At 34.6% G+C, this 72,089-nt stretch overlaps 2 protein-coding genes across 2 annotated transcripts in view; one reads left to right on the top strand and one right to left on the bottom strand.

Annotated features, from left to right (window-relative positions):
• The window catches only part of LOC141566875 (E3 ubiquitin-protein ligase TRIM58-like), a 23,835-nt gene extending 5,180 nt beyond the window's left edge, over positions 1-18,655 (bottom strand). The window contains exons 1-5 of the mRNA XM_074311999.1: positions 18,193-18,655; positions 9,619-9,714; positions 8,385-8,615; positions 4,916-4,938; positions 4,682-4,782 (exon numbers count right to left, since the gene is read on the bottom strand). Coding sequence (XP_074168100.1) covers positions 4,682-4,782; positions 4,916-4,938; positions 8,385-8,615; positions 9,619-9,714; positions 18,193-18,636 — 895 coding nt within the window. The 5' untranslated portion in view covers positions 18,637-18,655. The remainder of the gene's footprint in view (positions 1-4,681; positions 4,783-4,915; positions 4,939-8,384; positions 8,616-9,618; positions 9,715-18,192) is intronic.
• A 38,856-nt stretch (positions 18,656-57,511) lies between these two features.
• Positions 57,512-58,456, top strand: OR11L1 (olfactory receptor family 11 subfamily L member 1). The gene has a single exon (XM_074265458.1). It carries the CDS (start codon positions 57,512-57,514, stop codon positions 58,454-58,456), a length of 945 nt encoding a protein of 314 aa, XP_074121559.1.
• Positions 58,457-72,089: the final 13,633 nt, after the last annotated feature.

Below are 72,089 nucleotides of genomic sequence, written 5' to 3'. Positions count from 1 at the left end.
GATGTTAGGGGCCAGAACTTGAAACAAAGTACTAAGTGGAATTGAGGAGACAATGGTTAAATCTAGTTTAGCATTGATTAAATCCTACAACAAATAATGGTTTCCTAGTGATATAATGATTGGTATATACTCAGTGTGGAACATATGAGGAGGAGCTGTCAAGGCCAGAAAGGAGAAATCCACTAGAAGCTCTCAGAGCCTCAACCAGGATTCAGTTGAGCAGATTCAGAAGCCAGAGAAGGCAGTTGGGCAGAACAAGGCAGGCTGTCCTGTGGAGAACACTGAAACCAAGATCTGGAATGTCTCCAGAAAACTAGCAAAGCCTCAAGTGAAAGAGACAAGACTTTGAAGGAGACAATAAGGGATTTGAACTTTAACTTCTGGCTACATTTGGGGTGATTACACTGAACTGAAATGAAAGCTGCTCCCAGAAGCCTCTCAAGAAACCTGCTCCCAGAGAATATTACATCTTAGAGAAGAATATTATATTTTGGTGCCCAACATGGGGCAGACACGATCCTGATTTCAGTGGAAAAGTCTCCTCAACCCAGAAATTAGGAGAAGAATATTACATTTTGGTGCCAGAACATGGAGCATTTTGGTGCCAGAACATGGAACATCTTTAACCCAGAAAGTAGGATGAGTCCAACAAAAAAAAAACTTTGTTAAGGGCTAAAGTAATATTTCAGCTGAAACATGACAGATGTTTAGAAAACAGCCTTCTTTTCCAATTCAAGGAAAATGGGTAGAAGAGCATTGTCAGATTTATGAAAAGCTAAGGTTTGATTATAATTTGGGATCAGATCACTGAACTTTTAGAAACTGTACCAGTACACATCTCTTTGGTTTTCTATGGAAAAAGAATTGGATTGAGAGGAGTGGAAATTAGTAGGAGAGCAACTACATCAATTCTACAATGAAAATGGACCTGACTCAATTTCCAAAAACAGACTTAATACATATAATTGAACTTTATTTTTTTTTATTTTATTTTAGGAAATTATATAAGTTATGGAATAAAGAAAAATAAGAAAGAGCAAGAGTGGGATGCAAATAAACTAGGTGAAAAGGATAAATAAGTGTGTTGCTTCTCAGCAGGAGAAATTAGGTCATTCCCCATCCCCTGACCTACTTCCCTCAATTAACCCTTCATGGGTGGAGGGAGAAGGAAAAGGGGGAGAAGCAGTAACACATTCAGTACCTCCTATGAAGCAGCCTATGACAAGATTGCAAAAAGCACTGGTTAAAGCAAAAAATGAAGGACAGGATGTATCTGATATAATAAATGCATACCCTGTGATTGAAGAGCTTGACTCTTCAGGTCAAAAAAGAAGATATATTCCTTTTGATTTGGAAAAAAATAAGGATTTGAATAAAGGTTGCACTCTTTATGGGACTACATCATCTTATGTTAAGATGTTACTAGATTATTTGGCTATGAAATCCTAACCCCCAGTGATTGGAAATCCATAGCAAGGACATGTTTAGAACCTGGACAAAACTTGTTGTGGCTTTTGGAGTATCATGAATTATGTAGGATTTAAGCCCAATGCAATAAGCAAACTGGAGTTAATGTACAAATCATCTTTAACCAACTAGAAGGTGAAGGTCAGTATGCAGAGAATTCAGCACAGATTAATTACCCCATAGGAATGAATGAACAGATTGCTACTGCTGCAACAAAAGCTTGAGGTGGGGGTGGGGGGGGAGGGGAGGGAAGCCTTCACAAAAAAAAAAATAAATAAAATAAAATAAAACCCTTTACGAACCATTGGAGAAAATGCAGAAGAATTATATGGGGACTACACAAGGATGTTCCTTTAGAGGAGATCATAAGGTGCTGTGGCACAGTGGGGACAAGTGCTTATTATACCCAGACTATGATGAACAGGGGAAGACAGGGTCCCTCTTGATAAGGGACTTCTAGAGAAAATCATTGATGTTTTCAGTGTGGAAAAATAGGACATCTGAGAGCTCAGTGTAGATATAGAGATAGACTGAGAAGACAGGGTGAGAGAATCTAAAACCCTATGTCCAAAATGCCACAAGGGCTCCACTGGGCCTCAGAATGTAGATTGACCCAGGGAAATGAGAGGTGGGGCCCAGCTCCAAGACCTCAATCAAAAGACAGGTGGGGCATGATAGCAGCCGAGGTTACACCTTTAGAAGCTCAATACTCTGATGTGATCAATCAGCCGGAAAGCAATCACATGGCAGAAAGGGATTACATGATCAACCAACAGAAAAGCAATCAGATAACAGAAAGGAATTATAATCGGGGAGAATGCAGGCTTTTTTAATCCAACATAAGATCAGAGTCCAGTGCAAGTAACTTCAATATAATTGCCAAGTGATGAGGAGAAATCTCAAAAGTGGTAAATAGAAGGGACCAGATAGGTTAACTGCTTAGGAGAAAGGGTTTGCTTGTATTTCTACAGATGGAGAAGGAATCAAATGGGTGCCATCGAGCCATAAACACCTTGTTCATCAGAGAGAGACAGAAAAAGAGAAAATCTGGAAACAAAGGAAAAGACCTGAGAACAAAATCTGCAGGCATCATTGGATTCCCTAACACAAGATGAGACTGTTGCAGGACTTGAAAACCAGCAGGAATCAATGGACTTCTTGAGATGAAAAATTGTTGATGAGACTATTGCAGGACTTCAAAACTTGCAGGAATTATTGTATTCCTAGTACATGAACATGACAATAGATTCCTTTTGGACTATTTCTAGGACTTATGGACATGTATAATTCCTCATGTTGATTCACGTTATTTGTTATATCACTATTATCCTGTGTTACTAAGTGCTTATGTAATTTGTATAATTATGTGTAATACCTCCCATATTGATGAATTTATGTATACCTGTTTCAAGTGAGCCCCTTTAGAAACCTGCTAATCTGATTTGATTTACCATTTCCTTTGGTGTTTTCATCTCCTTCCTGAAACATCAGGGAGGGCATGATCACCTCTTTTTATGGTGTTTTCACCCCTTTTTTGAGCAGTCAGGGAAGGTGTGATCACCTACTTTTTTGTGGTTCTCACCTGCTTGAGAAGTCAGGGAGGTCAGTACCACCTATGTTATAAAACAAAAGAAAGAGGGAGATGTTAAGATTCTTACAAAGTACTAAGAGAGTGGAATTGATAGCATGATTCAGTATGATTGATCTGATCCTACAAGGAGATGTTAGGGGCCAGAACTTGAAACAAGGTACTAAGTGGAATTGAGGAGACAATGGTTAAATCTAGTTTAGCATTGATTTAATCCTACAACAAATAATGGTTTTCTAGTGATATAATGATTGGTGTATACTCAGTGTGGAACATATAAGGAGGAGCTGTCAAGGCCAGAAAGGAGAAGCCCACTAGAAGCCTCAACCAGGATTCAGTTGAGCAGATTCAGAAGCCAGAGAAGGCAGTTGGGCAGAACAAGGCAGGCTGTCCTGTGGAGAACACTGAAACCAAGATCTGGAATGTCTCCAGAAAACTAGCAAAGCCCCAAGTGAAAGAGACAAGACTTTGAAGGAGACAATAAGGGATTTGAACTTTAACTTCTGGCTGCATTTGGGGTGATTACACTGAACTGAAATGAAGGCTGCTTCCAGAAGCCCCCCCCAAGAAATCTGCTCCCAGAGAATATTACATCTTAGAGAAGAATATTACATTTTGGATTTTGAGTTCATACTATATGAGGATCAGTTGGAGTAATTAGATATGTTTAGCTGTGATGATTCAGGGCAACAGAGAGCTGTCTTCAGGTAGATGAAGGAGTCTTATGAAGAAAAGAGACTAGATTTGTTTTGTCTGCTCCCAGAAGACAGAACCAAGAACAATTAGTGAAGTTACAGAGAGATAAAAATTAGTCTAGATATGAAAAACTTATTGATAATTAGAGCTATCCCAAAGTATAATGGGCTGCTTAGAGAGGTGGTAAGTTGCTCTTCACTGATGATCTTAAAGTAGAAGATAGATGATTATTGAGTATATCATAGTTTAGATTCTTTTCATGTAAACGTTGCTTGAGATGATTGCTGAGGTCCCTACCAAAATTTTCATTTGTGTGGGAAAATCCTAACCAGTGAGAAAAATGAAATTCTGCCTCTAACTAAATAAGTGATGTTGGTCAAGACATATTTTCCATGAGAGTTAGGTTTTTTATAGAATTAAAAAGTGATAGAATTAAATGATTTCTAAAGCTTCTGTAATCGCTAAATTAATAAACTTCCATTATTATATGTTTGTAAATTAATTGGCTGGCTAGTTCAAACAATTAGTCAATGATTTATAGAATATTAAAATGATTATCTATCTGGCCTATGTATTTTCCAAAATAGAAAAGATAGGTCTAGAAAGGTAAAATGAATTACCCACAGTTATATAGTTATTTATCAGAAGAACAGGAGTCCACAGAACCAGAGTTTCCTGACTCAAGTGCAATATCCTTTCCACTACAACATACTGATTAGGGTGACTTTTTTTTTCCCTTTTCTTTTACCTAGTGTTGTGTGGTACATATATTATGTTTTACAGTTCAAACACATCTCTTATTCTAAATAATCTGATTCAATTTGGCTATGTGAGATTTGACTGTTCAAAATTCCAAGCAGATAATGGCAATCTTGCATGACCTCAAAATCCAGGACCCTCCACCCTCACAAAGCACAAGCTACAATATACCTTGGAACCTCTTGAGCATCGTCATCATTCCAGGGACAGAACATATCATCTTCAGGTCTATGGAAATGAATTCTGGCTCCTGGAATTTTATATTCTCACTCCTAAAAAGAAACAGTTTCTCATGACTCTTCTCAGCACAATCTCCTCACCCACCTTCTTGTTATCTCTTTCCAGATTCATCCATATATTATCTAACCCTCACATACTTTGAATAAAAATAGAATGAGGACTTACCTTCTCAAGACGTCTTTAACATGCTGGAGGGGAAAGGAAGACAAAGTATGGTCAGAGGAAAATCTACCAGTTATGTTGCAGCAAGAGAGATAGGGTTAAGTTTAACTGAAAAGCTTTCAAATTTTCCTGAAAGGTGAGCTCCTGATATATAGAAACAAGAGAGGCTATAAAAGTTACTTCTATGAATATTTATATACAAGAGGTATTCCAATTTCATATTTTTCCTTGTCTTTCCATGATAGGTAAACCAGCTCTATTACATTAGAATATCTATCATCATTCAGATGGAAAAATGTCCATTGGCATTTCATCACTCCTAAGAGGCAGAGCTGAAGAAACAATTTGACTACACTCATATGACTTAATTTGACTGTAGTAGGCAGAGATTCTTGGCTTTTGTCCACTGGATCTCAATTTTAGTCTTCTTGATAAGAATGATTTTGTGCCACATACATTAATATTATTGCTAAGAACTGCATTTTCATTTTACAGAAATAATTTATATTATAGAGCTGTATGTTCATCAATTCAGCATTTTACATATATAAGGATATATATTTTATATAATCATGAGTTTCATTAAGTGAATCTTTCTACAGCAAAAAAAAAGTATAATTGCTTTGTGGAATAAGCTTTATATCCCAGGCATTCTGAATGCCTGTATCCTGATTTTGGATATAAAAGACTTTACAGGGGGTGGAAGTAAGGCAAATTCCTTCTTTTAGGAATTACATTACACTTTCCAACTGCTGAAAGTAATTTCTCACTTACTGAATTTTCTTCAAGATGAATTTCTCTTTTATTCCTTTCATATTCCTCACTGAATTATGCTTATCTATCTATATTCAATTCAAGAAAGCTTTTACTGAACCTGTATTATGATAAGACTCCTGGAATATGACAAAAATGAAATATTTCCTGCCCTCAAAGGGTTTATATTCTTCTACAGGGACACAATACATAAAGATATAAGTAAGTACAAAATAGAAACAAAGAAGATTCAAGGCAGTCTTGTTGGAAAGTGAGAATCATATCTAAGGCATCTTGATGGAAGGAGCATTTTAGATAATCCTTGAATGGAGCTAGAAGTCACAAGAAAAGGCTATAAAGAGAAAAACATTTCCATATTTGGAAGAATCTCTAAAGGCACAGAGATAAAAGATAAAATGGCACAAATGGAGAACACAAAGTAGACCTGTTTGATGGGATTGAAGACTGCAAAAGAGATAGTTATTATATATGATAAATCTGGGGAAAGACCCTTAAGTGAAATTGTGAAAGGTATTGAATATCTAACACAAGTTATTGTATTTTATTCTAGAGACAATAGAAAACCACTTCTTGAACAAAAAGAGTGATATAGTTGGGTTTACACTTTAGAAATAACAATTCTGAAACTATAGATAATGGATTAAATAAAGGAGAGATGGTACAGAGGGATCAATTAGGAAACTACTGAAATAGCCTAAGAAAAAGGTGACCAGGATTTGAATTAGTATGATAACTATTAATGAAAAGTAGAAAGAAAAGAGTTGTTATCAAAATTGAATATATAAAATATGGCAACAGATTGAATATGGGAGATGAGAAAAATTGAGAAGCTGAGGGTAACTTTGTGATCACCTTTCATGACAGAGCTGAATTATATTGATTTGGAAGTCCTCTGCACAGGGATTAATTGTTGTACTTCTATTAATTCACCTAGTAAGAGAATCTGAAGAGAGAAGAGAACCCAGGACAAAATCTCTGGGGATACTAATGTATAGGCTTGGCATGCAGATGATGATCAAGATAAAGAGATTGAAAAGATTTCAGTGCTCAGACATCTAGTAGTAAGGTAGAGAAAGTGTTTATGCTGTATGGACATATCTATTGTATTTAACTTATGTTTTAACATAAGTTGGTCAACCTGCCATCTGAGGGAGGGGGTAGGAAGAAGGAGGGGAAAAATTGGAACAAAAGGTTTTGCAATTATCAATGCTGAAAAATTACTCATGCATATATCTTGTAAATAAAAAGCTTTAATTAAAAAAAAGAGAAAAAGAAAAAAAGTGTTTATGAAGAGGGGGGTGATTAATACTATCATAGACTACAAAAAGATTAAGAAAATTAATAATTGAAACAAGATCACTAGATTTAGTAATTAAAATGATTTCCACAAAACAATAAAGAATTAAAAATTACAGAGAAAATATGTATACACAATGGAGAGATAGGAAAAAAAACCTACTTTTACTTCTTTTCAGAGATTAGGGGTTCACAGTTGTAGTATGTTGCATATATTTTCTGAGTTATTTTGGTTTTACAGATTCTTCCTTTTTTAACTTTAAAAATATTCTTAAAATTTTTAAGGATGTGTGAGAAAAGACTAGGGACTAGTAAATCAGACAGAGACGATGACAGGTGAGGTAGGAAAAAACTAAAATTAATGTAATATTTTTAAAGACTAGAAGAGAAGAGGAAAATGGCTAACAGGGTCAAAAGGTAGTTCAAGGAAAACAAGGACTGAAAAGCCTCCTCACATATGACAATGAGGGCTAAAGTATCCTACAAGGCCACTCTTTGCAGACATAAGAGTGGTAAAATTCAGCGAGAATGTCATAGTGGAATATTTACTGGGCTAGCTAAAACCATGTCATTGATTTAATTGTTGTCATGGTAACATGCCCATCACCACTTAATTATGGGTCAAGTACTAAGATTTGGAAATATTTATAGTGTGATGGAAAATACCTCTGACCCATGTTCCTTTCCTCTTTGTTCTCCTCTCTTAGGTCTGAGCCCACATTTCTACTTCTTTGCTCCATATCTTACTTGCCCATCCAGATTACAAGTCTCTCAAACTGGGGATTATGACCCTCCGTTTGTATATTCTCACCACACAGCACCTCCTATATATGTTATAATCTTATGTCAGGGAGAGAGGGGAAAAGGAAGTTTAAATTGTTATATGAGAAAATCAGATTGTCATGAAAAAGAACTTCCTCAGATCAAGCACTGCTGAAAATAAAATGGATGATGAGGCCCAGTGACAAAATACTTTTATCTGATATGCAATGAGGATTATTGATATCTGATGTGATGTTTTACTAGATAATGTATAGTAGAAATGTCACCGAATAAATAGTCAGTACACCTGATTTCTAGTCTTGGCTCTGCCTTTAGTTGGCTGAGTGACCATAGACAAATTACTTTTCTTTCTGAACCTCAATTTCTTCAGCTAGAAAAGAAGAGGACTTTTGAAGAAAATCACTTTCTCAAGAAAATCAAGTTTCTGATGTATTTATTGACTGGGTATCAGTCACTGAAATATGCATTTTAAGAGCTATAACTTTTTCGTGGGTTTGGCAGAGTAAAATAGGGCTCCAGCACATTATGAAAGATAGGTATCTTTGCTCCCTTTAGCCCTAGGATTCCATATTCATGTTTCTCCCGCTTATTCCTCCCTCTAACTCTCTCTAGAATTCACCTCTTGCAGGTCCTGAGCTGTACACTGACTACATTCCTCCAATTCCACAGTTAAGTTCCTCAGAGTTCGGATCTGCTGAGCCAATTTGGCCTTGCTATCCTTCAGTTTTTGTATGGTTGCTCTCTCCTCCTCTTCTAGTCTCCGCAGTTGCTGCTGCTCCTCCTGAATCAAAAATCCATGTTGTTTCTGAAACTCCAACATGAATCTCTGTCTCCATAGCTCCACCTTTTCCTGTAGGAATAAAAATGACAGAGGCTAAGCAATTACCATGTGTTAAAGGATATGGAGAAAAATGAATACACTCAGAGAAGAGCCGCAGATAAAAAGATGAGTCCAACTGAACTGAGAGGAAAGATTAAAGGAGTTAATCTATATCAACTTGAATAAGAAAAATTTATGTTATGGTATCATACAAGAGTTTTCAACTTTTAAAATACCATAAAGGATATCATATGTTCTCCTCTAATGAGGAGAGAACAAGAAAGAAAGAATATAAACTATAGCATGAAGGCAAGAAGGATTTTCTGAATTAGTCATTGATTTTGACTAATTCAGGTCACAAGAGGAGATTGAGAATGGATATCTTTGAAGAGTAAAGAAATCTGAATATTACTCTTATGTGACAAGTATTTTAAAGATGTTAACTTGAAGCAAAATAATGATAAATGACTTTTCATTATCCCATGTACTCATGTTTTCATATTTAATATTAAAATTTTTTCACAATGATGAAAGAGGCATTTAACAGTCTGCTTTGCACTCAATGCTTTCCTTTTGAAGAGGATATGGGGTTGGGTATTTAGTGCTTCTCTGGCCTTGGACAAGCCATTTAAACTCTCTGGGTCTCATATTCAAAGATTTAGAACTGGAAGGAATTTTAGAGGTCATCTAGAACAGATTCCTTATATTTTATGTATAAACAAACAGGTCCAAAAAAGTTGCTCAGTGTCATACAGAAAATGGCAGAGACAGTATTAAAACCAGTTACTGGGATTGTAAAATTCTTTCTCTTTCTGCAAGACTACTATGAATTTCATTAAAATTCAACAGTTCAGTTTAATTAAGCACCCATTATGTGCTAAATATTATTCTAGCCAATGGTAAACAAAGGCAAAAGTGAATTCCTCTCTGTGTTCTAAAATACCACTCCTAAAGGCATCAGTAAGGACCATACCACTATAATAGAATATTAAAATTCACTCTCTCAGGAAGACGAATGTAAAATTCTTCTTACCTTCCAAATCACTATTTTCTTTCCCACATTGGTTTCCTGGTTCAGCACTTCTTCCATCTCCTTCTTCACATGTTCCAAATCCAACTGAACCTTTACCTGAAGTAGAAAATCAGCTGATAACTCCTTTGGCAAAACCCAGAAGCCAGGTTGGAATTCTAAATCAGGAAGTGATTCCCAAGGACAGCCCACAGTCCCTTGGGGAGTCAGAAAGGGTTTGAAAAAGATCTATTAATTGACATGAAAAATATAAATAAGCAAACACATTTTCTTTATAGAATCAATCCATCAAAAAACATTCATTACATTTCTGTGGGTCAGAATCTGTGCTTATTATTGGGGTTATAAGGAAAGCTAAAAGATGGTCTCTGCCCTTGAGCTCATAATGTGAATAAGGCAGACAATTTGGAAATAGCTATGTGCAAATAAGTTCTATTGAGAATAAATAGGAAATAATTATCAGAAGAAAAGGCCCTAGAATTAGAATTAAGAGATATTGGAAAAAAAACTTCCTATAGAAATGGGAGTTTTTCTGGAACTTGATGGAAACCAGAGAATCTAGAAGTTGGAGATGAGGAGGAACATTCCATTCATGGGAGACAGAAGGAGAATTACTCAGAATTGAAAGATGGGGTACTTAGAAAGGAAGCCACTGTTAATGGATCAAATAGCATATATGAGTGTGTAAGGTATAAGAAGAGTAGAAAGTTAGGAAAAACAGATTACAAATAATTTTGAATACCACACAAAAGATTTTATATTAGAACATAGAAGTGACAGTGATGCGATCAGTGGCAGAGAGTTATTAAAATTGCCTTATGGTCGGTGCAAAGGTTCTTCATGAAAGAATTCGTGAAAACCCAAATTATTAATTGGCAAAAATGAAAGTTTTGCTAAGAGACTGACTTCTATAGTGGCAAAGTCCTATTAGGTACATGGAGTCTGACACTGAGAAGAGAATGCCTTCTCAGTGAGCAGAGTCCTAGTAGCTGAGCAAGCTTCTTTGGGCCTTCTGCAAAGAGTGAGTTTAAGGAAACCTGTTATATGGGTAGTTCTTAGTGGGGGGCTGGGACAGCCTCAGCTGATCACAGAACAGGATTTCTCAATTGAATGAAAATTTAGAATTTCAAAAAGATTAATGGGAGTTGATTTGCCCTTGAATAGTGTTGCTTCTCTCTTTCTGGGAGGATGGACCCTCTCTCTAGACTCCTTGGAGCCTGGGAGATCCTGATCTCTCAGATCAATTTAATTTTAAAGGGAACTGTTTCCCTCCCCCTTCATCAGGGAGTCATTACAGTTTATTGAGTAGAAGAATGACATGGGCAGACCTGCATTTTAGGAAAATCACTTTGACAAGTGAATCTGGACTGGAATGGGGTGAGACCTGTGACAGATAGACCAACCAACAGCTTACTGAACTAGTGGCATGATGTGAGGAAAGCCAGTTCTTACATTAGCTATCATTCTTACTCTGCCTGAGGTTTGCATTTTCTAACAACCTCAGTTTCATTATCTGTAAACTAAGATTGATAATTTGTTCAGAAGGTTGTGAGAAAATGCTTTGTTAAACTACAAACTATGTAAATTTGATTTATTATTATTACTATTTGCTATCTTAGACTTTTTGATTAAGCAAAAAACAAAAAACAAAAAAACAAAACTGCAACACTTATGGACAGATAATGTAAATATAGAGAACAATCCCTATGAAAATATAAATATTTCTACAAGGAATTTATAATCAATTTGGGGAAACAAAGGAAACACAAGAAACAACTAGAAAATAAGACAATATACAATTAAATGCTAAACATATGTTAGGAAATATAAAAATTAGAGAAGAGAATTATTTCCTTCTGATACTTTCTCCATGCCAAAAATTAAACAAAACTAACTGATAAAGAAATCATGTTAGAAAGCAGATACAGTATTTACATTTATAGTGTGTGGGGGAACTTTTTTTTTTAAAAAAGAGGAGTGAGGGATATTTTTGGTTTTTACCTATCATTTTTTTTCATCTAATTTTTAGATGAAATTAAATTTAAATTTTCCCTTTAATTCCACTTGCAACATTTCTCATATTTAACCCATACCATTTCTTTTTGCTGATGCCTCATATTCAATCCATATCAACTAGGACAATATTTTTCCTTCTCTAAACTTTCTCTTTTTCAGTCTATACTTAAAAATATTTGCAGAATATTTTTTCCTATATACATGTTTGATCAAAGGTGACTCAAATAAGTTGCTATTGCCTCCAAAATAAAGTTCAAACTTTTAGTAAAATGGCATTGTTTGTTATTCTTTACTACTTCAATATGTGAACATATCTAAGATGGAATATTCTTCTTAAGGAGACCTTTAAGCAGAAATTTCAGGAACTTTCACCACTATAGTTCCTTTCCCTTCTTCTTCTCAACTATTCCACAATACATTTGGTCAAAGTAATTTCATTCAAGTGAGTAATTCAAGATACAAGATACAAGAAATAAATGGTAATTCCAATTCATGCTCATAGAAAATAGGGAACTTATTTGTTACTCCATAGATGGGATTATAGAACTAGCTTGAGGGATCTGATGTACAAAAAGTGAGATAAGCCAGGCAGCAATAATGCTGACAAAGTTATAAGTAAGAATTAGAAGAGGAAAATGATATCAACTTTACAATTAACCTGACAGAGAGGAATTACAAAATCATAGAACTTTAGGAATGAAATAGCAAACATTTTTAGACTGCTTTGAAATTTTCAAGGCATTTTCTTCACAAAAAAGTCCTCAAATATAATTTAGGATAAATATCATCTTCACTTTGTGGATAAGAAAATCGGGAATGAAAAAGATTAAAATGATTCAGGTCTTCTTGTTTCCAGGCTTGAGACTTTATTTTTCTTCCCTATTATGACAAATTGTCTGTTAGGAACAGATCTAACATTTCCCTTTTTATAAGAGAAATTTGGAATAGGTTTTTATCAATGTCAGTAATATTCTGCTTATCTGGAGGCCAGAATTAGGGTGGCCTCAACTATTTGGAATACATCCAAAAATCAAGATATAAATGACAAAGTTCTCTTTTTAAACCAAAATAGCTTCAGGGAAGCCAATAATATTTTTTGAATTATATTTAAAGTGAAACCCTTGAGTCTTCACTGAAAAAAGAATTGGTTACTTATTTTATATACAATTCCAATCTTTGAGGCCAAAGAATCACAAATTATAGAGCCAAGAAGATGGAGGACACTGAAATCAGAAAGAAGCAAAAATTAAACATAAGGAAAGTAAAAGAAGAAAAATTACTAAAAGCAGATAAAAGTCAGAGATAATTTATGGTAGATAAAAAAAAATCTGTACACTCCATAGATACTGAAAGTATAATTATAAAATATCAAATTTTAAAAATTGTACACATTGATGGCAATAGTCACTAAGAAAAGGTTGATATTCAAAACCTATATAAGAATGGAGGGGAGAAAATAGAACAAATTTTAGAAAGATATTTTTCCAAATGGTTATAATAAAATCAATCCATTAATAAGTATTAAATGGTTACTATATACCAATTACTAGGTTGGTGCTAAAGATTTGACACAAAAGTGAGGAACAACTGGATGTAAATAGAGAAAATATTTTAGAAAGAGGGATGACTACACAAAGGCAAACTAGAAAGTCAGGAATAGAAGTAGATCAGTCTGTCTAGAGTGTAGAGTACCTGATGCATAGAATGTAGAGAATGATGTATAATCAGCCTAAAACAAATAGTCTGAAGCCAGATAGAGAAAGTCTTTAAATATCAAACAACCAAGATCTGTTTTTTCCCTTAAGGGAAAAGGGGAGACACTGAAGTTTGGTTTTGTTTGTTTGTTTGTTTGTTTGTTTGTTTTGTTTTTTTAAAGAGAGAAATTATATATAGACATGTGTCTTAGAAATATCAACTTTGTTTTGATATATACTTTGCAGTCAAAGAAGAAGAAACTCTAATACAATTAGTTGAAACAAGATCTGGATCTTACTGGTACTCAGACCATGAGCTTCTTATTGCAAAATTCAGAATTAAATTGAAGAAAATGAGGAAAAGCATCAGACTGTATAGTTATAACCCATTTAACATCCTTTACTTATGAAAAGTGAAGGTGATGAATAGATTTAAGAAATTAGAACTGGTAGATAAAGTGCCAAAAGAATTATGGACAGAGGTTCACAATATTGTACAAGAAACAGCAACAAAAAACATTCCAAAGAGAAAAAAATATATAACAAAAAACAAAAAACAAAAAAACAAGAAAGCAAAATGGTTATGAGGCTTTACAAATAGTTGAGGAAAGAAGGAAAATTTAAAAGAAAAAAGAAAGGGGAAAATAGAAGCAAAGAGAGATAATTTTTTATCTTTATCATTTTTTATCACTTTATCCAAAGGGAATTTTAAATGACCAATGTAAAGAAATAGGGGGAAAATAGGATAGGAATGATAAGAGATCTCTTCAAGAAAATTAGAGATAGCAAAGAAATGTTTCATGAAAAATTGAGCTTGATAAAAGACAAAAACAGTAGGTATTGAACAGAACTAAAAGAGAGTAAGAAGAGGTGGCAGGATTATACAGATTAACTATACAAGAAAGATTTCAATATCACCAAAAACCATGATGGCATGGTTACTGATGTAAACTCAGACATCCTGAGAATAAATTTAAGTGGAACATAGGAAGCATAGCCAATGGTTATGGAATAGTTAATGGAAGTAATGAAATTCCAGTTGAGCTATGTAAAGCTCTGAAAGATGATGCTGTTAAAGTGCTGCTCTCAATATCCAGCAAATTTGAAAAACTCAGCAGTGGTCAGTAGATTGGGAAAAAATGAGTTTATATTCCAATCCTAAAGAAGGACAATGTTCAATTTACCAAAAAACTGTATTCTTTCATACACCAGCAGAGTTATACTTAAGATTCTGCAAGGCAGGTTTCAGCAATGTGTAAATCAAGAATTAGCAAAAGAATAGTCTAGGTTTTTTTCCCCCTGAGGCAATTGAGGTTAAGTGACTTGCCCAGGGCCACACAGCTAGGACTTGTTAAGTGTTTGAGGTCAAATTTGAACTCAGGTCCTTTTGACTTCAGGGCTGGTGCTATATCCACTGCACCAACTAGCTGCCCCAAGAGTAGTCTCGTTTTTTTTCAAAGAGGCAGAAGAACCAGAGACCAAATTGCCAACATTTGCTGAATGATGGAGAAAGCAAGGGAATTACAGAAAACATCTAATTCTGCTTCACTGACTACTCTAAAGCCTTTAATTATGTGAATCACAACAAAATGTGACAAATCCTCAAAGAAATGGGAGTACCAGATCATCTTACTTGGTTTCTGAGCAAGCTGTATGCCACTCAAGAAGCAACAGTTAGAGCAGAGCATGGAACAATTCCTTGGTATAAGATTGGAAAAGAAGTATGACGACGCTGTATGCTGTTATTTATTTAATTCATATGCAAAGTATATAATGCAAAATGTTAGGATGTATGAATTAAAAATCAGAATTAAAGTTGTCAGGAGAAATATCAACAATCTCAGATATGCAGATGATGCCTCTCTTACAGCAGAAAATGAAGAAGAATTAAGACTACTATTGATGAAGGTGAAAGACAAGAGTATAAAAACAAGCTTATAGTTCCACATAAAAAAGAAAATAAGCTCATGACCACTGGTTCTATAAATTTCTGGCAAATAGAGAGAGAAAAAATATAAAATGTATAAGGTTTTATTTATATTCTTGGTCTTAAAGATGACTGCAGATGGGGACTGCAGTCATGAAACTAAAAGATATTGCTCCTTGTAAGGAAACTATGACAAACTAGATAGTATCCTGAAAAGCAGAGCCATCACCATGTCAACAAAGTTCTATGTAATCAAGGCTACAATTTTTTCCAGTAGCAACATATGGCTGTGAGAGCTGGACTATATGGAAAGCTAAGTACCACTGAACTGACACTTTCAACTTATGGTGCTGGAGAAAACTTTTAAGAATCTTTTGCACATCAAGATCAAATCAATCAATATTTAAAGATATATATATATATATGTATATATGTATATATATATATATGTATATATGTATATATATGTATATATGTGCATATATACATATATATATGTATAAATTAATTAAGGCTATTAAGACTACTAAGGTGAACCTTATATATTTAAGTCACATAATAAGACAAGATTCATTTGAAAAGACCCTGATGTTTGAAAAGCATGAAGGCAAAGGGGGAAGGAAGGCAACAGCAGGGGATGAGATGAATAGATAGTATCAGAGAAGCAATGAACATGAGCTTAGGCAGTCTTTGGGAAATGGTAGAAAATACAAGACTCTTGCAAAGAATTAGAATAATAATGAATTATAATATTTTCAATAATAATGAATAACTAAACAGCAATAAAGGCAAGAGGTGCTATAAGCTGAACTAGAGTGATTGTGGTTTGAATAGAGAGAAGAAAGTTGTGAGAGACATTGAAAAAATAGAATTGTCAACAATTGGCAATGGACCGAATGTATAGTTGGGGGAAGTCATGAGAGAATGAAGCACTAAGGAGATAACTTCTAGATTGCAAATATGTGAAAAATGGTGGTGATTTCAATGAAAACAAAGTTATAAGGAGAGATGGATTGAAGGGGGAAGATATTTTAGACATGTTGAGTTTTAGATACTTGTGGAAGATCTAGAAATAAATTTTCAGAAGTTCAGAGATAATTGAGACTAGAAAATATAGTTATATGCATATATACCCATATAGAGTGATAGAGAGTGAAACATGGATAATATGTGTATTGAGACAGAATGCTCTGACAGATAAGAAGAGAATCAAAGCAAAATAATATCACAAAAAAAACAAGCAGGTAAGAATGTTTGAAAGCAGGAATTGATCAAAAGTGTAAAATGTAGCACAGAGATCAAGAAGGATAAATTCTTTGAAAAATGTCATTGTATTTCGCAAAGAGGAAATCATCGCTTATCTTGCAGAAAGCAGTTCCAGTGAAATAGGAGGTTGGGTCAGAATGAAGGTCTTGAAAGATTAGTGAAAGTGAAAAAGTAAAAGAGATGATTGTAGACAGCATTGTTATCCCCTAAAAGTTTGTAAATAAAAGGGAGAAGTGATGTGAGATGATAGTTTAAGGAGTTGGTAACGTCAAGTGAAGGATATTTCTTTCTTTCTTATAAGTATGGGAGAATTCTGAGCATGTGTGAAGGCATCAGGAAACAAGCCAGTGAATAAGAAAAAGTTGAAAATTAGAGCAATTCAGATGAATGAAGGGGTAAGTTCCTGAATATAGGAGGAAATGGGATCAAAAGCAAAAGGAAAACTATAGAGGGCCAGGAGGTAGAATCCACTTTTGAATCTTACAGTAATTTGGCTCACCAAAACTCCCTATTGAAATAGCAGAACCTGCTTGTCAATATAATAAATTAATAATCTAGCGACTAAAGCAAACTGCAAACACTACTCTTTGGATTAAAGGCAAGTCTTTGAAGTTAGGACGGAAAATAGCCCACAATAGAGACTAAAGGCATTTGGGAGAAAGATACTTGAGACAATGTTATGATAAACTTTACCCTGTTGTGTATTTCAACTATTTGCATCTCTGTCTAATTAACCAAGATCCCCGCGTTAATCAGTTACATTTCAGTAGATCTTGTTTGTTAGAGAAAACTATAGGAACTTCAAAGAGTGTATTTTGTATCAACCCTACGAGCACTTGAGGTATATATGTATTAGTCTCTCTGATCAATAAACTTTGAAGAGCTTATAATCCAGACTTCTCTGCCTGTCCCAGGTATGTTTAGACACCATTCATCTCATTACAGGAGTTGGACTCCAACAGAAAAGAAGAAGAAAAAATAAAGAATGAGTGCAAATAAGAGAAGTGGATTCCAGGTGGAGTCCAATATATAAATACAATTATGTATTGAAGAAACGTCTTGATGAACAAAATTGGAAATTAAATCATGGACTATTCTCTGGAGAGATAGCATGGTGGCATACTCATTCAGATACCTAGGAGTCATTAAACATCTTCAAATCTGTTTAATCATCCATAAATTATTAATAATTGTAATCTATTTATTAGCCTAGTATTGAGAAAAATAGTTTATAATCTTGATTTTCAGATGTGATTATGAAAAAAAATTAATCACTCCCACCAAAAGTAATGCTGAAGTTACATTGAAACCTATATCTATAAGAAATCTATTCTTGTGAATTATAAACCACTTCAAAATACTAATTTTATTCCTATAAAATAATAATAATATAGTACATACCTTTCATCCTCCAGTAAGCCTTTCGTTATTTTCCCTTAAGAGTAGCAAACTTCACCTTTGTATCTTACATAGCACTTGTATTGTATATAAGTGTCTATATCTTATGTTACTAACATAACTGCAAGCTCCATGAAGACAAGTGATACCATATCTACAAATTTTTCATTAGCATATAAAACTATGCTTTGCACTCAAAAAAGGAGGGGATTGTTATATTAAACTGAACTATTCTTTCCAAACTCTGATTATATCTGAAGGAGAAAGATTTCTTACCTTATAACTTCTGATAGCTTCCTCCAAAGGAATGGTTTTGTGAGTTCTGTGTTCTGGGGAGGTGTCACAGATCCAACACAATGGGATTTGGTCTTCTTCACAAAAGTGGTTCAGCTCCTCTTTATGAATCTCACATAACCAGGTTTTCTTTGTACTGGAGTTTAAGGCTAATTGCTTGATGCTTTCCACCATGCTGGCCAGCTGTCTATTTGGACGGAAGCTGTTCTGATGAAATTGACACCGGCATTGGGGGCAGGAGTAGACACTCCCTTGAGAACTGTCTGATTTCTCACAAAATTCAGTGATACACTGGAGGCAGAAACTGTGGCCACAATCCACACTGACTGGATCCTGTAAAAAATCCAGGCAGATTGGACATTTTGCTTCTTCCTTCAGCCTCTCTACAGAAAAACCTGTAGCCATGGCTGTTGCTTTCTTCAGCATCAACACACCCACTGCCTGGCTTTTCTGATAGCAGCTGCTATTTCTTACCAATATGACTTCCCTCCCTTATTTTGAATAAAAGAAGGGTGTGACCTCAATAAGCAAGGGTAGGGACATCTGGAAATTTGGTCTCAGACACTCACTGGTTATGTGACCCTATTATTTGCCTCAATTTCCTCAACAGTAAAATGAGCTAGAGAAAAAAATGTCAAATTCTCCAGTATGTGTGCCAAGAAAACCTCAAATAGGGTCATATAGACAGATATGACTGAAATGACTGAAGAACAACAACAAATTTGCTTCTGGAATTGACAGAAATGTGCTGGAGTATATTGAATGAGATTGAAAGATTTAGATCTACAATTTTAAAAAATCAATTTGTTGGCTACACTCTGAAATAGATTGAAGTGAGGAGATTCTTATAGTAAGGAAACCATTTAATTGTTAATCATATTATGGTAGTCCACGTGAGAAGTGATGAGCCTCTGAATTAGGCTGAAAACTGAAGATATGGAGAAGGGAATAAGGTAAAAATGACAAGACCATGCAAATGGCTATGTCTATATGGGGTGAGTGAGAGTAAGGAGTAAATCTAGGTGACTGGAAGGATGGTACATTTTTCAGTAATAAGAAAGTTCAGGAAAAGATTAAATTATGGAAGAGGGAAAAGAAAATTGGATCTGTTTTAGAAATATTGAGTTTGAGGTATCAATGGACATCTAATCCAAAATGTACATGAGGTAGATGGTAATGTAGGATTGGAGTGTCATCTACATAGAAATTTCCCAGGAGATGATGTAATCCACAAATGAGCAAATATTTCACTTTGTGATAGAGAAATGTTGGACTTAATGCTTACTACATTTTTGCAAATAGCCAATGTGGGGATGTTTTGTTATCCACATATTTGTTATAAAGAAATTTTTTTTTTCATTTGGGTAGGAGAGAAAAAAATTATGTAAGGAATTTCATTGGTATTATTTCATTAATATAGGGAATTTTCTGGGGAGGAAACTCCTTTCACTGCTGCAGGTCAGTGTCTTCTCTGCAATTTATAGTCTTAGAGAGTTTGATTACTTAAGAATTCTGAGAAGGTAACTTGCTTAGGGACACACAGTCACAACGTGTCAGATGCAAGACTTGAATCCTGCTACTGAGGTCAGCTCACTGTCTGCTATGCATTACTACCACAGGAAAAAAAAAAGAGGATTAAACAATTGTTACAATATTCGATCTTCATACCCAGGCCAAAGAATAGCTACAAAATTGGAAAAATAATTACAGAAAACTCATGATTAAACATGCTATTTCCTGACAGAAAAATGACACACTCAAAGAATATATTTAGACTTTTAAAAAAATATGATCAATTCAGGAATTTGTTTTACTTGAATAAACACAGTTGTAACACTTTTTGGTTTGTGTGTTTTGTTTTGTTTTGTTTTGTTTTGTTTTGTTTTGTTTTGTTTTGTTTTTTGCTTGGCTGCAGGCAGTGGAAGTGGAAAGGAGAGAAGGAAGATTTTAGTTGATTTGAAAAATAAATTTAATTTAAAGTAAATAATTAGAAAGATGCTAAATGCACATGCCTGGAGGCACATAAGGGTAAAAATGTTGACATTACAAGTTTATTTTACAGATTTAGAATGATATGGCTTTAGGAAGGATGCAGTAAAAATCCCGAGGTTACTTGAACTTGGGAATAATGTAGTTAGGAATGATGTATTTCTTCCCTTAGGTTATTTTGTCAGCATACAATCAGTATTCCAAGTCCAAAAATTTGAAGACTGTCTGTTAGATTACAGCTTGCTAGTCAGTGACAATAGGGTTTCTGAAACTAATGAGCAACAATAATGTAGTGACTAATGTTAATGCAGGTTTAATGCAGGAACATAACAAAATTCGATGCCCATCACTTGACCTAGTGATGTTTCAGGTTTAAAAACACACCTCTGCCAGGTTCTCCTCTTTTCACTCCTTTCTGTAAGCTTTGCCCAGGGAACCATGGAAACTGTACTTGCTCAGAAAGTAAGAACTTGACCACTCCTTAATTCTACCTCTAAGCTATAAAAGTTGGTATCTCTGTGATGTGAAGCATCTGATGTCTCTTATTTTTCCCTATGAATTTATCTTCTTAACTCTAGCTCTTTGCTGACTTCTTTTGGAATTTAACCTCCTATCAATAGTATAAATAAAACTTTGCCCTTTAACTTAGAGATGATTTGAATTTCTGAATTCTTTCACTATACCTGCAACTCTGATCCAGATATTTAGGATGTTTCATCCCCATCAAGAGTAACAAATACTTTATAAAAGTAGACAAAATAGTAAAATTCATTTGAAAGAAAATAGTCATGAATAATATGAGATATAATAATAAAAGGTTTTTAAATGTGGAAAAGAAAGGGGTTTGCCACTAGATTTTAAATTATTCTATAGAAAAGTACTTAGCAGGAGACTTCTGGCCAAGATGTCAGAGAGGACACACACATCCATCTAAGCCTCTTCTTGCTCTCAGAATACTTTTTTTTCATGATAAGGCCTCAGAATTGGGGCTTGACTGAAAAAAAAAACCCACAAATACATTACCAACAGAAGATATCCTCAAAATTCACCAGAAAAGGTCTGTTTTTGCTTGCAGATCAGGATGGTTATATCAGGCACAGACTGCAGGCAGGAAATGAAAGCATAGCAGGTAGCAAGAACATGGCAGGCAGCTCATACTGAACAGACCTGAGTGGGGGGGGGAGGGGGTGTGCTATCTCAGCTGTTTCTGCGGAAAGAACTTTACCACAGTGGGGCTACTTTGCCCTGGCAGCAAGCCAGTAGATCAGCAGAGAAGCTATAAACACAGGAAGTAAAGAAAAACTAGGGTCTCTCGGGAACTGGCCACACTCACCCAGAGTGACTCAGCATGCTCTCAGAGTCTTAGAGTGCAGAAGCAGGGCAGCCATTGCTGTTCTGCTAGTGCCTCACTGCTGCCCCCTACAGTCTGTAGAGGAAGCTTGGTAATACCATCCTGTCCCCTCCACCCAAAAAAGCAGACTGCATTTGCTTTTTTTGTTAGTTTGTTTTCTTTGATTCTTTGAGCAAAAAATTAAAGTGAGCTCTAACAATAGAGAGCTCCTATATGGATAGAGAGCAGACTTTAAATTTTGAGGAGACTAAAAACAGACTGTCTCCAGATGAATCCAAAGGGGGATATGATCTGGTCCTCAACACACAAGACTCTCATAGAAGAAATTAAAAAGGCTCTTACAAGAGACCTGGAAGAAAAATGGGAAAAAGAAAGGGAAGCTTGGCAAAAGGGGCTGGATAAGTCATCTCACTCACTTAAAGATAGAGTGGATAAAGAAATCAAATCCTTGAAAAACAGAATTAGTGAATTAGAAAAAGAAAATAGCACTCTAAAAAATAAAATTGGCGAAATGTAAAAAAAAAAAAAAAATTCACTAGAACAAAACAATTCACTTAAAAAATCCAGTTGGACAATTACAAAAATAAATTTTAAAAGCGAGGAAAATAATTCATTAAAAATCTGAATTGAACAAATGGAATTGAATGACTCAAGGAGACACCAAGAATCAGTCAAGCAAAACAATGGGGAAAAAAAGTCAAATACCTTCTTGGGAACAACAGACCTGGAAAATAGATCTAGGAGAGATAATCTAAGAATTAATGGACTTTCTGAAAAAATATAATGAAAAAAAGAGCCTGGACACTATTTTCCAGAAATATCAAAGAGAACTGCCCAGATGTTATAAAAACAGAAGGCAAAATAGACATTGAAAGAATTAATCAATCAACTACTGAAAGGGACCTTAAAATCAAAACTCCAAGAAATTTTGTAGCTAAATTCCAAAACTATAAGACCAAGGAAAAAATACTATAAGCTGCTAGAAAAAAAAAAATAAACAATTCAAATATAAAAGATCCACAATAAGAATACTCAGGATCTAGCAGTGTCTACATTAAAGGACTGAAGGGCCTGGAATCTGATATTCCAAAGGGCTAAGAAACTTGATATACAGCCAAGAATAACTTACCCAAAAATAACTTTAGCCAAAATGAGCATTTTTTTTTCAGGGAAGAAGATGGACATTTAATGAAATAGGTGAATTTCATCTACTTCTGATGAAAAAAAATGGATCAAAACAAAAAGTTAGGTCTCCAAATATAGGACTCAAGAGAAACATAAAAAAGATAAAAAGAAATCTTGGGAACAATATTTCAGTTATAAAGATACATAAAGAACACATGTGTACTTTGTTCTAGAAACTAGAGGGGGAAAGGAAATTGTACTAGAAAAAGGGTAAAGTGGGGGTACTACATCTCATGAAGAGGCAAAGGAAACATATTATATCTGTGAGAAAGAAGGAAGGGGGGATGAATATAGTGTGTATCTTACTCTCATCAGAATTGATTTAAAGAGAAAAATATTAGACATATTCGCTTTATGGAGAAACTTCTCCCACCTGATTGAAAAGTGGGAGGGGAAACGTAAAAAGGGAAGGAGTAAACTAAGGAGAAGGGAATACAAAAATTGTGAGGAAAAAAGGTAAGAAAGGGGGAGGAACTCTAAGGTGAGGGGAAGTACACTAAAAAGAGAGGGCTGTGAGAGGCAAGTGGTTCTCACAAGTTTAATATTGGGGAGGGGGATAAGGGGAATGGAAAGGAGAAAAGCATAAGCAGGGGTTAACAAGATGGTAGGAAATACAGAATTAGTAATCTTAACCATAAATATGAATGGGATAAACTACCCCATAAAGCAGAGGCAGATAGAAGATTGGATTAAAAGCCAGAATCCTACAATATGTTGTTTAAAAGAAGCAGGGCAATACAGACAGAGTAAAGGTAAAAGGCTGGAGCAGAATCTACTGTGCTTCAGGTGAAGTAAAAAAAGCAGGGGTAGCCATTCTGATATCAGATCAAACAAAAGCAAAAATTGATCTAATTAAAAGAGATAAGGAAGGGCATTATATTTTGCTAAAGGGCAGCATAGATAATGAAGCATTATCAATACTAAATTTATATACACCAAGTGGTATAGATAGCATCTAAATTCCTAAAGGAGAAGTTAAGAGAGCTGCAACAAGAAATAGACACCAAAACTATAAAAGTGGGAGATCTCAACCTTGCACTCTCAGAATTAGATAAATCAAACCACAAAATAAATGAGAAAGAGGTCAAAGAGGTAAATAGAATACTAGAAAAGTTAGATATGATAGATCTTCGGAGAAAACTAAATAGAGACAGAAAGGATTGCACTTTCTTCTCAGCAATTCCTGGAATCTATACAAAAATTGACCATATATTAGGACATAAAAACCTCAAATTCAAATGCAGAAAGGCAGAAATAGTAAATGCATCCTTTTCAGATCACAATGCAATAAAAATTACATTCAATAAAAAGCCAGGAGAAAATAAGACTAAAAAGTAATTGAAACCTAAATAGTCTCATTCTAAAGAATGAATGGGTGAAACAGCAAATCATAGACATAATTAATAATTTCACCCAAGAGAATGACAATAATGAGACAACATATCAAAATGTGTGGGATGCAGCCAAAATGTAATCTCTGGAGACTTACTTACACAAAATAGAGAAAGAAAAAATCAGTGAATTAGGCTTGCAACTAAAAAAAAAAAAAAAAAAAAAAAAAAAAAAGCTAAAAAAAGAGCAAATTAAAAACGCCCAATCAAAAACTAAATGTAAAATTCTAAAAACGGGGGCAGCTAGGTGGCACAGTGGATAGAGCACCAGCCTTGAATTCAGAAGGATCTGAGTTCAAATCTGGTCTCAGACACTTAACACTTCCTAGCTGTGTGACCCTGGGCAAGTCACTTAACCCCAGCCTAAGGGGGGGTGGGAATTCTAAAAACAAAAGGAGAGATGAATAAAATTGAAAATAGAGAACTATTGAATTAATAACTAAAACTAAGAGTTGGTTCTATGAAAAAACTAACAAAATAGATAAACCCTTGGTAAATTTGCTTAGAACAAGGAAATAGGAAAATCAAATTGTTAGTCTTAAAAATAAAAAGGGAGAATGTAATGTGCTCTCCTGGCAGTTACAATTACTAGTCTGTCCTAGACCCACCAGAGTACCTTTGACCACTGTCCTTTGCAGTGTGAGCTCTACCCGGCTCGCCTCCTCTGAGGCCTTCTAAGGTCTCTGGCCACAATCTCTTGAATCTATAGCTTAGTAACCGGTAGCGCACTCAAGAACAACCACATGTAATCTTAAAAGCCTTTATTATACCTACTCACATAATGCCCTAACTGATGCCCTGACTTGTTGGTTCCCTGGTGAACACCTGGTCAGAAGACCCATGTGTTCACTACCAAAATCCTTACCTCTTTCGGCTACCCATCTTGGCTTGGCCACCCAGGCTAGGAGCCAGGGTGAACAGCAGGAGGTCAAAGAGCGCGGTTGCTGCCTGCAGTGGGCTTATATAGGGCCTGTGAGGTCACACACACAGCCAATCAGCGAGAGAGTCACCCATTACAAAACTATCTCAATATGGCCAGGATCCCGCCCAAGGGCAGTCCTAATATCCACAGAAATTACTTCTGGGCCTCAATCCCGATGCACTGTGTCCGCCCATTTAAAGGGCCCTTACAGGAGAACTTTCCACAAATTTGAGCAATAATTAGGAGTTACTTTGCCCAACTCTGCCAATAAATTTGATAACTTAAATGAACTGGATGAATATCTTCAAAAGTATAGCAGAGGAAGAAGTAAATTGGTTAAATAGTCCCATTTTAGGAAAAAAAATAGAACAAGCTATTAATCAACTCTGTAGGAAAAAATCCCCAGGACCAGATGAATTTACATGTAAATTCTACATTTAAAGAAGAATTAACTCCAATGCTATATAAACTATTTGAAAAAATAGGGAATGAAGTAGTCCTATCAAATTCCTTTTATGACACAGACATGGTATCTAAACCAGGTAGGACAAAAACAGAAAAATTAATTAAAATTAAAATAGTCAGAGGTATCTATTTAAAACTGTCTGTAAGCATCATATAAAATGGTGATAAACTGGAACCATTCCTGATAAAATCACCATTACTATTCAATATTATGTTAGAAAAGCTAGCTTTGGCAATAAGGGGATTAAAGGAATTAGAATAGGTAATGAGGAAATGAAATTATCACTCTTTGCAGATGATATGATGGTATACTTAGAAAACCCCATAAAGTCTACTAAAAAGCTATTAGAAATAATCCACAAATTAGTATGGCAGAAATTAGATATGGATCCACACTTAACACCATATACCAAGATAAGATCAAAATGGGTCCATGATTTAGGCATAAAGAATGAGATAATAAATAGATTAGAGAAACGAAAATAGTCTATCTCTCAGACCTGTGGAGGAGGAAGGAATGTATGACTAGAGGAGAACTAGAGATCATTATTGATCACAAAATAGAAGATTTTGATTACATCAAACTAAAAAGTTTCTGTACAACCAATACTAATGCAAACAAGATTAAAAGGGAAGTAACAAATTGGGAAAATATTTTTAAAAGTAAAGATTCTGACAAAGGTCTCATTTCCAAAATATATAGAGAACTGACCCTAATTTATAAGAAATCAAACCATTCTCCAATTGATAAATGGTCAAAGGATATGAACAGACAATTCTCAGATGATGAAATTGAAACTATATCCACTCATATGAAAGAGTGTTCCAAATCACTACTGATCAGAGAAATGCAAATTAAGACAACTCTGAGATACCACTACACACCTGTCAGATTGGCTAAAATGACAGGAATAAATAATGATGAATGTTGGAGGGGATGTGGGAAAACTGGGACACTGATACATTGCTGGTGGAGTTGTGAAAGAATCCAGCCATTCTGGAGAGCAATTTGGAACTATGCCCAAAAAGTTATCAAACTGTGCATACCCTTTGACCCAGCATTGATGCTATTGGGCTTATATCCCAAAGAAATACTAAAGAGGGGAAAGGGACCTGTATTTGCCAAAATGTTTGTGGCAGCTCTTTTTGTTGTAGCTAGAAACTGGAAGTTGAATGGATGCCCATCAATTGGAGAATGGTTGGGTAAATTATGGTATATGAAGGTTATGGAATATTATTGCTCTGTAAGAAATGACGAGCAGGAGGAATACAGAGAGGCTTGGAGAGACTTACATCAACTGATGCTGAGTGAAATGAATAGAACCAGAAGATCGCTGTACACTTCAATGCTGTATGAAGAGGTATTCTGATGGAAGTGGATATCTTCAACATAAAGAAGATCCAACTCACTTCCAGTTGATCAATGATGGACAGAAATAACTACACCCAGAGAAGGAACACTGGGAAGTGAATGTAAATTGTTAGCACTACTGTCTATCTACCCAGGTTACTTATACCTTCGGAATCTAATACTTAATGTGCAACAAGAAAATGATATTTACATACATATATTGTATCTAGGTTATATTGTAACACATGTAAAATGTATGGGATTGCCTGTCATCGGGGGAGGGAGTGGAGGGGGGGGATAATTTGGAAAAATGAATACAAGGGATAATATTATTTTTAAAAATTACTCATGCATATATACTGTGGAAAAAAATTCTAAAGAAAAAAGAAAAAAAGAAAAAAGAAATAATCCACAACTTTAGCAAAGTTGCAGGATACAAAATTAATCCACATAAATCCTTAGCTTTTTTATATATCACCAAAAAAATCCAACAGCAAGAGATACAAAGAGAAATAGTATAAAATATTTGAGAATCTATCTGCCAAGGGAAAGTCAGGAACTATATGAGCAAAACTACAAAACACTTTCCACACAAATAAAGTCAGATCTAAACAACTGGAAAAATATTAAGTGCTCTTGGATAGGTCAAGAGAATATAATAAAGATGACAATACTCCCTAAACTAATCTGTTTATTTAGTAGTATACCAAGCAGACTTCAAGAAACTAGTTTTTTTCCCATTGTTTCATTTTTTTTGTTTTTGCTTGACTGATTTTTGTTGCCTTATTAAGGCATTCATTTCCATTCAATTCTGAATTTTAGTGTGCTATTTTCTTTCTTTCTTTTTTTGTTATTTTCTTCATTTACTTTTTTTTTAACTTATTTTTGTATTTGTCCAATTGAATTTTTGAATGAGTTGTTTTGTTCTATGGAATATTTTTTCCATTTCATAAATTTTGTTTTTAAGGAGTTATTTTCTTTTTGCATTTCACAAATTTTGTTTTTTACAAGTTATTTTCTTTTTCTGATTCACAAATTCTATTTTTCTGGGAGTTGTTTTCTTTTTTAAGTTCATCAAACTTATCTTTTAATGAATTATATGCTTTTTCCATTTCACTATGTCTATTTTGTTTTGCTTTTTTCCAGACTCTCTTTCATTTTCTTTCCCCATTTTTCCTCTAGCTCTCTTTTAAGATCCTTTCTAAGTTCTTCTAGAAACCCTTATGATAGGGACTAGGTTATTTCACCCCTTGGAGCTTCATCTGGAGACAATCTGCCTTTAGTCTTCTCAGGGTTTGAAATCTGTTCTTCTCTTTTGCTATAAAATCAGTCAATTGTTACAATCCTCTTTACTTTTTTACTCATTCTTTTTAAGTTAAGCTCTGTCTTTAGGGCAGGCGAGATTTTCCAAGCCACCACAGCTGCATTTGGTCAGTACTGATTCACTCCTGATGCTGGCTCTGCCATGTGAAATCATTAGCAATGCCCCGTGGCTCTCTGGTGTCTGTCTGGTGGTCAGCTGCCTGGGCCTTGCTGTCTCTCCTGCTTCTGATTGAAGCAGACCTTCTCTGGTCGGCTTCCTTCTACAAACTCTCTGCCCCATGAAAGTAGCACCACCACACTGAGACTTTTCTGCCTTGGGGCCCTGCTCTGTCTGTGCTGGCGTTTGTGGTCAGCTATTTGTGCTTCACTACCTCTCTCCTGGTTCTGATTAAAACAGATCTTTTCTAGTCTGTTTCTTCCTGCAGATTCTCTGCCCAGGACATTGAGTTATCTGTGCTGGCATTTGTACTGGTTATTCTGGCTGCCTCCCTCCCATTTCCAATTGAAACAGACCTTTTTTGGCAAGCTTTGAAATTATCTTCTTCTGATAATTTATAGCACTCCCAATATTTGTGGGTTCTGCCTGTCCAGAGCTAATTATTGTGATAGTTGTAAAGAAGCTCAGATAGAAATGTGTATTATCTTGGCTCTGCCCCCCAAAATAAGACTTTTACCAGAAAAAAATAATTGCCACAAAGATATTTCACAAAACTGTTCAGTTGTTCAGTCATGTCCAGCTCTGTCATCCCATTTGGGATTTTCCTAGCAAAAATATTATTGTGGTTTGTCATTTTCTTCTCTAACTCATTTTATAGATGAGAAACTAAGACAAAAAGGGTTAAGTGACTTCTGTAGGATTGATATAATAGTATTTTGTGGTCTCCTGATCTTGGGGGGCCTCAGGAGTAAACTCCCACAGCCATTGTCTGATTATGATCACTCCTTAGTCAGATAGCTTCTGGCCTCAAGAAACTCCCACAGATCAACTCCTGAGGCAGGGATCTAATTATTAAGAATCAGAACATAGACTAGGAGGGCAGTGACTATACCATACCTAGATCAGACTGCTTTGGAGGCATCAAAAACTTACATCTCTTCCTCTCCCTCTCCCAATTTTAAAAACAGCAAAACATAAAAGCCTGAAGTTCAGGGCAGTTATCCACCCCAAATGTAAGCAGAGCCCAACTCTAACATGAAGTTCAAAGTAAAGAAATAACTTGAGGAAAATGAACAAATGACAACAAAAAGAACGTGGCCATAAATAGCTACCATGGTGACAAAGAAGCTCAAGACACAAACTCAGAAGAAAATGATTTGAAAACCTCTTCAAGAAAGCCTTAAAAATAATGCCAATTGAGCATAAGCAAAAGAATAATGCTTAGAACAACTATAGAGATTTTTCAAAGAGTAACTAATGAATTTAAAAATCATAAGAACAGTAGAAGAAAAAATATGAAAAGAAATGAGATCAGTGTAAGAAAATTTGTGAAAAAAGAACGAATAGCTTGGTAAACGAGACATTAAAAATTCTGAAGAAAATAACGTCCTAAATGATTCCACATGCCATCAAGGAACAATAAAATAAAATCAAAAGAATGAAAAAATGGAGGAAAACATGAAATATCTCATAGAGAAAAAAAACTGACTTGAAAAATAGATCAAAGAGAAGTAATTCAAGAATTATTGAATTACTTCTAAGCCATGGGGGGAGAGATGAGACTAGTTGGACAAACATTTTTTGAGGCAATTGGAGTTAAGTGAAGTTGTTGAGGAGTGTCTGAGGTCAGATGTGAGCTCAGGTCCTCCTTATTCCAGGGCTGGTACTAGCAGCCCCACTACTCAACAAATTATGAAAGAAAAAACTGCCTGGATATCTTAGAACAGGTGATAAAGTAGAAATTGCAAAATTCCACTATTCATCTCATGAAAGAGATATCAAAGTGATAACTTCAAGAATGTTATAGCCAAATTCCAGAGCTCCATAAAGGAGAAAATATCACAAGCAGAAAGAAACAATTCAAATACTATAGAGCCACAGATAGAATCACCCAAGTTTTAGCAAAGGAATGGAGGGGTTAAATATAATATTCTGGAAGAAAAAGAAGTTAGGATTTTTAAAAAATAAATAAATAACCTGCCCAACAAAATTAAGTATGACTCTGTAGGAGGAAATTTTGATTTCTAATGACATGGAGGACTTTCAAGCATTCCTAATTTAAAAAATAATAACAACAAAGCTGAGTAGAAAGTGTGACTTTCTAAATATAAGTGATAAATCATAAGGAAGTTTACAAAATTAAGTTATATTCTTAAATGAGGGATATTATACATGCAGCCCTTCAAAATTTTATCATCACTAGATGTTGGTGTTTCATTAGACAGAGAGTATTGACATGAATTTATTATGGTGAGATGATCTAAAAAGGAGAATGGAAAAGTAAGAGAGAGGTATTGGAAAAAGAGGAAGGGACAGGAAGATTGGGCAAAATAATCTCAAATAAAAGAGATTTACAAAGGAAGAATTTTAACAATAGAGGAGAAAATGGGAGAAATGGATGTAGGCAATGCTTGAATTTCACTCTCATATGAATCATTCTTAAGAGGAAAAAAACATATATACACACAGTTAAGTGTGGAAAATTCATCTTATTCCTCTGGAAAAGAGAAAGGGAAGAACCTAAGATAAAGAAAGAGTGGAAGGTGATAAGAGGGAAGAATAGATTAGGGAAAGGAGTGATGAGAAAGAAAACAAACTTTTAAGGAAAGAGAAGGATAAATAGAAGAGAAGAGTATGGAGAAATATATACAATTAATAAACATAACTGTGAATATAAATGGGATAAACTCAGTCTTAAAACAAATAACAAAGTGAATTAGAAACCAGATTCCAACAACATATTACTTATAAGAGACATACTTGAAACAGAAAAAAAAATGTACAAAATGAAAAGGGAAGGGGGTGGCTGGAGCATATTTCATCTGAAGACAAAAAAGGCAAGTGTAAGCAATCATAATATCAGGTGAAGCAAAAGCAAAAATATAGGTAATTAAAAAGAATAATAAGGGAAATTGCATCTTCCTAAAAAGTACTATGTATGATGAATTAATATGGAATACATATGCAATAAATGGAAAAGCATATAAATTCTTGAAAGAAAAGTTAATTGAATTATAGGAGAAAATAAATGCAATTATAATAGTGGAAGACCTCAATTTATCTCTCTTAGATCTAGAAAAATCTAGCTATAAAATAAACAAAAAATAGAGTTAAGATGAATGAAATTTTAGAAAATTTAGATAATAAGCATTTCCAAAGTGTTGAATGAGAATAGAAAGGAGTATCTCAACTATTTATGTCATCTTCACAGAAATTGACCATATAGTAGGGAATATAAAATTCACAAGCAAATGCAGAAAAGCAGAAGTATTGAATTCATTCCTTTTTGGATTATAATGCAATAACATTATTGTAACTAATTGTTCTTTGAACATAAATTAAAAATTAATTAGAAATTAGTCCAATCTTCTATTTTTGATGCTAATTTTTATTATAGCTTTTTATTTACAAAACATATGCTTCTTTCAACAGGGACCCTTGAAAAACCTTTGGTTCCAAATTTTTCCCTCCTTCTTCCCCACTCCCTCCCCTAGATGGCTGGTAGTTCAATATATGTTAAATATGTTAAAGTATATGTTAAAATCCAATAAATATAAGAAAAATCAGATATAGAAAGAAAAAACCTGAGAAGGAAAACAAAAATGCAAGCAATCAATAACAGAAAGAATGAAAATGCTATGTTGTGGTCCACACTCAGTTCCCACAGTCCTCTTTTTTGGTGTAGATGGCTCTCTTCATCATTGAACAATTCAAATTAATTTGAATCATCACATTGTTGAAGAGAGCCCGGACCATCAGAATTGATCATCGTATAGTCTTGTTGTTGCCATGTATAATGATGTCCTGGTTCTGCTCATTTTACTTAGCATCAATTCATGTAAGTCTCTCCAGGCCTCTCTGAAATCATCCTGCTGGTTGTTTTTTACAGAACAATAATATTCCATAACATTCATATACCATAGGATATTCAGCCATTCTCCCATTGATGGGCATCTATTCCATTTCCAGTTTCCTGTCACCACAAAAAGGATTGCCACAAACATTTTTGCACATGTGGGTCCCTTTCTCTCCTTTAAGATCTTTTTGTGATATAAGCCCAGTAGAAACACTGTTGGGTCAAAGGGTATGCACAGTTTGACAACTTTTTGAGCATAGTTCCAAATTGCTCTCACAGTTCCATGTAAAAGTGTCCCAGTTTTCCCAGATCCCCTCCAAAATTCATCATTATCTTTTCCTATCATCTCAGCCAATCTGAGAGATAATGTCTCTCAATATCTCATATATTATTCAAATTATATCAAATAAATAGGTAATATCTCAGAGTTGTGTTTATTTGCATTTCTCTAATCTATAATGATTTAGAGCACCTTTTCATATGATTACAAATAGTTTCAATTTCTTCATCTGAAAATTGTCTGTTCATACTATTTGACCATTTATCAATTGGAGAATGGCTTGATTTCTTATAAATTTGAGTAAATTCTCTATATATTTTGGAAATGAGAACCTTTATCAGAACCTTTTTTTCTCAGTTTATTGCTTGCCTTCTAATTTTGTCTGCATTAGTTTTGTTTGTACATAACCTTTTTAATTAATATAATCAAAATTATCTATTTTGTGATCAATAATGATCTTTAGTTCTTCTTTAGTCACAAATTCTTCTTCCTCCACAAGTCTGAGAGGAAACTATCCTATGTTCTTCTAATTTATGTATAATATCATACTTTATATCTAGATCATGAACCCATTTCAATCTTATCTTGGTGTATGATGTTAGGTATGGGTCAATGCTTAGTTTCTGTCATATTAGTTTCCAATTTTCCCAGAAGTTTTTGTCAAACAATGAATTCTTATACAAAAAGCTAGAGTTTTTGGGTTTCTCAAACACTAGATTATTAAAATTATTGACTATATTGTCCTGTGAACCTAACCTATTCCACTGATCAACTATACCAAACAGTTTTGATGACCACTGCTTTATAATACAGTTTTAGATCTGGTACAGCTAGGCCATCTTCATTTGAGTTTTTTTTTTTTTCATTAATTCCCTTGAAATTCTTGACCTTTTGTTCTTTCAGATGAATTTTGTTGTTATTTTTTTTAGGTCACTAAAATAGCTTCTTGGGATTTTAGTTGGTATAGTACTAAATAAATAGATTAGTTTTGTAAATAAATAGATTAATATTGTCATCTTTATTATATTCACTAGATCTTGATATTTTTCCAGTTGTTTAGATCTCACTTTATTTGTGTGGAAAGTTTTCTGTAGTTTTGCTCAATAGTTCTTGATTTTTCCTTGGCAGATAGATTTCCAAATATTTTATACTATTAAGTTATTTTAAATAGGATTTCTCTTTGTATCTCTTGCTGTTTAATTTTGTTAGTGATATATAAAAATGCTAATGATTTATGTGGGTTTATTTGGTATCCTGCAACTTTGTTAAAGTTGTGGATTATTTCTAATAGCTTTTTAGTTGATTCATCATATCATCTGCAAAGAGTGATAATTTGGTTTCCTCATGACTTACTCTAATTCCTTTAATCTCTTTTTTTTCTCTTATTGCCAAAGCTAGCATTTCTAATACAATATTGAATAGTAATGGTGATAGTGGGCAACATTGTTTCACTTTTGATTTTATTGGGAATGGTTCCAGTTTATCCTCATTACATATGATTCTTACTGATGGTTTTAAATAGATGCTACTAACTATTTTAAGGAAAGGCCCATTTATTCCCATATTCTCTAGTGTTTCTAATGGGAATGGCTGTTGGATTTTATCAAAATTTATTAATTTTATCAAATTAATTAATTAATCCAGTCTTAAAGAATGAGTGGGCCAAAGAGCAATCATAAAAAAATTAATTTCATTAAAGAAAATGATAGCAATGAAACAACATACAAAAATTTGTGGAGTACTTAGGAGAAATTTTATATTTTTAGATACATATCTCAATAAAAATCAGAAAGAACACATCAACAAATGCAATATGCAATATGCAAATGCAGTATGCAATAAAAAATTCTAGAAAAAAAACACATTAAAAACCCTCAATTAAACTGTTAAATTCTAAAAATCAAAAAAAAGAAATTAGTAAAATTGAAAATAAAAAAAAAATTTGAACTAATAAATAACAATAGATACTGGTTTATGAAAAATAAACAATAAAACAGTTAAACCATAAGAAAATTGGAAAACCAAATTGTCAGGATCAAAAAATGAAAAATAGTAATGCATTATCAATTAGCTGAAATTAAAGCAATTTTAAGAGATATTTTGCCCAACTATATGCCAATAAAACCTATAATCTAAATGAAATAACTGAATATGTATAAAAATTAAATTGTCCAGATTAATAGAACATAAAAAATTTAATGCGTGATATCCCCAAGGACTACATGGATTTACAAATGAATTCAACCAGACATTTAAAGAATAATTAATTCTATGGTTTTAATACCTAAACTAGGGAGAAAAACTAAAAGAAACTATTGACCAATAAATACATTTCCTTATTAAATGGTCATACAAAATATTGAATTACAGCAATATGTCACAGAGATTTTATTCACAGAGATATTTATACTATTGCTAAGTAAAATTTATATCAGGTTCAATACTAGGAAAACTAAAAGCAAAATTGGCCATCTCATAAAATCAACACAGGATTAGATCAATGATCTGGCCTGATTTTTCTTTTACAACATGACATATCTAGAAATATGTATTACAAAATTGTACATCTTTAACCTATATTATATTGCTTGCTGTCTTGGGGAGGAGGAGAAGTAAAGAAGAGAGGGAGAAAAAAGTTGGAGCACACAATCTTACAAAAATGAATGTTGAAAATTATCTTTACATGTATTTGGAGAAATAAAATGCTATTGAGAAAAAAATAAAGAAATTACCTGTCAGATCTATAGATAGGAGAAGAATTCAAGGGGAAAGACAAACATAAAAAATCTAGGGGTTCAGAGGAAACGAAATAGATAATTTTTATATTAAAAATTTCTGCATAAACAAAACCAATACAGCTAAAATTTAAAGAGAAGCACACAAATTGGGAACAATTTTGCAGCAAATTTTTCTGATAAAACTTTGATTTTTCAAATATAAAGAAAACTGAGTTAAATTTGTAAAAATAAGTGTAATTCCCAAGTTGATAAATGGTTAAAGCATATTATCAGATAGTTTTTAGAGGAAGAAATCAAAGTCATGTAAAAATATAAAAATCTTTCAAAGCACTAATAAATTCCAACTCAAACAACTCGTGGTATGGCTGCAAATCTATCAGAATGGAAAAGTTGACAAAAAAGAGAAATGATAGATGTTAGTAGGGATGTGGCAAAATGTGTGTGTTAATGAATGATGAATGAATTGTGAACTAATCCAACCATTCTAAAATATAATTTAGAACTATATTCAAAAGTCTATAAAATTGTACATGATCTTTTACCTATGAATACTTGCGAGGTATATCCCTAAAGAGATTAAAGAGAAAAGAAAAGGACACCTAAAAACAAAAATATTTACAGCAACTCTTTTATGGTAAAAAAAAAAAAAAAAAAGAACTGGAGAATATATTACAAGTTGTAGTATATAATTCTGATGCCATGCCTATCATATGGGAGGTACTTTTAAAATGCTTGTCATTGATAAAAATAAAGAAATGCAAACTTAGGGAAAAGGAAAATAATAAAATTCTTATACATTAGAGTTATAGTCTTTATACTTTTCTCATTCTCCAAGGCACTCATCAAGTCCATATTTACAATCTTTATGATGTGCCTTCATTTCCAAACAAAAAAGATTTCTATAGCAATTAAGTCACCATGGAGATAGGAAAGCATAATCTATTGGGATAGCTTCTCTAAACCACTCTCTTTAGACACTAATTATTTTTCTGTTTTCCCATATTCATTGAATGCTAAATGTGAAATTCCAGGAGTGAATACTTAAAAAAAGAATTATGCTCTTAGAGACTTATTAAAATGATAAATCAATGACTAATTTTGTCTTTTTAGCTTTTGTTTTTCTTAAATGGTATGTATAATGGTTTCTTAGAAGGTTGTTTATCAATCATCTATAACTATTTCTGATCAATACTAAATTTAATCCCAAATGGTTTAGTAGAACTTGCTTCTTTCCTTCTTGAAATTATTCATTCATATATTCATTATATAAAGTTTTTCTTTGTTCTCTGGAAGTAGGTCAGAACCACCATCCTGAAAACACAATCGTTTGTGTTGGGCTAAAGGGAGAGTGAGCCAGAGAATATAAATGGCAGTGTGATCCATCTACTTTGCTTAAAAGACTACTCAAAGTATATTTCCTATTGAGTGATCAATCAATCAACAAACATTTATTAGATCTATTATAAAGGTTATCCAAGTGGAACTTTTCTACTATGATATCTCATCAGCCTTTATTAAAAAATAAATAGATGATCTTTCTTTTTATTGCTGTTTGGAACTGTAATTTCTTTGATCAGGAAATACCAGTAAGGAAGCTTCTTTACAAATGCAGAGTAAAAAGTGTTTTACACTTTAGTTTTAAACAGTTATTTGGAGTGCCTAGGAGATTAAATGGTTTGCCCAATTTCCTTGGGATTTATATGTGGGGACTTGAACCCATGTTTTCCTTACTCTAAAGTCATCATTTATTCTATCTACCACTGCTCACTGTTTCTCACCTTTTATGTAGGAGAATGATCACACTGACTTTTTATCAACTGGATATATTTTTAAATATTTTGAGGGAACTTTTTTCACCCTGGTTTTAAGTTGAACAATAGTTTCTTTTTCCTCTTGTTAGCAATGCTATACATTTACAAAACAGTTGATTAAAACTAACATTTTGATTTTTTTGCTATTACTTGCTATGCATAACCAAAAATATTATGAATTCAGTTTTTTGTGTGAAACTAAAACTGATTAATATGGAGATGAAAGCTGACAACCTTTATCTCAGCAATAAATATTTCATGTTGTATTAGTAAACCTCACAGTTATTGAACTCACTTTTTTTTGCAATAAAAGGAATATTTTCATATCATCTACAGATCATTTACTTATACTTTCTCATTTTCCAACTATGAGAAAACACTGTCTTGATTGCTAATTTGCTCATAAGAAATCTGTCAGAGACTACACTTGAATCCTTGTCTCCTCAATTAACTCTTCAATGCTCTTTGTACATCACAGTTCCTCCCCTAGTTAAATGCTTAACTAGACTGTGTCTCAAAGATTTTATTATACTACTTGTTGAAACACCCAATTCATTGAAGCAATTAATTTAATGTTGATTAAACATAATTTGTTTATTTCCATTAAAATGATTAGTCTCATGACTGAATTTCCAGAATTATCATAAGATCACAGGATCATGGTTCTAGAACTAGAAAGGGTCTCAGAGAGTTTGACCATGTCGAAGTTTAAGAACATCAAACTTGGAAGCAACTTAATCACCTTCTGGGTGTTATATTAGTTTTTAATAACATGACTTTTGTTGGGCAATGTTGTCTTTGGGGAACATTGTCTTAATGATATATAAATTTCCTTTGTATTTTTTCAAGGATTATCTGGGGGGGAAAGGATACATAATAAGGGAGGGGTGCCAATTCTTCAAGAAATGCTAGTTGCTTAAAAAGAAAATTCTAGCTTGATTTGACTTGCTCCTCCCCCTATCTTCAGGCATCAGCAGATAAGGTCACAGGACTGAAAATGCAGAGTTGTAAAGCAATATTTCCTCTTCAGATTGGCCCTGAATTTCTTGGATGAAGATATTTTCTTCTTTTTCAAGTCTTTTTACAACTGGTGGAAAATGAGGTCAAATAAGCAGGTAAAGGAAAGAAATTTGTTTCCATGGTTAGTATTATAAATGAAGATAAAAGAGTTATGGTTGTTAAAGAAATAATCCATAGATTTTTTCAGATGATGTCTTTGAATCCTAAGTGATGGAGGGAATCATTTTCCTGACTCCAGATAGGACAATATTACAACCATTATTTTCCTGACTCCAGATAGGACAATATTACAACCATTATTTGCCACCTCTCTATGCACAACCAATAAACAATTTTCCCTGAATTGGATATGCAATATCCACAGAATCATAGGATCATAAAATCTTTCAATCTCTAGCAACACCTTCTATAATGCGCTAGTCAAATGATTACTTAGTTTCAGTATGAATACTACCAGAGATAAAAAAAAAAAAAAAAAGGTCACTAAATCACAAAGCATCCTACTTTGTTTTAGGAAAGCTAAAATTGTTAGAAATATTTTGTCATTCTGAGCTACAATTTGTCTTCTGCAATTTTCAACTTTTCTCTAAATGTGCTGTAGGTTGTCAATACTTCCCTTTAAAATGTGGAAATCTAAAAGTAAACATAGCACTTACAGGCTATAAAATATATCTCGTGAGCCCAGAAGCTATGCATTATATTCTTATTGCTGGAATCTGAAGTTTTGCTTTGTTTTGTTTGGGTTTTTGTTGATTCATATTGAAATTGCAGTTCGCAACAGACCATTAATCATTTTTATAGGAATTGTTTTTTAAGTACTTTTCTTCCATTTGGTATATGTGAAATTCATTTTTTGAACTTGAGTATTTTTTCAACTTTATCTCAATTAAATCTTATCTTATAAATTAATATAGTATCATTTTAGCATGCTAAGAACTTTTGTACTAGAATTTTATCAACTAAAATGTTAACTATTCTCAGTTTTATAGTTTTTGTGTTTGCATGTGTGGTCATAACAGTCAGTTGCAAATCCACCACGTTTCAGTAACAGCCAACCCAAGTTGTTCTATCTCGTCCAAAATGATAATATTTCAAATATGTCAAATATTTTGATAAAATCTAGATATTATGCATTGACAAATATTAATCCCAAATTTCCATCCAATATCTTCCTGAATGGCAATCATACTGACATATTTATACTTTTCTATTCAATATTAATGTTATCTGTCTTTTTTTTTAATATTGAAAGGAAAGTTTTGGGAACGGATCCTGTGACATACTACTATAGACTTTCTTCCACTATTATATTTATGCATTAGTCGATATTCTGGATATGGCCATTTAAAACATTATTAATCTTCTTTAATGTACCCATTATATTAGCCCGTGTTCCTCCATCTTTTCCAAAGGAATATTTTAAGAGACTACCTTTGTTGAATTCATAAGCATTATGTTGGTGAAATAACTGTTGATGAACTTTTTTCTTAGTGAAGTTGCATTTGACTTTCAGAGATCAACACTTATCTTTCTAAGAAAGTATTTATTTAAAAACTCATTTTAGAAAAATATCCATTCTAGAATTTATTTGCATGGTCTTAATGTCAACATCATTGTTCTATAATTTCTAAAATGTATAAATTTGATGTGGCTGATATAGTAAATATTGTGGCACCAAGTGATGTGTTTTAGGAGAGGTACCAAATGTTGGGGTTTGGTCATATGAAATTTCATAATAGCCATTCTGTTTTGGCAAAAGGTAAGTTTATTTTAAAGAAGAGATTACAGAGAAAAATGGAGAAAAATAATAGACACCAGGAATGATAAATATGAAATAGAATGGAGAACATAGTTAGCAAGAAAGGGGTTTTTAACAATTAGTGATGAAAAAGCAAGTTCCCTAGTGTTAGAAAAGACAAGTTTCCCAATTAGTCAGGAGAAAGGAAACACTCTATGAGATTGGAGCATGCTCTTAGCTGAGCCTAGATTCAGATCCAGATTTAAATACTTATTGAGCTGTGTGACATTAGGCAAATCACATAATTTATCTGCCTCAGTTTCTTTATCTATAAAATAGAGATAATAATAATAATATAGTAATAATTAATAATAATAAAACCTCTCTCATAACTCATTATGAGGATCAAATAAGATAGCATATAAGATAACATATCCCACATACCTAAATATGTAAAACATTTTCCAAACTTTAAAGGACTTATAAATCTTAACTAATTATTATTAGCTTAACACAGTATCCGCACATAGTGGGTGTTTAAACAAATGTTTATTGATGATTAATGAAATGAAAAATAATTCTGCTTTTATTATCATCTCTTAACTTTATATTGGCTACTCTCAAAGCAATGAGTCAATTCCTTTCCCTTAGTTGTTCTTATTCCAAACCTATCCTTTAAACCTCTTCTTATCATCTTTGGGCTTTTCATCAGTCTCAGGTCATTCTGGGATTGTAGTCTTTGAGACACTATTAACTGATTGTCCAGCAATAGGTTCCAGCCCAAGCTCACAGGATCATTGTTTGGGCCCTGATTGCTTTGATTGAAGTAAATAGCAATTGTTTCTATTTTGGTCAGAAAGAGACTATTCTAACCTCTTCTTAATCATTGAATGAATTTTGCCTCAATCAAGACCTATTAAAGACCTAAGCCTAAAAGGGTCAAGGTTTTGCACTGCATCCAAGGCTATCTCCAGTCATTCTGATTCCCTGGACCCAGATGGTTCTATTAAAGAAAATGAGGCTAGTGACTCTGAACAACCCCCTCTCACTTAAATCTCATTCATTTGCAAATCATGTCATCCCTTTCTGATGTCATGGTCTTCTCCAAGAAAGAAGGACAAACAACAACCTGTGAGTACCACTAGGAACCCAACTGGAACAGGCCAGTTGAGCTATATAATTCCTGTCTTTTCCTATCTTGTCCCTCTGTTCCTAAGATCATTAATATTTTGGGATTGCCTTTGATTGTTGTATTGCTGAGAAGAGCTAAGTCATTCACAATTCTTCATCATATTAAATTGTTGTTACTGAGTACAATGTTCTCCTGGTTCTGCTCACTTTACTTTGCAAACAGTTCATGTTAAGTCTTTCCAGGGTCTGTTTTGTTTTGTTTTTTGTTTGTTTGTTTTTAAATCATCCAGCTTAGAAACTGGAAATCTAATGCATGGCCATCAGTAGGAGAATGGCTGAATAAGTTGTGGTATATGAATGTTATGGAATATTATTGTTCTATAAGAAATGACCAGCAGGATGATTTCAGAAAAGGCTGGAGAGACATGATCTGTTGCCAAGTGAAATGAGCAGGACTAAGAGATCATTATATATATTTCAACAACAATACTATATGATGATTGATTCTGATATACAGGGCTCTCTTCAACAATGAGATGAACCAAATCAATTCCAATAGAACAGTAATGAACTGAACCAGCTACACCCAGCGAAAGAACTATGGGAAATGAATATGAATCATAACATGGCATTTCCACTCCCTCTGTTTTTGTCTGCTTGCATTTTTGATTTCCTTCTCAGGTTATTTTTATTTTATGTCTAACTCCAATTTTTTTCTTGTACAATAAAATAACTGTATGGATATATATGTATATATATATATATATATGTATATATATATATATATATGGACATATACTGTATTTAACATATACTTTAACATACTTAACATAGATGGGTCTGCCTGCCATCCAGGGGAGGGGCTGGGGGGGAAGGAGGGGAAAAGTTGAAAAAGAGGATTTTGCAAGGCTCAATGCTGAAAAATTACCCATGCATATAACTTGTAAATAAAAAGCTATAATAAAAAATATTTAATTAAAATTTAAAAAATATATCATCCAGCTTGTCATTTCATATTCCATCACAATCATATTCCACAGCTTGTTCAATAATCCCCCAAATGATGGGCATCCCTTTGACCTCTAATTCTAAGCCACCACAAAAAGAACTGTTGTAAATATCTTTGTATAAGCAGGTCCTTTCTCCCTTTAAAAAAAATCTCTTTGGGATACAAACCTAACAATGATATTGCCATCACTGTCTTTTGATGTTTCTCCTTTTTATTTCTCATACTGATTATAATCTTATAACTTTGTTTTAGAACACAACCTAGATATTTAAACTAGTTTTCTTTTTAAGCTAACAGGCCATTGGATTACATATCTTCTCTGAGCTTGAAATTTTATTTTTTTCTAAAATTTGGGATAATCATTTGAGTTATGTACAATACTTCTTTCCTTGATTATTATAGACTCCAAATCAATTTCTTTCAAAAAAATTTTTATGATGTCTTACTTCTATCAATTCTTCCCTCTTGGCCAGAGTTAAATCGAGACATTCTTCTTTTCTCGCTACAGAGAACAAATGAGTTTTTGATGGGATAAGCAAAAAAAATCAGTAAAATGAGACTTAGAGAAAATGTCTCAATAGGAGAAGTCTTTAATCACTATTATAACTTGCTTACATATTAGTTAGTTTCAAATTGCACATCTTTCACAACAAAGATATCAAGCTTGCAGCCCATAGAACTCTATAGAGCATGTAACTGAGAAATGTTAAACAAAATAAATTTTAAAAAATAACAAAGCAGGGATGATGCTTATTTATCATTTTCTAAAACATCATGTGGTCTACAAGGATCCATTTCTAATTGAGTTTGGAACCACTATGGTTATATGACTTAAAAGTAATTTCCAAATATGTAAAAAAAAAATATGTCATATTGAAGAGGATTCAGACTCCTATCCACTGTCAAAATGCAGAACTAGATCCAATTGATCCAACTAAAGGAAGGCAACTTTGAACCTTATATAAGGAAACATTTCCTAAAAATTAGAGTAATAAAAATAAAATGAGCTGACTAGAAAACTATTAAGTTCTCTAATCCTGGGTATTTTGGAGAGGTTATATGACAATTTATTGGTATATTGTAGATGGGACCCATGATATGTGTAGAGGTTAAACTTTAGAAGCCCTGTTTGTGGTCCTTTCCTACTATAATTAATGGAATATAATTAGAAGATTTGATAACATCTGTTCTTTTCTCTTGTTTTCCTCAGCCCAATGTTTTCTACCACAGTTTCCCAGTAGGTTTGAGAATATCCATGCACATATAAATTTTCTTGATATGTACCACTCTGCTGTTTTCCTTTTATTATTTGTTTCTTTTGAATAAAGAATATATTTTACTATGCTCCAGTCCTAAATCTTATTCCACTAAGTTTTCCTAATACTTATGAGGTCATAGCTTAAGATATTAAGTACATTTTATTTATTAAATTTGTTTTGTACATTGTTATGTAGTCATTTGGAAAACAGTATTGTTACTGGTCTTTCCTTTTATTTTTTTCCCATGAATCTCGAGCACATGCTCTACAATTATTCTTTCTTTTATGGGATCTTTTATGTCCAACTTGAAAAATATTTTCCTAATAATTTTTCTCCTTTTCTCTTAATTTCCAATCTAAATTCTTCTAATGAGATACATTCTTCTGAGTTCTTATGATTTGTATTCATCTGTAGTCAAGATAAATTAAGCAACAAGATAGCTTGCAGTTTAATTCCCTTTTCTTCCTTTTTTTCCTGGCAAAATTCTAACCTTCAAATAAAAGAACAGTAGGATAAATTGTTACCTCAATTGTTTCACTTTTAGTCAGGCTTTTGACATCAAAGATATATGCTATATTTCTTTTGGGTGGCATCATTCAGGACAATGTACACTATAACAAACCAATGAATTGAATTCACATGTATGTACGTATGTGGTGAAGAGGAAAAAGTTGGAATACTACACTTTTTTTTTGACATTTCTATAGTTTTTAAGTCATTTTTCTGTCATGTCTGACCCTATAACTGCCTTTGAGTTTTTCCTGGCAGAAATACCGGAATACATTTTTTTTTTCCTGCACTTTATTTTACAGCTCAAGAACTGAGGCAAATAGGGTTAAGTGACTTATCCAGCATCTCATAGATAGTAAGTCTCTGACACCAAATTTGAACTCAACAAAGCTAAGTCTTCCTGATATCATGTCTAACACTCTATTCTGCTTTATTACTCCAGGGCAATTTTCTTGGATTATTTCTTGCATTATTGTGTCAAGGTTCTTTTTTTTAATCATAGCATTCAGGTAATCCAATTATTCTTATTTTTTTTCTTCTTGATTTATTCTCCAGATCTATTATTTTTCTTATAAGACATTCTACATTCTGTTCTGTTTTTTTATTTTTTATATTTTGTTTCATTATTTCTTGGTCTCTTATAGGTTCACTGACTTTTCCTTGCCCTATTATAATTTTCAAAGAATTATTTTCTTCTTTAAGACTCTGTTTCTCCTTTTGTAATTGGTAAGCTTTCTTCCCCCATAATCTTCTTTTTTTGGGGGGGTGACTTTTATTTTATTACTTTTTAAAATTTTTTCCTCAATGTCTCTCTTATTTCATTTTTTAAAACTCCTTTTGAGTTCTTCTATAAATTCTCTCTGGGCAGGGAACCATTTAACATTACTCTAGGGTATAAAAAGCTTTGTTTCACTTCAGTGTCCTCTGTCAATGAACCCTGGTCTATTTTCTATTTTCATAGTAAGTTTCTATGATTGGATTTTTTCTTCTTTTCTGGTTCATTTTTTTTTAAAATAAGAAGTATTTATGTAAGTGCCTCTAATTGTGGGGTGGGGTGGGAGATGATTTTCTAGCTTCATTTCAGTTTTCCTCTCTGTCCTGGAATCCCAAACTAAGAGCTCCATCTTTCTGCAAGTGCCCACAGCCAGCATAATCCCTGTCCTATTGCTTCTATACTCATGGGTGTGCAGGTTCCTTCTCACCCAGAGCTGTGTCTCTGTAACACAGCTGGTTCCTGATCAGCAAAGATTTCTGTGGTTCCTGTTTAGACTCCAGCCAAACCCATCTAGCCCTTTTTGTATTTCTGTGGAGCTACTCGGGAGATATTTGCACTTTATACTTGTTAATTCCTACCCTAGAGTCTTTCTTTGGATCTTCTTGGGTTGTCCCAAAAGGACCCTGTTCTGCCCCAAGTCTTCTGGGAAAGAAAACAAAATATAAGCAAACGACAACAGAAAGAGTGAGAATGCTATGTTGTGGTCCACACTCAACTCCCATGGTCCTCTCTTTGGATGTAGATGGTTCTCTTCATCATTGAACAATTCAAATTGGTTTGAATCATCTCATTGTTGAATCATCTCAGAGCCAAGGCCATCAGAACTGATCATCATATGGTCTTGTTGAAGTGAATAATAATCTCCTGGTTCTACTCATTTCACTTAACATCAATTCATGTAAGCTTCTCTAGGCCTCTCTGAAATCATCCTGCTGATTGTTTCTTACAGAACAGTAATATTCCATAACATTCATATACCATAGTATATTCAGCCATTCTCCACTTGATGGACATCTATTTGGTTTTAAGTTTCTTGCCACTACAAAAAGGATGCCACAAATATTTTTGCACATGTGGGTCCCTTTCCCTCCTTTAAGATCTCTTTGTGATATAAGCCTAGTAGAAACACTGCTGGGTCAAAGAGTATGCATAATTTGACAACTTTTTGAGCATAGTTCCAAATTGCTTTCCAGAATGGTTGGATCAATTCACAGTTCCACCAACAATGTATCAGTGTCCCAGTTTTCCCACATCCCCTCCAGCATTCATCATTATCTTTTCCTGTCATCTCAGCCAAACTGAGAGGTATGTAGTATTATCTCAGAGTTGTCTTTATTTGCATTTCTCTGATCAATAATGATTTGGAGCACCTTTTCATATGACTATAAATAGTTTCAATTTCTCCATCTGAAAATGGTCTGTTCATACTCTTTGACCATTTATCAATTAGAGAATGGCTTGACCAATTCTAATTTTTAAGAAACTATTTTCCTCAGTTAGTTTTTGCACCTCCTTTTTCATTTCGCCAATTCTACTTTTAAAGGAATTGTTTTCTTTTCTTTTTTTTAAAATATTTTAATAGTTTTTACTTACCAGATATATGCATGGGTAATTTACAACATTGACAATTGCCAAACCTTTTGTTTTAATTTTTTCCCTCCTTCCCCACCTCCAGATGGCAGGTTGACCAATACATGTCAAATATGTTAAAGTATAAATTAAATATAATATATGTATACATGTCCAAACAGTTGTTTTGATGTACTTTGAAAGAGTATACAATTAGCCTATGAAGGAAATCCAAAATGCAAGTGGACAAAATTAGAGGGATTGGAAATTCTATGTAGTGGTTCATAGTCATCTCCCAGAGTTCTTTCTCTGGATGTAGCTGGTTCAGTTCATTACTGCTCTATTGGAACTGATTTGGTTCATCTCATTGTTGAAAATGGCCACATCCACCAGAATTAATCATCATATAGTATTGTTGTTGAAGTATACAATGATGTCCTGGTCCTGCTCATTTCACTCAGCATCAGTTCATATAAGTCCAGGCCTTTCTGAAATCATCCTATTGCTTATTTCTTACAGAACAATAATAAGGAATTGTTTTCTTGGTGAATTTATTTCCCCATTTTTGCAAATTATATTTTTTAAGGATTTTATCCTTCCCTTTCCAAGTTGTTGATTCTTTTTTCATAATTCTTCTGCAAAACTCATTTATTTTTCTAATTTTTCTTTATCTCTCTTACTTGATTTTAAAAATCTATTTTCACCTCTTCCAAGAAAACTTTTTGAGTTTGAGACTAGTTCATACTTCTTTTGAGGCTTCATATGTAGGCAGGCATTTTACCATTAGGATTTAATGTGAAACTTTTGTTTATATTTTGATTTTCCCTATTGTGATAAAAGCTTTCTTTGGTCAGGGGTCTTTTGGGGTCTTTTGGTCATTTTTAAAAGTTGAGCTCTGCCTATTAGGGCACAGTAAACACTGTCCTAAGCTACTTGTGCTGGGGGACAAAGGCTTAGTCACTGGCTTTCTATAATGACATCTGAGATGCCCACTGCACTGGGGTGGGCTAGTCTAGTCTTGCCTGATGTGCTGGGGTTCTGCAGCTGGCAATCTGCCTTCTGTGCTGGGGCTGAAGGCCTCATAGCTAATGTGCTGTATCACTGGCTTGCTGAATCTGGACCAAGGGGACTCAGTCACTTATCTGTGGTGAGACTAAGAGCCTTGAACTGACTTGTGTACAGTGCACTTATGCTGGGCTATACTCCCCTTTACCCAAGTGATACACACTTTCCTGAAATCCTTAATATCATAAGCTGGAAATATTGCTTCACACCATCTTTCTGTGGGTTTTGTAATTCCAGAATCCATTTAGTGGCTTGATTTAACATTGTTTCTGGGGGAAACTAAGGAAAACTCACGTAACTTTCTGGCTTCTAAATACCCTGTTGACTCTTATCCCACAAAATCACATTCTATTTTGACAATCCTTCACCTAAGAATAAGAAAGAATAGACACAATAAAGACAATGTCTTGGCAATCTTTTGGCAGTCCAAGTAGGGATTTTTTTCTAAGATTCTTTGTTTACTTGTGTTTTAGTTTTAGTGTTTCATGGAGAGAGTGGTTCAGTTATCTATTCATTACATAGCATCCTTCTAATGTAAGCACAATGTTAATGGTATGTAATGTACTGTATTTTGTCTCTGCGAGCCATGTGTGCCTCTGTGATAAGATAAAATAAGCACCAGGAATGGTAAATATGAAATATTTTAAGAGCAATTGATTGTAAAAAGAATATTAGATGAAAATAGCATTATACATATTCAGTTTGTAATATGGAGCAGCCACAACAAGACATCCATCACAGATTACAAAGGAATGCTGTTTATTGTGTAAATTAATAAGAAGTTAGCAAGTTAACAGTTAACAAGGGGAGAGATAAGTTCCCTTGTGGAACTCACAATTAACTAGAAGAAAGTTAATATTAAAGGGAAAAAACACCATGGGATAAGAATACACTATTGACTGGCAGGTTAAATCCATAGAGAAGTTTAGCAGACTAATTCAAAGGGGGTTAGCAAAAGAGTTGGCTATAGAAAAGAGAAAGGTATCATGTGGTGATCAGAGAAAAGAGTGAGAAGAAAGAAACCATGAGGTGGATCTTTTACAAGGGAAATACAAAATTGGGGGTTTGAATATCACAACTTGGCTTTCAGATTGGATAAATAAAGAGACTTCCACCTGGGGTAGAACTTGTAGTGAAAGTCCACGTGAACAGAAGATCTATTTAAGACCAAAAGTTTCACTTTAATACTGAACTGATCTCATCAGTACCCTTTCTGCTTTTCCCAGGGGATATTATAATCCTATCAGTGCTTCTGGCTTTCTCTTCTAATGTCCACCTTGTTACCGAGAACCTCATCATCCATAGGTCTATCTGAAACTGGCTTGCAAGAAAATAGGAAAAGATGGAGATTTTGTTTTCTGTCAGGAGGTCAGAAACAGATTGTGTTTTTAGAGAATGAATACTAAGCTAGAAGTATATCTAATCTTCCTTCCTAAATATTGTTAGTCTAAAAAACATGTTTAAGTTCAAGACGAATTCTTGATCACTATTCCTTAACAGAGAAAGGATATCCTAAGCTAGTGCTTGATTTCCTTCCTACCGAATGCCAATTCCACAAAAATTACTTATTGCAAATAGCAAATAAATCCATTTATCCAAGCTAGTAGCAAACTGTAATCAGAGAAGGTATACAGATAAGAATATATTAGACTATGCACATAGGCAATGAGATTTCCCATTATAGTGAGATTTTTAAGTTCAGCAAAGTGAAAGAGTTTCAGATCTCATCCAAGGAGAAATTCCCCAAAGTCTATGGTACAGTAAATTGGATACGGGAGAAATAAAGAAAGTGTTAGTTCCTATACATTTTTTTTTATTTAGAATTTTTTTTCCACAGTATATATGCATGAGTAATTTTTTTTATAATATTATCCCTTGTATTCATTTTTCCACATTATCCCCCTCTCCCTCTTCTCCCTCCCCTTGATGACAGGCAATCCCATACATTTTACATATGTTTCAATATAACCTAGATACAATATATGTGTGTAAATATTATTTTCTTGTTGCACATTAAGTATTAGATTCCAAAGGTATAAGTAACCTGGGTAGATAGACAGTAGTGCTAACAATTTACATTCACTTCCCAGTGTTCCTTCTCTGGGTGTAGTTATTTCTGTCCATCATTGATCAACTGGAAGTGAGTTGGATCTTCTTTATGTTGAAGATATCCACTTCCATCAGAATACATCTTCATACAACATTGAAGTGTACAGAGATCTTCTGGTTCTATTCATTTCATTCAGCATCAGTTGATGCAAGTCTCTCCAAGCCTCTCTGTATTCCTCCTGCTGGTCATTTCTTACAGAGCAATAATATTCCATAACCTTCATATACCATAATTTACCCAACCATTCTCTAATTAATGGACATCCATTCATCTTCCAGTTTCTAGCCACCACAAAAAGAGCTGCCACAAACATTTTGGCACATACAGGTCCCTTTCCACTATTTAGTATTTCTTTGGGATATAAGCCCAACAGCAATGCTGGATCAAAGAGTATGCACAGTTTGATAACTTTTTAGGCATAGTTCCAAATTGCTCTCCAGAATGGCTGGATTCTTTCACAACTCCACCAACAATGCATCAGTTGGTCCCAGTTTCCTCCCACATCCCCTTCCAACATTCAATCATTATTTGTTCCTATCATCTTAGCCAGATCTGACAGGTGTGTAGTGGTATCTCAGAGTTGTCTTAATTTGCATTTCTCTGATCAGTAGTGATTTGGAACATTCTTTCATATGGGTGGATAGTTCCTATACATTTTGAGTTCTTCTCTTTCTTTAGAGACTTCTCTTTGAAGAAAATCTGGAATCAACTGTCTTTTCTCTGAAAGCTAAAAAGCCAGAAAAATCAGAATTTTTATTCTCCCCTGTTCTAAGATGAAGAGTTTTGAGAAATTAATCCCGGCCAAAGAAAAGAGTCTTTTGCAAAAGACTTTTAGCCTACATAACATAAAAACAAACAACTTTCCTAAATAAAAGTATAGGAGCATTGGGCAAAGAAAGAAGAAATAATAGGTATAAACACACATGCTTGCTTAAAGGCCTGGAGAGAGGGTTCTTTTATTTCTCTCTCTCTCTCTCTCTCTCTCTCTCTCTCTCTCTCTCTCTCTCTCTCTCTCTCTCTCTCTCTCTCTGTTTTTTCCCTGAGGCAATTGGGGATTAAGTGACTTGCCCAAGGTCAAACAGCCAGGAAGTGTTAAGTATCTGAAGTCACATTTGAACTCAGGTCCTGACGTCAGGGCTGGTGCTCTATCCACTGAGCCACTTGGCTGTCCCCTGTTTCTTTCTTATCTTCTGGAATCCCTCCAGTCTTCCAAGATAACTGGCACACCCCATGTTGTTTTACTCAGTTGGAGAAGGGGGGACTCACCTGACTTATGTGTAAATTTCTACTAAACATTGATTGACATTCTCTTTAAAACAAGGAAGGCCAGTTGATGAGGACACTCTCCATTTTTTTCTGAAAAAGTAAAAACATTACACATTCTCTTTTTTTTAAAAGGCTTGCCCAGTGAGAATGAAGTTCAAGTTCTCTGCTAGAAGTTATTGAATTAGGATAAGTTATTCACGTCAAAGAGGAAATGGATTTGACATAGATAATCTGTTTCTCACCCTTTCCTAGTTGAATAGAAAAGGGGGTAAAGTAAGGACACTATCCTCTACTTCCACTTATTTCTGAATACATTCAAATAGATTATGGCTCTCTGTACTGAACTAATTGGGATATGCATGTTTTGGTGGTAAGAACTTGGATGAGTTGTGTTATTCCTTAATGCCAGAATTGCTGTTCCTTAATGGATCAGGAGTCTTATGTTCAGAAACTTATAGGGTCAGATAAGCAGAAGGGAAGAAGGAAGGAGGAAGAAGAAAAATTAAATAGACAGATTGTGGGGAAAAATTGAAAAGAAAGTAATGGGAGAGAGGAAATAGGCAACTAGTAAAGATATAAGAGAAAAAGACAGCAATGAGACTGGACCAGCAATGGACCAGACTAACCCAGGGATAGTCTATAGACTATAAGACACAAAGAAAGAAATTAGGTAAGGCTGGAAAGGCAAATTGGAGAGAGGTTGTTATCTTTGTGCCAGGACTTTGTATTTATCTATAGATAAAAAGGAACTACTGAAGAGCAAAATATTACATATAGCAATTATCAACAATACATTAATGTACTATGTCTGCTGTATAGTTGATTAATCATGTTCAACATTTCATGACCCCATTTGAGATTTTCTTGGAAAAGATATGAGGGAAAGGAAAGGAGGACCCCTATTTCTCGGCACATAATCCCATGAGGTACAGTGTCCCCTGTAAAATGAATTTTACAGGCCCGAAAACCTAGATTGATAAATAAAAGGTTTATTGTAGAAATTTGGAAGTAAAGTTAAGTTAGAAAGATGCCAGGGCCAAAGGTGGGCAGGAACCCCTACATGGCTGGAAGGATACCATGTGTTGGCTGGAAGGGCTCCTGCAAAGAGGGCTCCAGCTTGGCCCTTTTTATATATTATGGGTGGTACCCCTAAGTTCTTCACAGTCTTTTCAGTTAGCTCAGATCAGGTGAGAGCTGGGAGAAGCTGAGCTGATGATGGTGGGGGCTGGGCCCAGATATTCCAGCCATGGGTTGGGCAATTAGAAAAGAATCTTAAAGGGACCTCAACCCTCATCAATACTGGAGTAGTTTGTCTTTATCTTCTCCAATTCATTTTACTGATGAGGAAACTGAGGGAAACAGGGTGAAGTGACTTACCCAAGATCACAGGACTAATAAGTGTCTGATGCTAGATTTGAACTCAGGTCCTCCTGATTCCAGGCTCAGTGCTCTATTCATTTTGCCACCTAATTGCCCCGGAATACTATAAGATGTGTTGTCGTTATTATTATCACTATTATTTTAGCAAACTGGAGAGATGTAAGAATTAGGGGAATATGGCATAGTAGAAAGAGCTCTATATTTGCAGTCAGAGAATTTGTGATCAAATCCTGTTTTTTTTCCCCCCTACTTATATAATCTCAAGCAAATTAGCTTTTCCATGATGTGTTTCTTCCTTTGTAAAAACCAAAATTAGACCAGGTAATCTCTAAAGTAAAACACAATTTAAAATCCATGATCTTTTAATAAATATCTTCTTGCATCAGAATAAACCAAAAAGATCCATGAGATGCAAAGAACTATTGAAAGTTGACCCAATCCATAGGACACTAGATAATCCTAGGACTTGTAATGCAGCACGGACAGTGACCAAAAGAAGGCAACAGAGACCAGTCAGCACTCATTGCAAAATCAACCCCTTGGATGATAGTTGTTATCAATTCGGAATATAGGAGACATACTATTTAATCCAATGCTTTGGGGTAATTAAGGGAAGGATGGGAGAAAAGTGTACTCTCTATGAGTTTACAAAAAAGTCACCAAATACATGCAGAAAGGCAAAAATTGCTAAAATTACAAACTAGAGAGCGAGCTAAAATGAAACAAACGAAAAAAGGCAAAGGGAAGGTGAAGTACAGGAAGCAGGAAAGCCAATGAAAACACAATGAAGCTGGAAGTCACCAAAAAATGCTATTAGTCATCTGATAATAATCACTACTCCCTCTTTCTTCTTCTTTAAAGTAGAGTTTCTTATCCTTTTTCCACTTACAACCCCTTTTCCCCTGAGAAATTTTACATGCCTTTTGAGTATATAGGTATATAAAATAGGTATACACACCAAATAACTACTGACAATAAATCATAATTTCACGACCCTCACATTCAGTTATGAGACTCCATATGGGGTTACTAACCATAGTTTAAGAAGATGAACTCTAAAGAATCTCCATCCTGGGACCCAAGTATGCTTAATGAACCAAGTTCAGTCCTAAATAGAGCATATTATTCAGTGAGAGGGGGTGAGGGTTTCTTAGCTCACCCCCAATAGGCTTGTTATGTGCCCTCATCATGGTGCTCCAAACAAAAATTGCTTAAGTTTCAGCCCATGTCTATAATGGGAAACTCCCCATATGGGGAGAAGTAAGATATTTATGTACTATGAGCTTAGTTTTGAACAGATTTTTATTCCCTACACACTGACTATTGAGGCAGCTAGATGGCGCCATGGAACTAGAAAGACTCAAACAGAGCCTCATACAAGTATGTGCGGCCCTGGGCAAATGACTTAACCTTGATTCTATACTATAGCTCTGTCTTTTGGTAAGACAGACCAGAACTTGAGTTAATCCTCTTTTTTGATGGTCTTCTAAAGCCAAGAATACTGAAGTAGTTGGTGAATACTCCCTTTGTATCTAGTCAGCTTTGATTAAAAACACAACAAAATAAAATAAACAACAACAACAAAAACTAAAAACCCCAAGGAAGTCTGATGGAACTCTCGCACTGACAATTTGACTTCCAAGCCTAGACCTGGGTATCTTAGGATCAATACAAATTCAACTACAACAACAACAAACAAACAACAAAAAGAAATAACAACAACAATAAAAACCCAGGGCCAAACTTGCTTAAGTGGTTTTACCTGCAAAGTGCATAGCATTTTTATGGTTCAGCAGAAAGAACATCCCTTTCACATGCTCATAAGAGCTATTGTCCATGCAAAAAAATCAGGGAAGAAAAGGGCAGAGGTAGATTCCTTCCCTTTCTAAAAAGAACTACTGAATCATCAACTCTTCCTGCTCAGTAACTGTTAAGGGGAAGATTTTTTCATTTTGAAGTAGTAGGCGTGGTGGTGGAGGTAATGTAGAATAGGGAGGAAAAGGAGGGGTAATAATAAATATAAGAATTATGATGATAACTAGCATTTATTTGGCACTTTAAAGTTTAGTCACATGCATAGTCAGATGGAGGAGTCAGTTATTTTGTTATTCCCCAAATTCTCAAGAGCTAAGCTGTCACATATTTTGGTACAGAATCAGAAAGGACAACATATTCTTTTCAATTAACTCTATAACAAGATAACAGATCTGCTTCAAGAGGCTTAATGATTCCTTTTTCAAGATTCAAAATAGCATGGACCCAATCACCTCCTTAAAATTTAAAAGTATGAGCCTAGATCCTGATCCAAAGTTATTTTTAACCTTTTTCTCAGTCATCTATGATGATGATTAAAAACTGCCACTGTCCTAGTGAAATTACAGAATCACAGAACCTCAGATTTGGAACAAGTATAAATGATCTAAAAAAACCATATAGTCTAACCAATTGCTAAATAAAAATTCCATTTACAAAAATCCCAAGAAATAATCACACAACCTTTGATTTAATAAACCATTATGACATATCAGCCTGTTCTGGTTTTGAACAGTGGAGCCAAATAGTACAAATCTTACTACTTCTTTCACATGACAGATCTTTAAATTCTTGGTGATAGCTAAAACAGGTTCCCCCAACATCTTCTCATCTCCAAGCCAAAGATCCTAATACAGTAACAGCTGAAGGAAATGGAAATAGTTAGCCTTACTCAAGAAATCCCCAATTTACCAAGGCCTTACCTAAAGAGTGGTGCCCATACAGGCATACAGTCCTTTATATGTTATTTGAATAAAACAGAATACAGTGAAACTATGGTCTCTCTTTTTCAGGAGAGTATGTTTCTCATTTTAATCTTATACTCCACTAATTTTGTTTATTCCCATGTAATGCTTTTGCCTCGTTGAGTATATCTATCTTCTTTATGTGTCTTAATCATCATCTCCATTGATCATTGAATTTTTAAGGCTATTATTTCACTCTTTATTTGCATCTTATTACAATTCCATAGAGCCACTGAAAAAATCATATCCTTTGCCACGTACTCCATATAAAAAGCAGGAATAGCACAATGATGGCTGAGACCAGGCTAAGACCCCCGGGGGCTTTTATGGGCAAGGCACTATGAAAACAATCTAGTCTGACAAACTCACTTTAAAAATAAATAAATGGAAACCCAGAGAATGAATTGAAACATGTTGGAAAAAAGAACTAAAATGAGTAGCAGGACTTCCAGGTCAAATTTTGTAAATGTTTCTTATTAATTATTTGATTGACTGATTCTTTTACCAATCCCCTATATGAGTTTAGGTAAAATAATATTTACTTTGTCTCTTTCCTCTTTAGCAAACTGGAATCATGGACATTTGTTTTGATAACTACAAACAGTTGTTATGAATATTAAATAGAATAACATACATCCTTTGAAAGACATAAAAGATTACAAATACAAAGATTCATCTATGTGATGAGAATCCTCAGTGGGCTTTTAATATCATATCTACTAATTCTAGAGAATTAGGCAGAATATTTATTTTTTCTTGAAATGCTTTGTTTTTTTTTTCAATAGTATTTTATTTTTCTAAATACACGTAAAGATATTTTTCAGCATTCATTTTTGTAAAACTTTGTGTTCTAAATTTTTCTCCCACTTTCCCTTACCTTCCTTTTCTCTAAGACAGCAAGTAATGTGATACAGGTTAAATATGTGCACTACAGGCAGAATATTTATTCCAGCATATTGTAGATCAGTATTGTAAGAACAAAACTAATATTATCATATATTTATTTGAAAGAGAAAAAATTAAATAGACTATTTGGCTCTTTACTTCCCTTTTTTGGTTCTTTCTCTAATTTATGGGATGTATTCCTTTATCTACAGCTCCACACACACTCCCTTTATACACACATTCAGTGGCCTCATGGTTGTTGGATCTAGGTTTAGATCTGGAAGGAATTCATCATTCATCTGGTGCCAACTCTCTTTTTTACAGACAACAAAACTGAGGCCCAAAGTGGTTAAGTGATTTACACAAGGTCATACAGGTTAGGATTTGAACCAAAGTGTTCTGATAAGTCTTTTAGAAATTGGCTGGATGATTGTTAGGTGCTAAGTCACTGAAATGAATAGAGACAATAATTATTTAATTTAGCATGGTTTAGTATGATTAATGCGACACTACAAGGAGATGTTATGATCCAGAACTTGAAACATGGTACTGAGTGGAATTGAGGAGACACTGGTTAAATCTAGTTTAGCATTGATTTAATCCTACAACAAATAATGGTTTCCTCATGATATAATGATTGGTGTATACTCAGTGTGGAACATATAAGCAAGAAGCTCTCAGGACCAGAGAGAACGTCAGGGAACTTCGGGAGAGGACCTCAGAAGATTCGGTCAAGATTCATTCCCACTTCCACCTTTGTGCTGGCTGGAGACATAGGGAAGACGAGAGGCTGAAGCTGTCAGAGACAAAGGACTAGGAGCAAGAGTTCTCCGGAACCAAGGAGAGAGGAAGGCCTCCAGAAAACTAGCTGAGCCCCAAGTGAAGGAGATAAGATTTTGGAAGAGACAATAAAGGATTTGAACTTTAACTCCTGGCTGCATTTGAGGTGATTATTGAAACTGAACTGAAACTAAGGCTTCCTCCAGAAGCTCCCCAAGAAACCTGCTCCCAGAGAACGATTACAATTTAGAGAAGAGAACACTACAGATAACCTACAGGGACTGGTCCCTGAATGAGGAAATAGAAAGGGAAAAATCATAATGTATTTATTGGACATTAATATAATAGAAAAATAATCACTTCTCTCACCTTGAAGGCTTCTACTGTGCAATTTTCAAAGTTCCCTGTTATGTGTAATTCTCTGCTATTTGGGCCATTCCTCCAAATTCTGTGGATTTGTACTGTTGTGCTACAGTTTTCCTAAATTGTTCTGCCTCAGTTTCCTTGAACTGATCTACCTCATTTCCTTGAATTGTTCTGCCTCAATTCCCCTGGTTGCAATCCACCTTCCTGACTATTAGGACTGAGATAATTAGGGCTGTAGAGATCTGGCATTCCAAAAAATAAAATTCCAGATGTCCTATCTCAGATACCTATTTGGTACCCTCTATCTCTAAATTCCAGACTTTCTGTCTTTAACTAACTACTCCCAGTTTAACAAAATTTATGGTCCTCACCCCACTCCCCATCAGAACCGGATTGATGGTCATTCCTTGGAAATTCCCACCTTTTACCAATGCTCGGACTCCACCCCTTGTCTTTGTCTACCCTGATCGCTTAAAGCCATGTATATAAAAATCATTGGAATCTCACATGCAATGATGCTGGTGCTGCTGCTGAATGCTTTAAGACATCAGCCCTGGGACCAAAATGGATCTATTGGTTCCAGAAAATCTCTCCCTCTCAGAAATCCAAATAAAATATTAAAACTCTCTAATCTCTATCTTGCCTCAGTTACTTTGGCATTACAGTATCTTTCTTGAGTCCCATAAATGACATATATCCCACCATAGGAGAATTTTTAAATGAAATGCTTTCTTTTGTAATACATCATGAGGGAACACATTATTATGATAAACATAGGCAAAAGAAAAATAGAAATCTCTTCTTCATGCCTTCTAATTTTTCCCAAATATCTTTTACAGGCAATGGAATTTTGGAATGCTACCACCATCATGGAGTTCCAACTCCTAGGCTTTCAGAGCATCTCTGAGTGGCAAAAGTTCCTCTTTGTCATCTTCTTATTCTTCTACATTTTGACTGTAATTGGTAATATTGTAATCATTGTAGTGGTGACTCAGGATCACCATCTACATTTACCTATGTATTCCTTCCTCAAAAACCTTTCTTTTTTGGAGATCTGGTACACTACCACCATCATTCCTCTTCTTTTGGCCAATCTGCTTTTTCAGGGCTTGTCTATCTCTTTCTCAGCATGCATGACCCAACTTTATTTTTTTGTTTTCTTTGGTGCTACTGAATGCTTTCTCCTGGCCATGATGGCTTATGACCGTTATCTAGCTGTCTGTAACCCTCTTCACTACTCTACTCTAATGAGCTCTGAGATTTGCAACAAGTTGGTGGTGGGATCCTGGATGACTGGGATTGGTACTGGCTTTTTGCCTGCCTTAATGATCTCCAAATTGAATTTCTGTGGACCAAACCAAATCAATCATTTTTTCTGTGACCTCCCACCCCTAATGCAGCTTTCCTGCTCCAGTTCATTCATCACTGAAATTACAATCTTCATCCTGTCAATTGCTGTATTGTGTATCTGTTTTCTTCTTACTCTGGTCTCTTATGTATTCATAGTGTCATCAATCTTGAATATTCCTTCAGTCTCTGGTCGAATGAAGACATTCTCTACATGTGGCTCCCACTTGGCTGTAGTCACTATTTACTATGGGACCATGATTTCCATGTATGTTCGCCCCAATACCCATCAGTCACCTGAACTCAACAAGATCATTTCTATATTTTACACAGTAGTTACACCCCTACTAAATCCTGTCATTTATAGTCTGAGGAACAAAGACTTCAAAGAGGCTCTTGGAAAAGTCCTCAAAAGGAAGTGTGTTATATATAGTGTGTGAGTAAAAATAGTATATTACTTTGTAACATAAGGTCCTTGAGGGCAGGGCCATCTTTTACCTCTTTTTACATCCTGAGCACTTAGCATAGTGCCTGACACATAGCAGGTTCTTAATAAATGTTTATTGATTGATAGAAAGGAAAGGTGAACAAGAAAAATTCAAATGACTAGTCACTAAAACTGTTGTTAGCCAGAGAACCTTCCCTTCTTGGATAAATGTTTCTTCAGATGTCCCTTCCAATAGGAAACTCTTCAAAGACTATATAGCATATACAGAAGAAGAGAGATCTCTCTGAATGGAGAGAACTTTCATATTGACAAAATCACAAATCCATACCAAAAACGTACTTCACTTTGGGAGTCTACATTTACACATCTCACACAGTCTAGAACAGTAGTCCTCAAACTTTTTAAATAGAGGGCCAGTTCACTGTCCCTCAGACTGTTGGAGGGCTGGACTATAGTATAAACAAAAACTATGAACAAATTCCTATGCATGCTGCATATATCTTATTTTGAAGTGAAGAAACAAAAGGGGAACAAATACAATATTTAAAATGAAGTAAAGTTAAATCAACAAACTTACCAGTATTTCAATGGGAATATGGGCCTGCTTTTGGCTAATGCAATGGTCAATGTCTGGTTCCATATTTGTCACTGCTAGTCGTAACAAGTGATGCAAGTGTTTATGCATTAGTCTCAGAGGAGAGAGATGCATAGAAATTATGAAGGCTGCTTGACTTGAATGCATCTTTCAGAGAGTCACAATTCTGCAGTTCAGCCAGTTCCATTTGGTAAATTGTATCCACATTTTCAATGTCAATAGAAAATGGGTTATGGAAAAGCTGTATGTCCTGTTCATGGAGATGAAGTTCTTTAAATCTAAATTGGAACTCCTTATGCAATTTTTCCAATGAACCCACACATGTTTTGTTTGGGAATACAATCAGCGGTTTTTCGGCTAATAAATTTTGAGTTGTGAGGAGATGGCAAAAGTTTTCCTCCTTCACTTATTTAATGAGGAGGCTTAATTTTACTTCAAATGAGTTGACATGTGATTGCATATCACAGATGAGCTTCCCCTTTCCTTAAAGTTGCATATTGAAATTGTTGTGTAGCTCTGTGGCATTTGTCAGAAAGGCAAGGTGCCATTTCCATTCTGCATCATTGAGCTCTGGTACTTCTTTGTTTTTTGAAAGCAGAAAAGTTGTAATCTCTGGAAGTAAGTCATAGAAGCATTTCAAAACTCTCCTTCGACTCAGCCAACAGAACATCTTCATACTCAACATTTAGCTCAGACAGAAATTCCTGAAATTGTCTGTGATCTATTGTATTAGCTCTAATGAAGTTAATACAAGTTACCACAATTTTCCTAACAGAGTCCCACTTCAGTGATTTACTACACAGCTCTTGTTGGTGGATAAGGCAGTGTATGGCTATTGGATGAGAATGGTTATGTTTGTCCATCTCTTGGTTAATGCGAGCAATTACTCCTTTCTTAGACCCCACCATGCTAGGGGCACCATCAGTTGCCACACTGGCTAGTTTAGGCTAGTCCAGCTCCAAACCATTCATAGTTTGGCAAACCTTTTCATAGATATCTTCTCCTATAGTTGTTCCTTTGATGCTTTGCAGTGCAGCAAGCTCTTCTATAACTTCAAAATAATCATTCATCCTACGAATAAAAATTAGAAGTTGTACAAAATCACCAACATCATTGCTTTCTTCGAGTGCCAAGGAAAAATATGAATTTTTTTTTTGGTGGAGTTTAGCAAATGCTGATGCAGATTGTCTCCCATTTCTTCAATCTTCTGTGTAATTGTAGGTCCTGAAAGACTCACTGTACTAAATAAGTCGGCCTTCTCTGGACACATCTTTTTGCAACAGAAAGAAGGCATTCTTTAACAAATTCTCCCTCCACGAATGGTCTGCCAGTGTGTGCTATTAGCTTGGCAACTTGAAAACTTGCTCTCAGTGATGAAATATTTAGCTGGCTGCTTCTGCTTCACAAAAATATTTTGCTGAGTTGTCGATGTATTTTTCAGTTTTAATATTTTATCTTTTCTCACTTCTCCAACCAATCATATTTATCTTATGTTGAGTTTCATAGTGTCAACACAAATTATATTCTTTGAACACAGACACTATATTCTGGCATATCAGACATACAGCTCTTTCCTTATCAGTACAAGGAAAAAGTAATCATAAGTACATGAAAAAGTAATCATAAGTCCACTGTTCTTTGAATATTCTGCACTCCAAGTCAATTTTTCTTTTTCTTGACATCATTATTTCTAAGAGATTCCAAATTACTATTAGTAAAATACATACATACATATATCTATATCTATATCCATATATATAGATATAGATATAGATATAGATAGATATAGATATACAGCACTACAAAAACAATATACCAGCAATAACTGTGCCCACACAGAGACATACAGACTGCCATGCCCAACTTCCTCCAAGCTGCCTCTGCACTGTGATGCCTCCATTTCCCGCACTCTCTCTCCTGCTTCAGACCTTCACTGCACACAAGTCACTGCTCAGGAAGCCCTCCCAAATGCCCTGGGATCTGAAACCTGGGATCAATTCTTATGATCCAGTGCTGCAGGATCATGCGTGCTACACTCGTAATTTAGCATAATCGCAGGCAAGACTGTGCAGATATGTATATAACTGCACGATATATTGTATGTGCAGAATGAGCTTCAGTGACAAATCATACATTGGAGCCTCTGGGGGATGTTGTCATGTGACTTGAAGCTGCACAAGTGTATGGGGACCTCAGGATACTCAGGATAAGTGGGGGGGAGGGCACTAAGATCAGACCCCCAGTGATTATAAGGTGATGACATGTGTTAGCAATATTCTATCTCTTTATGAAACTACAGAACATATACACAATGATAAAACTGATGACCACAGCAGCCAAACATAAGGTAACTATGGATACAGGACCATGGCCTAATACCAGGAGTGTCACTCTGAGTAACAATAGAAGTCAGTACCGCAACATGCACTAGAGAGGAAGCCATTACATTGTCATTTCAGGATAATGACAATGATAGAGTCAAGCTGGGACTTATAGTACTAACTGTTACTATTCCCACTCACCGAGCCGTCAGTTCTCCGTCTTTTGCATCTCTCTCCCTTCCCCACATCATACACCCCAGCCTGGGAACTCACCTCACCTTGGTACCACCTCACACTCTGTCTCCGCTGCCTTAGCCAGTGCCAGAAGTGTGCGTTGCTAAAGCGAGTTTAGGTGGAGCATTACTTCTGGTCTGATTTTGCCATAACCTGGTAGGCCGCATAAGCATCCTCAGTGGCCGCATCTGGCCCACAGGCCGTAGTTTGAGGACCTCTGGTCTAGAATACCCTCGGAGGGGAATAAAATGTTTCTAAACAGAGTGAACTTGAACTCTATAGCACTTATCAAAATAGTTGTCCTAGCTGTCAGAAAAAAACGAAATATTTGTAGAATGATGCCTTAGAATCTTAGGACTTTGGAGATAGAAGGCATTTGAGAATTCAGAAATAAACTTAGAATCAAAAGATTTGGGTTCAAAAGTTTTAATTTGTATTTGATTAGCTACCTGGATGGTATAATAGAGCAAGTTGCTAAAACAAAGCCAATTTCATCTGTGGATTTAGGTTACTGTGACTTAGAGGGCATCTAGGTGGAGCCATATTGAATAGAATGCCTCGTCTTGAGACAAGTGATTCTCATCTTCTGAGTTCAAATCTGAACTCAACACTGACTGAGCTGTGTTATCCTGGGCAAGTCACTTAACCCTGATTACCTCAATTTCCTATATGTAAAATGAGCTGGAGAAGGAAATTCTCTGCCAAGAAGACCCCAAACAGGGTCATAATGAGTCAGAACATGACTGAAAAATGACTGAACTACTTAGAACCTCTACCTCACAGCATTACTATGAATTTTAAAAGTCATGCAAAAAAAAAAACCAAAAAAAAAAACAATCTTCTATTTGTAAAATGTCATGTGTACTCTAATCTATACATCTTAAATTTTAGGAAATATGTGGCTAATTTTCTTCTAATTTTTTAACAAAGTAGAAGAATATCATGAAGCCATATTTATCACTCACTGTTATAATTCATCATTTTGATACAGTTGTCAGGCACTTAGTTTATCAAAAGACCATGATAATAAAACCTTGATTTATGTACTCCTCAAATTAACTGATTTTGGAATTAGATAACCCAACACAACTTCATCTCAAGTAATTTAAATGTACCTCCACACAGTCTTACTCAGTATCTAAATGGTACAATGGTTAATGCAATGGGCCTGGAGTCCATAAGACCTGAGTTCAAAGCAAACCTAAGACATTTAATTGCTGTGTGACCCTGAGCAGATCATTTAACTTCTATTTGCCAGAATTCCTCAGCTGCAAAGTGGGAATAATAACAGCACCTATCTTGCATGATTGTTGTGAAGATTAAATGATATAATATTTGTAAGTGCCTGGCAATATTAGGTATTATATAAATGCTTATTCCCTTCTATTTCTCCCTACTCTGATGCCTCATTGTGACATAGAGTAGGTCCTGAACTCTCAAAGGTCATATCTACATATTATTAGTTTTGACAGACCCTACCATTCTGGAAAGGATACCAATTTGACTTCTGCTACAGTTTGTTTTCTAAAGACTAAGCTAGTTAACTAAATAAAAGTACATCAATAGTAAACTGACCACACACCATGAATAATTTGATCATGAAAACAAGAAAAATAGAAAATGGCTTTCAATATTGCTCTTTTCCAATTTTGTAGTGATGATGGCAAAGTGGAGAGAAATGGGGTAAAGAGTGCTAAAAACCAAACATTTGTATACAATCAATAAGCTTCAGTTGGATCAGCAATACTTCGAGTGCTAGATCCTTGTCCAATAATCAACACATTGTATAGCACATTGTATTTCTGGAGAAACTGAACCATATCAATTTTGATATTCTTACTATAAATAAAACTAGAAAAAGGAAATTGTAGCTAAATGGAAAGATGACTTTAGTATTTCTTAGAGAAGGATTTGGAAAGGAATTGATAGAATAGATTTTATAAAAGAACAAAAAATATAATTTCAAGGAATATTTTGTTGTCCAGTACTAGTGATAATTGGGAAAATATGAAAATGATTTGTGCTCTTGCCTTACTTGCTGAGAATGAAGAGACAGAAAAAGTCTACTGGCAATTTGATAAGATCTTATAAAGTAAATCAATATACTGATATTTGGCAGATTCAATGAAAAGGTAAAAGGTGAAGATGAGGAAATATATTTGTGAAAGTATTATTCAGGAAAAAGAAAGAATGAAGATTTGTGAATTACACAGAAGTCTCTTGCTTTTATATTATTAAATTATTACTTCAAAATATTGAATAATTAAATGAAAAATGTAAGACATATGTTCTCACTGCACGTATTTGTTGATTATAAATAAGAATTTGGTCCAATAGAACAAATCAGTATCTTAAAGACTCTCACTCAACAAAATATCTTCTATCCACACATCAAAATCATTCAATATTCCTTGAAAAATATATTAATTTTCAAATATTGATAATACAATTTAATATGAAACTATCCTACTGATTAAATATCCTCTCTCCTTTCAAATGAAATGAAGAATCATAAGTCACAATTTGGGGCATAATTTTTCAAAATATTATGATGTCATCCAATCTCTATTATGTCTCCCAACGTTCTGTCTGTACACTCTCTGTTATCTCCCTATGCTATCTCTGTATATTTCTCTCTGTGTGATCTTATAATTTCTCTGTAGATAGTTCCCAAATCTAGATCCAGCACTAACCTTTCTCCTAAGCTTCAGTCTTATATTATCATTATATTACATTAACTACCTATTAGAAATGTGAAACTAAAGGTGCAATGGGCACCTCAAGTTCAATTCATGCAAAAAAGAGCTTATTATCCTCTTCCACAAAACCCTCTATTTTTCTTGTTACTTTTAAGAACACTATCACTCTCCCAGGCACCCAGACTTCATATTTACTTCTCATATCCATTTTGTTGTTAAATCGTGTCATTTCTTCCTTAGCAACATATGTATATAGGTTCTCTTTTCTTCATTCACATAGCAACCAAGATATAGATTCTTATCATCTCAAATCTAGATTGTAACAATAACATTCTTTTACCTTACCTATTCCAAACCACCCTCCATTCAGTTGTCAAAGCAATTTTCCTAAAGCTCAGATTGGTTTGAGTGGGTTATATGCAACTCAATACTATTCCCCCACTCAATAAACATCAGTGACACCCTATCTTTTAGAATGAAATATAAAATTCAGTTTTAATTAGTGAAGGACTTTAGTCTGACTTCTTCCTGCCTTTCCAGTGTTATAATTCATTCCCCTTCAAGTACTCTATAATTCAGTAGTATTTTTTTTCTGTTCCTCTATCTCAACCCTGAATCATTTTATTAGCTCTAACACATTCATGTAACATCCTTCCTACTAATCTCTGTCTTCTGGATTAATTTCAAATCACATCTTCTATATGTCTTTCCTAGTCACTTTCAGTAGTAGTATATTCCCTCTTGAATCACCTTCCATCTATACTGTTGTTGTTTGTCCTTCATTCTGGAAGAGAACCGTGACATCAGGGAAGGGATGCCATGACATGTAAGTGAATTTGGATTTAAGTGAGGGAGGGATGTGCAAGATCACTTGCCTCACTTTCCTCTCCAGAGCCATCTGGGTCCAGTGGCCAGATATAGATCAGGATAACTGTAGCTTGTTCAGGGAATGATGGCAATGGAAAACTTGGCCTTTTAAAGCTAAGGTCTTCAACAAGTCTCAGTTTGAATGAAGCCAGACCCATTTTAGTGATTAAGGTTAGATAGAAATTGAGGCCCAAAAAATGTTCTTTTTCACCTAATTAAAACAAACAAACAAACAACCCAAAACACTAAGTAAATAAACCTGGGAAAGTAAGATCCTTGGGGTTTCTGACCAAAATGGTTGCTATTTGCATCACTCTAAGTCAATCAAGCAAGGTACACATCATCTATGTACATAGCTATCTGCATGTTGTCTCCCCTTTAGAAAGTGAGATCCTCCAAGGCAGGGACCATATTTTTGCCTTTCTATGTATCACCACCACTGATCCCAGTGCCAGGGCTCATAATAAGCTTTTAATATAATGTTTACTAATTAACTGATTTATTCATTCCCTACTATGTTCAAGAAATTATGTTAAGCTCTATGAAGGATATATGGTCAAGTGATCTCAGTGCCATAAAGACTTGAGTTTAAGACTTGCCTGTGACACAAGCTGTCTGTGTGACCTTATTTTTTCAATTGCTCCAGGCAATACTTTAAATTTAAAAGAAGGTGCTCATATGCACAGCTGAATTTAACCCCTCTTGGCATGAAGGAAAATGGGAAGTGTTTTTTTTAATCTGGAAGGAGGTAGTGAAGCATCATAGAAAAAGCCTAGTAAATTTTGACCTCCTCAAAGAGAGACCGAGAGTAGACATATGCACTGGCAAATGGATGGTACTGCTACTACAAAATCATTTTTAGCACTTGCAACTGTCTTGTTCACTGACTGCTTAAGAAGTGTCTATTAATATTTTTAACATGTTTAACATACATTGAATTACTTACCATCCTTGAAAGGAGGTGGGAGAAAAGGGGGAAATTTTGGAAAACAAGACTTTGCAAGGGTTAATGTTGAAAAATTATCCATGTATATGTTTTGAAAATAAAAGGCTTTAATTTTTTAAAAAAAAGTGTCTGTTAAAGGAAAAGATAATAATAAATGTCAGACGAGATGTGGGAAAACTGGGACACTAATACATTGTTGGTAAAGTTGTGAACTGATTCAACCATTCTGGAAAGCAACATGGAACTATGCCCAAAGAATTATCAAACTTGCATACCCTTTGATCCAGCAGTGTCTCTACTGGATCTGTATCCCAAAAAGATCATAAAAAAGGGAAAAGGACTCACATGTGCAAAAATGTTTATAGCAGCCCTTTTTGTAGTGACAACAAACTGGAAACTGAGTGAATGTCTATAGTTGGGGAATGTCTGAATAATTATGGCATATGAATGTAATTGAATATTACTGTTCTGTAAAAATAATCAACAGTATGATTTCAAAAAGAACTGAAGAGACTTACATGAACTGATGCTAACTGAAGTGAACAGAACCAAGAGAACATTGTACACAGCAACAACAAAATTATGCAATGATCAATTCTGATGGATGTGACTCTTTTCAACAATGAAGTGATTCAGGCCAATTCCAATAGACCGGTGATAGACAGAGCCATCTATATCCAGGAGTACTGTGAAGACTGAATGTGTATTACAACATAGTATTTTTGCCCTTTTGTTGTTGTTTGCTTGCTTTTTGTTTTTCTTTCTTATTTTTTTTCCTTTTTGATCTGATTTTTCTTGTGTAGCATAGCTTTTATGAAAATATGTATAGAAGAATTGCATATGTTTAATATATATTAGATTACTTGTTTTCTGGGGGAGCGGATGGGAGAAAGGAAGGGAGAAAAACTTTGGAAGAAGTTTTGCAAGGTGAATGTTGAAAACCATCTTTAGATATATTTTGAAAATAAAAAGCTATTATTTAAAATAAAACAAAATTTAAAAGGGTATTGGCACACTAAAAAAAGTACCTGATGCTGAGATACCACTACACACTTCTCAGATTGGCTAAGATGACGGGAAAAGACAAGGGCAAATTTTAGAGGGGATATGGGAAAATAGGGGCACTAATACATTGTTGGTAGAATTGTGAACACATCCTGACATTCTAGAGAGCAATTTGGAATTATGTTCAAAAAGTTATCAAACTATGCATATCCTTTGACCCAGCAGTTTTTCTATTGGGCCTATATCCGAAAGAGATCTTAAAGGAGGGAAAAGAACCCACATGTGCAAAAATGATTGTGGCAGTCCTTTTCATAGTGTCAAAAAATTGGAAACTGAGTGGATGCCCATCAGTTGGAGAATGGCTGAATAAGTTATGGTTATATGAATGTTATAGAATATTATTGTTCTATAAGAAATGATCAGGAAGATGATTTTAGAAAGATCTGGACTTACATGAAGTGATGCTAAGTGAAATGAACAGAGCCAGGAGATCATTGTACATGACACCAATATTATACGATGGTCAATTCTGATGAAGATGACTTTTTCCAATAATGAGATGATTGATGACACTTCCAATGATCTTATGATGAAAAGTCATCTATACCCAGAGAGAGGACTGTAGGAACTGAATGTGGATCACAAATACCATTCTCACTCTTTTTGTTGCTGTTCACTTACATTTTGTTTTCTTACTCCTTTACTTTCTTTTTTTGATCTGATTTTTTTTGTGTGCAGCAAAAGAATTACAAAAATATGTTTACACATATTGGATTTAACATATATTTTAACATTTTTAACATATATTGGATTTCTTGACATCTAGGGGAGGGAGTGGAGGAAAGGAAGAGAAAATCTGAAACACAAGGCTATTCAAGGGTCAATGTTGTCAACTATCCATGCATATGTTTTGAAAATAATAAATAAATAAATAAAAATAAAAAATTATCCATCATTAAAAAATGTCCTGGTAGCCTGAATTACCTTCCTGGTGTGATGTGGAATCCAGTGAAATTATCCACTCTGTACCTTTTCTCTCCTCCCAATCTCTATCACTGCTCAGAAAATGGGCATTTCTTATCTTCAGAAGTTCCCTATTCTCTTTGTACTTCATTTATTTGTTGTCTCTGTTTTCATAATGTTTTTTTTTCCCCAGATAAAGAAAAGCTGGATTTTATTGCATTCTGAGTCAGTGCTCTAAATAGAATAAAACCATGGTGGTGAGGCAAGATACAAGGAAAAAGTAGAAGAGAAATGGAAACTAGTTATCTTAGACTTAATTATCAACCTATATTAAGCATTAATTCTCATGTCACAAAAAGAGGTTTCATATGGAAAGTTTCATACTGAGAGCTCCCTCACCAAAGAAATCATAGATCTTATTTAAAAAAAAAAAACACTCTAATTCTTATCCTCTAGGAGTTTCATGTCTATTAGGGAAAATAATCTAAATGAATAAATGAATCACCTATGTGACATAATAGATAGAGCACTGGATCTGGAGTCAATGAGTTGAAATTTGGCTTTAAGACACACCAACTATGTGATTCTGGACACATCACTTAACCTCTATCTACCTTAGAAGTCTTATTTATAAAATAGGAATAATAACAGCACCTATGGCCAGGGTAGTTTTGGTGATTAAATGGAATATGTTTAAATCACTACACAACCCTTAAAGTGCTGTAGAAATATTCTGACAATGGTGGTAGTGGTGTTCTGTTATTTTTGGTCAACAAAGAAATAAAAACAAAATCATCATTCATTCCAAAGACACATTGAAAACCTGTAAGAGGCTCTGGACCTGAACCTCCTGGGGGATAGTTGAGACGCCTTTGTGTCAGGACCCGCCCGAACCTGGATCTGTCACCGTGACAACTGACTCAGTAGGATCTGGGTGGGTGCAGGGGAGGCACAGTAAGGATTGGCTCCGCCTTCGGGGAGGAATCAGGGAGGAGTCCAAACTCTAACGGGAAAAATGCAAAAAAGATAAATGGGCTATAAAAGAGCGAGCACGGAAGGGCTGGGGGAAACACAGCTGACTTGTAACTCCAATAAACATCACTGTGTTCTATCTACCTCGGCTCTCTGTCTGGTGATTCCCTCCTCCCGTCTCCAGGAGGAGGGCCGGAGACGTCCGAAGCCCCGTCAGGTCGGGGAAGCTGGAAGAGGCAGTCACTGTTGAGGTTTCCTGTGAAAGGACCTGGCCCCTAACAAAAACCTACAGTGTTAAAAGCACTATACTAGATGTTATGGGGGTTATTAAAAATTTAAAAAGAATTATATAATTTTTGTCTTCCAAGAGTTTAATGTCTAAAAGACAAATGAGCACACAATTAAGACCAAACCCAAAAAGTTTTATAGAAGTTTGTAATGTTCCGGTTGTTTTTCTGGAGGTCTCAGGATCAGTCTTCGTTTTAGCAGAGTAATCACCACTAGAGTAGCCAAGGATAAAGTCAAAATTCTTTATTATCTACTTCAAAGTCTAGTTTCCTTGTCTGGGTCCCGGGACAGCTTTCTTTCTTTCTTTTTCTTTTCTTTTTCTTTCTCTCTCTCTTTTTTTTTTTTTAATAGTTTTTATTTACCATATATATTCATGGGTAATTTGACAGCATTGACAATTGTCAAACCTTTTGTTCCAATTTTTCCCCTCTTTCCCCCCCCCCACATAGAAGGTTGACCAATACATGCTAAATATGTTAAAGTATAAATTAAATACAATATATGTATGCATGTCCAAACAGTTGTTTTGCTGTACAAAAAAGAATCGGACTTTGAAATAGCGTACAATTGGCCTGTGAAGGAAATCAAAAATGCAGGCGGACAAAAATAGAGAGATTGGGAATTCTATGTTGTGGTTCATACTCATTCCCCAGAGTTCTTTCACTGGGTGTAGCTGGTTTAATTCATTACTGCTCTATTGGAATTGATTTGGTTCATCTCATTGTTGAAAATGGCCACATCCATCAGATTTGATCATCATATAATATTGTTGTTGAAGTATATAATGATCTCTTGGTCCTGCTCATTTCACTCAGCATATAAGTCTCTCTAGGCCTTTCTGAAATCATCCTGTTGGTCATTTCTTACAGAACAATAATATTCCATAACATTCAAATACTACAATTTAGTCAGCCATTCTCCAATTGATGGGCATTCTCTCAGTTTCCAGTGTCTGGCCACTACAAAGAGGGCTGCCATAAACATTCTTGCACATACAGGTCCCTTTCTCTTCTTTAAGATCTCTTTGGGATATAAGCCCAGTAGTAACACTGCTGGGTCAAAGTTGTATAACTTTTTGAGCATAATTCCAAATTGCTCTCCAGAATGGCTGGATGTATTCACAATTCCACCAACAACGCATCAGTGTCCCTGTTTTCCCACATCCCCTCCAACATTCCACATTATCTTTCCCTATCATTCTAGCCAATCTGACAGGTGTGTAGTGGTATCTCAGAGTTGTCTTAATTTGCATTTCTCTGATTAGTAATGACTTGGAGTATCTTTACATATGGCTAGAGATAGTTTCAATTTCTTCATCTGAAAATTGTCTGTTCATATCCTTTGACCATTTATCAATTGGAGAATGGCTTGATTTCTTATAAAGTCAATTCTCTATATATTTTGGAAATGAGACCTTTATTGGAACCTTTGACTGTAAAAATGTTTTCCGGGTCAGCTTTCTTGAGGTCCTCCAGAATGTGTCTTGGTTTCTGTGGGGGAGTCAGAAAGACCATCACCTTTTTTGTCTCTCTCCGAGTCTGTCTCCAAGGCCTTTCCATGTCTGTCTCCCAGCCTTTCTGAGTCTCTTTGGCTCAGACAGGCCTTGGTCTCAGTGGAGAAATGAAGGAGGACAGGCCTGCCACCAAGGTGGTGTGAGATGGAATGAATGAATCTGACTGAGTTTGTCTCAGCTTAGATACTCTATTATAATTACATTATTATAGGTGTGAATCTTGTAGAATAGATGTCAATCTTGTAGAACTATATTAAGTACTAAGTACGTGTACTGAATTAGAGAACTATTAATCACCATGCTAAACTAAATAACCATTGTCTTATCAATTCCCCTGAGTTAGCACCTTGTAACAATCCTTGTTTCAAGTACAGAATTCTGGCCCATAATAGTAGTTCAAGATAAAGGGCTCAAATCTACACAATATGTTCTTCTAAGAGCTCAGAAAAAAATATATATATACATATTTTTTTTACTGGAGATCAATAATAATAATAAAATATGTGGCATTAGATATTCAAGTGTGTATAAAACTTTTATAAAGAGAATATATACAATCTTTACCTTATAATTAAGCAGTTCGATTGGCTATGCAATAAAATCTATGGCCTACTATACTTTTATTATGCCCTGAAAAATTTTTAATACTGGTAATCACCTCTGCCTTCCTAGCTTTTACTTTCACACTGGTGAATGTTGCTGGTAAAAGTTAAAGACCTGTTCTGTTGGATACACTAAAAATTTAATTTATTGAACCTCAATTGTGCCCTCACCACTGAATGTCATTTCTTTAATTCATTTTTGATTGGATCTCTACTACTGTCCCAGTAAGGCTATGTCAAATCTTTCTCTTTCCTAGTATCTCTTTTCATTCCCTCTTAGTCCAAAACTTCTTTACATTTTTCACTTCTGCTTCCCTCTTTCCCTCCAGTTCTTAATTGCAAAATATATCTATTGTATTTCTGCACTAGATCCCATACTTGACATTTATCCTAAGAATTTTGCCTCCTTTCTGTTTCATTTTCAATCTCTCCTTATATACTTGTTCCTTGATGCCTGTCCTTAAAAGCTTTTCTTTGACCATTCCTTCATGTTATAATATTATATCTCTTTTTTTATTTCTAAACTTCTAGTGAAAATAAGCTACACTGGCCACCTTCATCACTTATTATCCACTCATCCTTTCTTGGCATCATAATTGTTTTAATTATACTTTCAAATG

The sequence above is a fragment of the Sminthopsis crassicaudata genome, chromosome 4, assembly GCF_048593235.1.
Source record: "Sminthopsis crassicaudata isolate SCR6 chromosome 4, ASM4859323v1, whole genome shotgun sequence".
NCBI classification, from domain to species: Eukaryota; Metazoa; Chordata; class Mammalia; order Dasyuromorphia; family Dasyuridae; genus Sminthopsis; species Sminthopsis crassicaudata.
The sequence above is the reverse complement of the archived record's forward strand: the minus strand, read 5'-3'. Positions and strand labels throughout refer to the sequence as shown.

Coding starts and splice junctions, on each gene's coding strand:
- OR11L1 (XM_074265458.1), top strand. CDS start 57,512: ATGGAATTTTGGAATGCTACCACCATCATGGAGTTCCAACTCCTAGGC.